The sequence below is a fragment of the Drosophila sechellia genome, chromosome X, assembly GCF_004382195.2.
Source record: "Drosophila sechellia strain sech25 chromosome X, ASM438219v1, whole genome shotgun sequence".
Classification (NCBI taxonomy): Eukaryota; Metazoa; Arthropoda; class Insecta; order Diptera; family Drosophilidae; genus Drosophila; species Drosophila sechellia.
The window spans coordinates 3223460-3279647 of NC_045954.1; the positions used below are offsets into that span (position 1 = coordinate 3223460).

Genomic DNA, 56188 nt, shown 5'->3' on the forward strand with positions numbered 1-56188 from the left:
GACAAAATTTAAAAAAAAAAAAAAGATCGCGTCACGTCGAGTGGAAAAGGTTGCTGGGGATTTATGGCTAGTTGAAGTCGGAATGCCCTTGAACGGAGATCTTTTTGTTTTTGGTCTTTGCCTCTGTTGTTTGAAGAGTGTTTTGTGGAAAGGTAAACTGGATGATGTGTGTGTGTGTGTGCATAGATACTTCAGCACAAGCACAACAGATCCAAAGTATCTCAAGTACATCTGGGTTTTCCTGCAAAATCGTAATCCCATCCCATGGTAGGTGGATTATAATTGGGTTCTGGGCTCAACAATAATACACATTTCAATACAGCTTTCGTCCGATATTATGCACTAAATATATACAAATCAAATGAAAACGTTATGTGATCCACACTCAAATAAAATGTATCACCATGCTAATTATTTGCAAGTGAATAAGTCAAGTAGTTGCAACATCTATCATCCCTATCAAAATCGTGTACTCGCGTTCAGGAAGAACCTTTCCAATCGAATTTAATCGAATTCAAAGGTTGATTGGCCAAACAAAGGTGAAGCTTCTTTGTTCTACTTTTCAATGTTGCGTCTTCCACATTTTTATGCGTTCCCCTTTTCTTTCGAGTGTGGTGTTTCACATGGCCAAGTTTCTCCACGCTTAAGAATGGATACTTAAGGAGCCACACGGGAAGAAACAATTGTTAATTTGTCCACTTAATATCGATTCAAGAGTTTTTTCAAATAAATCTTGAATATGGCTGTGCAAATGTAAGATCGAAATATAATTCAATAATAATATTATTTAAATTGAAAAAGAGCAGGCGTAATTTAAGATACAAATCTGCAGAAGTTGCCTTTTTTTTCGTTTTGTGTAAATAAAACTTAAATTTGCATGTGTGCATGTGTGCATGTGTGGTGAGGAGGGGGGAGGGCGCTTTGTGTGTTTTTTTTAGGGGCGAACATTTGTTAGTTTGTTGCGGCAAAAGCTTCCGCATTTGATAAGCGTCGGACGTCGACTGCGCTGCCAGCGATTTCGTTTCGGTATTTTCTGGCCTGGCAACACCTTTGCCGCCCCCTGCCACCCACTTCCCCCCATTCCACCCCACATCCCCCGCCCCCACGACACCCCTTTCAGTTGGCTTTCTATTCGTTCTGCATAATTTGGAAATGTAGTATTTGCTTTTCTAATTTGATTTCGGGGCTGTGCGCATAAAAAATCCAACCACCAGAATTGAAAATGAGAAAAAACTTTTTGGCAAGGTCAGTGATAGCGTTACTTGTGCGGCACAGTAAACACTGCTGAAGAAGAATTAGTTAATGACTAACTAAATAATAGTCAATCTTTCCAACCACTTACCTATATACATTTCATCACATAATCTTAGGTTTTGTTAAATGTTTCATGCTAATGTTACACGTTATTGTAATTTGCGAAATGTATCTTTTAGTTACTCAAGTGCGAAATAGCTCAAATCCAATTTACGTGCAGCAATCATCACGAGACTTTTAACTACTTTGTACCGTGTATGCTTTAGATAAGGTATATACCTTATACGCTGAATCTTCGAATGTGGATTTCTGTGACGCATACCAGAAATAATTTGCATAGCTTTGGCATTATGTAAAATGGAAAATGAGGGAACTTGACTAGACGAGTTTTCACTGTACCTGTCCGTTTGAAATACCCGTTTGCTGCTGTCCTAATAAATTCAATTTAATTGATTTCTTTTTTATGGACTCTTCTCTCTTGCGGCGATTGTTAAACGTGTATATATTTATCTGCATTTAAGCAGATAGTTCTTCGGGATTTGGTTCATAGTTTCTCATCCATTTCTTTGCCTTCTTTTCTATATTTTATAATATACGCACATATGTACATACATATGTAGATTTAATTTCTTTTTCATGGTCGCATGTTGCGCACGCTCCTCGTACCTCAACGCCCACTGATAGCGCATGGCGCCACTGGCGGGGAGGGATGTTTTTTTTTTTTTGGCAAATACTGATAGTGGGGGGGAAAGTTTTAGCGTAGTTTGGCATTGAATCATGGCCCCTGATAACCACACACAGAGAACTCATAGAGCACAGCCATCATCGGATCAATCGGATGTCGGTGGCAGGTAGAGAAGTGCCAGAGGGGAGATGGGTAGAGCTACTTAGAACCCTAAAGATTCTTTACAATTCCCAAGAGAAGATATTCGACAACAATTATGCGGCATGACACGGTCAAAATGTGTCGCATTACAAGGTAAATTGAATACATATAAATGGCTAGCAGGCAATTTAATGGAGCGGTATTGTTAAAGATACATCGGAATACTAGGGGAAGTACCGATGGGGTGTAAGCCATACGCATGTAATGAAGATACAACTTGTATCTGACGAATACTAAAATATGAGAAGATTACTTGTTTAATGATTTATTTAATCATTGATCTGTGTTGAATTTCCTTTAAAAGAACAATTAAATCATTTTGCCCAGTAGATGAGCGCTGACAGACGTGATGAAACAATATACGCAATCTATACATCAAATTCAAATATTTATGTATGTATGTACATTTGTTTGTACATGTGTGTACGCATGGGGGACCCGTGATAAATGGATCGATGTACAGATCGAATTGTGTTTATTTGATGTAGATCATATTAGGCAATTGTTATTACATTTAAATTGAACCTTTCATACACAATCGATTGTTGATCGCATTCATCACAGTTTGGCAAGTCAATCACTGATGATTTAATACTGTGTTTGCTTTGGTTCGCTTTTCAATATCTGAAACCTATTGGTGCACTATTAGCATGTGCACTTTTTTTCTTAGTTAAATAAATAACGATAATTCATTGATATACACTTTAATGATCGTTTGCTGTTGCGGCTGATAAATCAACCTGTTGGCTTCTGGCCAAGAGCAAAGTTTTGGCGGCGGGCAATTAGCCACAGTGGTGTCATGTATGCAGTGGGCCAATCTGGCAATTAGGCGGACATGGACATGTATATGTACAACCACTTCCACCCTGGATCGGAACCGGTGGCAGTTATCAAGCGGAAGTCGTTCTCGTTCAATATGCGTATCCCGTGGGTCTGCGCTGCTGACTTTTAGCCAACGGCGCGTGTCCATTGCGTAGGTATTAACGCATGAAATTGGCCACTACTGAATCACCCACACCGAACAATGGCCACGTGCATTAAAAAGTCTTTAGGATAATTCGAGTGGTCACAGGTGTCGTTGGGTGTTGCTCCTGACCGCACTAATTGATTGAGTCGTAGTGGCAATGTAAAGATAATTGTGGGTCGACAACAGGTAAATTAAATTATGGTTAAGCGACTTGGATTATGGTTACCGTACTGCGATCCTACTTCGAAGTCAATTTGGCACAATTTTGCACAGAAAAATATTTGTTCTAAATGCGTTTGCCAACGTTAGAACGCAAATTGGTTAGTCAACCCTAGGCATATATATAATTTTAAAACTGCGTTGTTCTGTTGCAAATTTTCCACTATGAATACTGTGGTTCCGAGGGATTTCGCATTATTTTCGTGTTCTACCTGTGTGTTGGTAAACAAAATGCGACGCACAATAACAATAATAATGCAAAAAAAAGAAGAAAAAACGCTAAAAACTATAGCCAATAGCCTTGAGTTGGCCGACTATAAGTTGGCGATAAGTCGCAAAGAGCTGATACGCAATCAATGGCGCAGCAGTTCCAGCAGTATTTCAAAGCATTTCACCTTCGACTTTGGACCAGATCGCCGATAGATAGTCGAAACCACTAATTTGCCAAATTTAATTTGGTTCGATGGAAGATCAGGAACTTTAATCGCCCGCAGAAGGTCGATGAAACAACTTTCTCTGAATTGAAAGGAACTGCACAATTAAGAGCCATAATCGATTTGATTCAATAGGGAATCGAATAAAGTAAATGACTTACCGTTGCTTTTAATAGTTTAATTATTGGGAATTGTGTCAACAGCCAATTTAGCTATGATATATTTTTAGACAGTGTGTAATCTATTAACCAGTTAGTTTTTTGCCATGCAATTAAATGAGGCATGGAATCACTGAACTATTTCCTTAGCAAATTGTGTCAAATGCCAGTTTAGCCAATTTTTTTGCTATTACCTGTTTGCAAGGTGAGTCGAGTCGGCGGCCACTTGTTGTTGGCAAAATTCAACCGACAACAACGCCCCTTTCCAGTTTTCCAGTCAGTTGCAGCAATTTACTAGTGTTACTATGCGTTCATTCATAGAAGTTTCGTAGAAGCCCACTTTCAAGAAACATTACACAAGCATTTAACAATATATCGGTAGAAGTAATAGATACCAATATGTTGTTAAATGCGTCGCATTCTGTTAGCGAAGCTAAAATCGTTTTATATTCTATAGTAGCGCTATTCTGTTTAGCGGGCAATTCCGATTTCCGATCCAGCTGGCAGCAGATCAATCTTATGCAATCCATTGGGAATTTCAGGCATTCTAGGCGATTCAAATTGGTTTTCCGCCTACAAAAGTTCCGTTTCTTGGCTGCTGGATTTCTGGCCAGAGAAATTTGCATTTGCCAAACGTGTTAAAAGTATACAAATATTAAAATCAATGGGGGTCGGACGTCGGTTGTCGGTTGTCCGCTGTCGATGGGATTATGTAAATCGCAGCTCAGAATTAGTTAAGGTGGCACAGGTTGCTTGCGGGGAAAACCCTTGGAGCTGGAAGTCCCCCCTCCCCGAAGGGGTTTCTTAAATTTTTGCCTATTAGGGGTCGGTAATATTACGATAACGAATATTTAATAGCATTCATTTATTTATTTCCATAAACCTTTCATTGTGCAGGTGTCTTCGCGTTCTATTCTATTTACAGTATCTAAAGGCTATTATTCACTACACTTCAAATACATTGTAAATATAACTAGATTTTGTTGTGGAAGCTTATCCCATCGAGATGCGATGTCAAACGCAGAGCCAGAAGTTTGGCTTTACAGCCACGCCGCCCACATCCTCTTTTTGGGAAGCGTCTGTGGTGGTGTTGGTGGTGGTGCGATTTGGTGGAGCGGTGGTGCTGCTGTGGGTGCTGTCATCCACATTTTGTGGGGGCAAATAATTTGGCACTAAAACATACAATAATAAAAATCAAACGAAATGAAACGCGCAGCGGAAAGGCCAAAAAGCCGCCGAGTGGTGGCCAAAAGCGGCTCAAGTTGTGGCCATTTCAGGTGGGCACCGCACACTGTTGGGGCCAATGTACGTACAATTTGACCACGCATTTTGATTTTAGCCATGTCTGCGACTACGTCACGTGCGCCGCATTTCAATTTGCGATACACCGCCAACAGCAGAAATACACCCATAAAGTGATTCGAAGAAGGGCTAACGTGCGGTGCAATCTCCCGACTATTGAATACCCGGCAATCCGATATTCGATATTAGATAAAAAACCAAATCAAATTCGTATTATTTAATGAGAATAATATCAAGAAAGAGAGTTTTGGGACAGACAGTCAGAACCTTATAAAGATCATATACCTCTATAATCCCAGATTACAGGGTATGCAACAATTAAACGAAGGAGGAGAAATACACAAATGCTACTGTTACATTGATTTATGAATGAATCAATGAATCGAAGAATAGGAATCGTATTTTATTGTGCAGTCCAAACTCCACGCGTAATAGATAATAGAGAAAGAAATAGAAGCCACAAATTGGTCTGCTAAATAAAGCAGGGATATTGAAATAGAATAGCATTAAATGAAATTAAATTGACAAATTGGCCAAGGCTCGGCCGACTACAGTGGAACCTCTAACTGCCCGACAGCTTTTGCTGTGGTAAACTAAACTATGATCCCTTTTCCCCTTCAACTCAAACCAATTCATTCCCATTTACTAGTTGAGTGCACAGATGGGGTCGCATTTAAGATTAAATCAGAAACATGGTGTACGTATATTTAGATTTAACGATATAAATACTTTCAAATACTCTTTTGAAATTAATAAAGCGCTAAATGCTATTTATTTCTATACACAAGAATATATATTTTCCAACTGCTATCACTTTCGCCCCAGCTGTGTGGGATCGCATAGATCCAAAAGCCAGACAAAACTCGGGAAACCAAGTCACATATAAGGAGCGTCGGCAAACTTAATGATCCGCATAAGTAGAGGTCGAAAAAGAGACACGGGCAGCGTAGGTGTTAAATTTGGCCCTCTTCTTTGGCCAATTTTGTTGGGGCTGTTATAATTAAACGAAAGCACCCACAAAAATTGTCCAAATCAGTCATTTGAAGCAGTGTGCTGAAAGAATTTAAGCAAATTATATAAAAAATTTTTTGAAAATATTTGTATTTGAAATTTGCAAGTGTTTTAAAATGATTTTTTTTTTTTTTTTTTTTTTTTTTTTTTTTATAAACATTGAGAGCTATTGAAATGGTGAGTGAGTGCAAAGGGTTAGGCCAAGAGCGAGTTGGTTAGGGTTGAGTGATCTGCGAGTTGAGGATCGTGTGCATGTGGCACGAAAATTTGGAAACTCGTTGCTCGTGAACACCATGAATGAATGAATGAATGAAAAGCTGAATGAGCGAGTGAGTAAATGAATGAAGCCCACATGCAATCCGATTGGAAGACCGAACAAAAATCCAAGACCAACCACACCAACTCTAAAAGTCGCGGCCCATTCTTCGTTTGCGTAATTATGTACATTTGATTTGATGTTTTCTTCGGTTCTTCTCCGTTTTCACCTTAGTTTTATTGTCCCATTGACCCAACACACACAAGACAAAAGAACGCCGAGAGCAAAATAAAAAGGAAGAAGGCTCCCCAAAACACACGAGTAAATAGGTGTGTACGAATGTACCCACATTGAGCAGGTGTGTACGACGCTTTTGTAAAGTTGGAAACGTAATGAAAATAGAGAAGAAATTGCTCCCGGAATGGAAGCCCAAAACAATAATACGAGAATAGCTGATCTAGACGACACGCATTTGTCTGCGTGCCGAAAAAGAAATCACAACACAAAGCTTCAAAACTAGAAATCAAAATAAGCAGCATACAAGTTAAAAGTAAAGGAAATACTCGAAATACAAATAAAAAACAGGGGGAATTTAAGAAAGACAACCCCCCACCTCCCACAGAGTTTAGTACACCCTTACACTGATCAAAGTCAGTTTGACATTTGTATCGTATTCGAAAAGGCTCTTTTATCCCACAGATTTACTAGCAAAATGGGTAAAAGAAGTACTTTAAAACAAGTACATATTTATTATGTTTTGAGTTTCGCTTTGTCACAATACCCCTCGTATAGGGTATACAGCGAATCAAGTTGCCGCCTTCGTCTTGGGTTGCCAAGAGGCCTCAAAATGGAAATCAAAATAAACGAATCTGTGGGGTGGGCAAAGGGGTTAAGGGGGCTACGAGGGGCTCTGTGGGGCCCACAGCTCCCTCCGCCCCTTCATTTCGCTGCCTCTCGGCCCGAATTGATATGAGGTTCGGATTCGTCGCGATCAATTTACGGAATTCAAAAGCTGCGCTTTGAAAGGGGAGCTTTTGGGGGCTACGTGGTTAGGGGGGGGGGGGTGGCATGTGCGTATGGGCGGTAGTAAACGATGATTATGATTATGATGATGCGATCATGTGGCATCATGCGTGTGTCTACGCATTGTCACAAGTTGATCCCTCACATTTATGAATGAATTGCCCGGGAGCAAGTGAAATGCGAAAACTATTTGAAATTAACAAATGGGCGTGGCATCAAAACTGATACTTGGATTCAGATACATTGCCATACATAGATCAAACGCCTCAGTTATTGTTGGCTGATTATTCCATTTTAATGGAATGCCATCTCGCGAATGCTTCAAAATATACAATCGATTTTAAATTAGTTCGCCCGATCAAAAACTATTTCCAAACACTGCTAATGAAGTGTTGAAAGAAAATGGGAAAATTTGTTATTTTAGGTTGGTTTACTTTTAGTGTTGCGTGGAAATACTGGGAATGTGTTCTGATTCAAATATCGAATGGGCTTGCTTGAGAAAATTTGAGTAATTAAAAGTTTTAATATACTTAACATAATGAATGTACATATATGGTTAGATCAAAAATGCAATTGACTCTACATGTGGATTTTGAGATCTCTTTACTTTGACATTTGCCATTTAATCGCATAATTATTCAATTAACTATGCAATTTATTTATTTTCCATTTCTTATTACGAATTCTGTAACATAACATACGCCGAAAAACAAAATGTAGCTTTCGACTTGACAATATTAATTACTTAGCAAAAGAAATGAGCAATATGAAAGCTGAAAGAACCCAGCCTCTGTATGAGATCACTTCTGATTGATCATCAGCTGCCCGAACAAAGAGATCATATGTGAGTAATATGGATCTGACATATCGAGAGTTACGGAAATATGGGTGGGCTAAACGGCCCCAAACTGGCACACTAATCAACTCCTTTAGTTGGTCTTCGTGAAATAAGAATGGGAATACCGAAAACTAACGATTTCGAAGGCGATGGCGTAATACATGGCTCGACGGCGGTTAACTTTTATCGCGTATTGCGTAAGCGTTTTCTTTCCCGAGTGTGTGTGCTAGTAATAAGAGTAATTTATGTGTACACCCGTGTGCTGTGTGTTGGTATTACCATATAATTAGATACTCGAGAGTTTCTTGACACTGCGTGGAGCGTGTTACCTCGATGGCAACTTTGAATTTCGAGCCTCGAAATTGTATCGAACAGTTTATCAGCTCTATTAACAGATCTCTCAAGTGCTCGAGCTGGTTTTTTTAATTTTTTTTTTTTTTGCCAACAACGCGAGTTCTGAAGAGAACAAAAAAAAAGATACTCGGTTTCTCGGAGCTTTGTTCAAGTGGTTCTTTGCTTGAATGGTTGGAGCCAGAAAAGTAGTTTCCCCCCGAACCTCTAAACCATTCTGCTGCAAATCGGAGCCCGAAACTCTTCATCACCGGAGGGGATGGCTTCTTGGAAACCCCCCACAACAAGAAGATAACATTCTTGTTGTTGGCAAAAAAAAAAAAAAAAAAAAAAAAAAAAAAAATGGTAAACATAAAACTAATTAAAGCCAGGAAGTTAGGCGCAGGATATATAATTGTTTTTATTTTTTTTAAATATTCCTAATATTATTATTCCCTAGTCTTTTATATTTTTTTTTTTGGTTCTACGCCCAGCCTTCGTGATCATTAAAATCCCTTTGACCATAATCTAATAAGCGATTCGAAAAACCAAGCCAAGCTTGAAGTTCAATTGATCGGAAATCTTGGTGGCTTCTCTAATTCCCAGGAAAATAATTTTTTTTGTCAACAAAAAGTGCGTAAATTGCACAGTGGAAGAAAGAGACAACAATATACGAGCGAGAGGGAAGGCCAGTCAAGTATGTGAACTTTTTCTGTTTGGGTTTTCGCTGTTCTTTATTTATTTATTTTTTTTTTTTCGTTAAACATTTTTTTTTTTTGTTTCTGGAGGGCGGCAAATTTTGCCAGAAAGGGAAAACCTGAAATGACTGAAGTAAGAGAAAAATAAAAGAAGCAGCAGCCATAAGCAAAGAAACAAAACAAAAAATGCGAAGCGAACAAAAAATCTCATATTATTTTGGCCTTCAAAAATTTTTGGCGGGCAATGAACCAACAACAACAGAGAGAGCACGCACACAGACAGACGGTCGGAAAGAGAGGGAGACAGTCGGAGGCAGCGGTTTACATACCAATGAAAGAGATAAAAGGGCGCGGGGTGGGTGGGTTTCAATGATATTGGAGGAGGACGGATGGGGCAGGGAGGCACGGCACATTCCCCAGTATGTGAGTGTGTACACAGAACAAAAATACCTACCACTTCACCACGCTTAAGGACATTGTTTTCGATGCGAAATATTCAATAATAGTTATATAACAACATAATATGTAACTTGTTCACAGTGTAGCTGGAACAGCTTGCACCACCACCACGCCCCCTTTTACGCCTCACTCCCATCTTACAGCACATTGCGTGCAGACTTTCAAGTAGACAGCAACGCAACAATATCAGAGAAAGAGAAACCGAGAGAAGGCTCCCCTTCTCGGCCCACAGTCCACGACGACTCCTTCTTGGCCGCACGTTTTTGGCACACTGTGCACGCGAATTCTTTAGGAAGCATTTAGGGAAATTAGGGCAAGGAACCAGAACTAAGTAGTTTTAATTAGCATTGTATTTGGTAAAAATAATAGTTAGCAAGAACTGGATAATCCACTTTACCTTCAAGTTGCACATTTGTGAACCGCATTTTAGGGCGTCCTTGCACCACTGTGCCCGTTGGGTGGGGCAGACAGACACAGACATGGCCAAAAGACTGCCGAGTGGTTCTGGCAGTGGTGCGCCAAGGAACTTATGCGATATCCATAAAAGTACAATGTGTGGTAATGAATTGGGGGGGCAGGCCGGGCGGCCAGGCGGCCAGGATGCTTGGCCAGCAGACAGGGTCGCGAAAAGGGGCGGGTAGGGGGGCTTGGTCGCAAGGCAGACCAAACCAGAGGCAGACGACGGCGGCTTCGTTTCACACGGTCATGCTTTACATGGTAAGTAAATTTTGAATGATGCGCTGGAATGAAAAGGAACTCAATAAGTACACTGGCAAAATATCTCACATCTTAGGCGTTTCTATTTTCTCTCGGTGAAGTTGATTGAGTTTATGAAGCAGCGTTTTATTTAAGTGTGTTAAAAACTGCGCATGTCCAGTGCTGGTTAATACCAATGAAAGCTTTTAATCGAAACATGATTTCGTGTATCAGGCCAACTAGCCTTCAATTTCGTTCAGTGCATTTGGTCTCGAAGACAACAACATTATCATCGTCGTCAACAGGGCAATGTCTACGAGTCCATCGCTCATCGTCGGCTCCACTTCACAAACCGTAAAAATGTTTAACTTGTGTCTAATTTGTGAATACAAAGTGAAGGAACTCTTCCTGCCGTGCATTTAAAAGCACGACGGTTTCTTGAAATCAAGGAGGCAAAGGAGGGCGTGGCAGTTGCAGCAGCAACCTGTTGCCTTCCCTCGGCGACGAACCACACCGAGTTGGACTCTCCACGATGGATTCCAGGCAGAAACCAAAGCCTGGCCTGTTAATGGAGCCATTCAAGATGTGAATTTCTGGCACTTAATTTCGAGTTCAAAAATTGGAACTTTTGCTACAATAGGAACCATTTTTTAGGTGTACTTTCTTGCCTTGCAAACTTAATGTAGACCATTTTCCAAATTGAACTCGAGTGATGAAATAGAGCGGCGACCAACTGCGGAAAAAGAGTTAAGCCCGCATAAAAAAAAAAAAAATAAAGGAATCATCATATAAAAGTCGGGGCACGCTCTGCTGGGCAAAAGAACTTAAAATTCCGCTTACGTTTTGCCTGCTTAATAGGATTCCTTTTATTTCTTTTTTTTTCGGACTTTCTGCGCCTTCCTTTAAAAACCAGCGAACGTTGAGGAGGTGGAGTGATCACTTCCAGCTCAAACTGTGAACCCAACTCAACGATTTTTTTTTTTAAATTCGTTTGGGGCTTACCTAAGAAATTATTTGGAATTTTCTAGCGATAGCTTTGTCCTCCAAGTTGTTTAAAATATTTGAAATTACTTCAGGAACATTTGATTCGGTTCTTGCCGAAATTTTTGTTTGTATACCTCTAAGCGCTGAATATCGCTGAATTAGAAAGCCAATGATAATTTTTCTTCACTAAATGATAAATGTTTTAAAAGTAGGGAAAATTGGTTTGTAAACTGAAATCCTTTCTTTTAATATTGTTAATACTTCATTAAACTTGTAAGATTAACCTATTTGTGCATTCATCGGTTGTTCACTTTATTTCCTAAATTATTAACCGATGTGATCATAGCGTGTGTTTATATAAATGATGTTTTATGAATGAATGAGATGTGTTAAACAATTTAATTACTGATGCTGTTACCTAAGCCTGTTGCCGTGCTGTAATGCAACAAGTGTCAGTTACATAAATTTAAATGAAATAAATAAATTAAAATACATTAAGTTATAGTTATTGAAGTGACAATCATTAGATATCTGGCCAAATATAATTTTCCCATGTGCCAAAATCGAATAAAGTCAAATAATTGCCGATCTTTGTTATGTATACCTCTTACACCGCCCCAATTTTTTTTCTGCATTTTTTATACATACTTTTTTTTTGCCATCTTATGAGTCGCCAAAAGTCTTTATCAGAGAATTCGGCGATTGTCAAAGGGGCAAAAAAAAAAAATAGAGTCAAATCAAATCAAATGGGCAATTAATCAATCAAAAACGAGAAACTACAACTGCGAACTTTGGAACAATTGTCACTTGATTCGGTGGTGCCTGGCCAAAATTTCGAAAAGAGAGATATGGCCAAAAGCAATTCGATGCGGCCCAAACGAACTTAGACCCAACAATTAGTTGGCAATTGTAAGTACCTGCTCACCCCCGAAAAATGTCAGAGAAATACGCATTATTTTCCTGATTGCCAACCGTGTCTAAAGCGATATGCGATTGTTGTTTTAGCCACTTCTTTTTTTTTATAGCGGCCTGCTCTCGATCTGAATCTTGATCTCGAGCCGAATTCAGATCAATTTTCGACCGATTTGATCTGAGCTGTTGCTAGGCCAACTTAACGGGTCGATTATTAGGCAAATTAAGGAATTTCAATGCATGTGCTTAGCATATTCAACGCGACAGGTTCGATATTTTGTTTCTGTTTTTTTTTTTTTTTTGTCGGCACATCTCCATTGAATACGATTTCTAGGGATGATGCCATGTCCAACATTCGATCGGAATCTATATACCACATGCTCGTGACTGTATGAGATACAAATCTAAACGAACCGGTTAGGGGGGGGTTTCTTCAAAAATCAATGTAGATCATCTTTATATAAACATATTTGTATATTCATTATGTTCATATATGTACATACATAATTGAATTTATTAATCATTTGTATATCCAACTACAGTAAACTACAGATCGTGTCACGCTATCACCTCTTATTCGTAGTTCTTTTTCTGCAGCAAAAAAAAATTTAATTCAAGTCGATCGTTCGGATTAGATTGAGATTTCATTAATTAGTCAATGTGTTTGAATGCCTGTCACAGCGATTTCGCCCGGTATGCTCACCTAGTTGTTGTTGCCAAGGGGTCTTTCGATATTCAGTCTTCGATCTTCTGGGGTAGACTCGATCCACCTGAGCCGTCTCGTTTGCCTGTTGTCAAATCAATGCCATTTCAAACATTTCGTATGCAAATGAATCGTTTGAGGCGTCGCATAAATTATAAGCATAAAATGCCAACTAGGAGTCGAGCGGAAAGAGGTTTCAAATATTATTAACTGACCGCATAGCAGCAGCACGTGCGGCTCGAAAACGAGTTATATTTTTTTATTTCAGGGGGATGTCCGGGGAAAATTGGCATTTTGCGTAGGCCAAGAGAAGTAACTGCCAAGATATATGTGCGAAATGTTGCCACAATTCCCATAAAATCCGGCCAACAGAACACACACAAAAAAGCAGCAAGTCGTGATAAGGAAGCAGGAATGAATATGTTAGGCTGCTCGAAACGAGTATTTCAATACTCTTATGCACAATCAAACGATATTCATTGAATGAAGTTTAAAAAGTTGAGCACCTAGAATATGAATTATGTAACAGAACTATATTCCGCAACTAATTAAGTAGAATGGGTTATGGCGGCTTTCAGTTTCATGATTCAACTGCTGCTTAACCCCATTGGCAGAGTATGGACACAGAGTCTGGAGTCTGCGGTCCTCGAAACTTTCGGTCCTTAAAGTCTCCAGCCGCGGCATCGTCGTCTTTAAGTTCAAAAGGAAACGCCAGAAAGATATGCGAGGAGTTTCGCGTTTTGTCTTCGTTTGTCTTCGTTTTTTTTTTTTTTTTTTTTTTTTTTTTTGGGGCTTTGGCTTTTTAGGGCAACAAGATTTCATTCCACTTTAACTGGAATCAAATTACGAAACCGACGACAATCATGAAGACGATGATGAGGGCTAGCAGCGAGTCGCCAAATAAAAAATTGTGAATGGACCGTATCAAAATGGAGATTGTGGGAAAGGAGTAAATGACTTAAAAGCTTTTATTCTTTTATTTTTTGTGCTAGGAGACAAAATTCATCGAATCCCAGAGGTTTTACAGCATTTACTTGTATAAGGTCCTTAAAGATATACATAGATATTCTTAGACTACCATAGATTCGTTTAACATAGAACTCTCAATGCAAAAACTATACGTTTTGCTTCTGTGGTTTGCCTAACCTTTTTTCCACATATTACACAATTTCAAAATCTCGCAACATCTTAAAGCCCAGACCCATTTTTGTGTTAATTTTTCACAAAGTGAAAGTTTCTATTGCTTTGCCAAAAACGAAAAGGCGAAAAAACTTTTTCTCAGCAAGCCCATAATGAGCCCATAATACCTAGCCGCGATATTTTGCCGATCATGAAAGGAAAAAAAAAAGGCTGCGAACATCTTAGTTATTTCTTCTCCTTTTTTGTTTTGTTTTGGGGCAGGAAGCGAACTAAGATCGAGTTTTGGGATCTGGCGACCGTCACACAATTTGGCATTGACAACGGTGGCGTCCCCCCACCTCAACCCGCTTTGAGGCAAAAAAGGGTTAAGAACGATGGGGGCCAGCGGCCAGCAAGGGGTTAAGGGAAGTGGAACACCGCGGGCATAAAGTTCACACTCGTAAGTAAATAAATTTAAATGGCGGCACTTCTGTTAATCTTCTTCTTCAGCTTGTATTTATTTTGAATTTTTGTTTTGTGTCTTGGCTCTTATTTTTTTTTTTTATTTATTTTCTTGTCTCGTGTGCCTTTTTGTGATTTTTTCCTTGTAGATTTCTGTGAGCTTCACGAAATGTTTTTCGTAAGAAATTCAACAGGCAAGCTAAAGATTTCGTTTCTTGAGCGAGTTGGGCATTAAGATTTTTATGGTTATTAATTTGCTAAGTAATACGAAGACGTTAAGGAAAGATCGTTGAGGTTGTGCAAAAAAAAAACCAGGTTGAGACCACAAAGGGTCCCGAAAAGCGAAAAGAAAAAAAAAGGAAAAATTTAACCTGGGAGGGAGTTCTGTGAATGAAGAGCACTTTGCATTGAAAACAAGCATTTTTTCGCTCGAAAATTTCGCGCAGGAATTGTGCCTCATAAATAACAAGGACTTAAAAATGAGGTTAGCCACTCTCAGCTTTAAAGTTGTATTTTATAAAAGCGAATGAACTTTGACTGTTTGATACGTTGAAGTTTGTCAATCACCTAGTTTATCAGTGCCCAGAAGAATTTAAACAATTCTTTGCCTTGCTGTTCCGATTCCGCAAAGAAATCTAGGGTCTATGATGGAACAAGGTGTGTTTATCCTCATGGCCACAAATCAACTTTAAGTGGCTTTCAGCGCGAAGTCTCTCTAATTAAATTCTGAACGCAAATAACTTTCAATTTCCTTCGGGCCACAAAATGTATACAAAAATGTTGGTATGTGCAAACATGAGCAAACATAAAACATCTGACCATATAATTATAAGGGCTCGCTTGTCGCCCATAACAAATACATAAATAATTAAGTGAAAAGAAAACAGAAACATAGCTTGAGGCCCAAAGTCGAGCCCAAAAATCGAGCCCTTCATTGTCAACCCGCTGTCGTTTGATTAGACCTCCTCGTATCTACATACGTACATACATATATAGATACGTATATATGTATCTATATACATTTGTACATAAAAAAACCTGACAAATCAAGTTGGCACATGACGATACGATCCCGAGACCCCCAGCGATTCACCATAAAAGCGATCCAAACGACCAACTATGTATATACCACCCCGGGCACCCAGATACAACACCTCCCCCCGCATTTTGATCTATGTGTGGGTCGAGTATGTAAATGGGTGTTTTAAATATTTATAAAATTTAATTGCGTTTGTTATGCGTATTTGCCGACTGCCGCCGAATGTTGGACTACCTCAAGCACGCACATTTTTTTCATATTCACACTCTGTCACTGGCCACAGGCGACGAAACTGACGAAAGCCAACTCTTATAATATACAGATTTTTTTTCATTTTCAGAAGTTCATTAACAAAAATATTCACCAATAATGGACAACAGTTAATGACTGCTTCTTATTCGAAATGCTACTAAATTGCTGGGCAAACAAAAACTAAAAAAAAAAAGCCAATAACATAAAACTAGCTTTGTTTAGAGACAGATACTTAATTTTATTGTAGTATGTATTTTGACCCATGACAACTTTGTCGCCTCCATCATCGATGCGTTAGACTTCAGATTGTTGGGACGAAGAGCGAAACAGAACTTAGATATTCCCCGCGATTCCCGTTTCGATCCATAGCAACCATTCATGGAGCAAGCCAATCTACTCACCAGAAATTTATGTAACTGCGCAGATAGATTGTATTTCTTTTGCCTTTTTGGTTTCGGTTTTTGATTTTTTTTTTAATGATTTTTTTTTTTTTGGTTCTGAACAGCTGAGCAGCACACGAGTGCTTAGAACCCAGTAACCAGTAAGCATTACGCAGTTCCTATTCCTTTTGTTAATTGTAAGTGGCATTTTTAATAGCGTTTTTTTGTCGTTCAGTTCTTTGAAAGTTTTGTTGACCGTGTCTGTGGGCATTGTAGTTTTGGCCAGATGTCTGAGAGATTTTCGATCAGGTTTGCCCAATGGCTTTGAAATTTAAATTTGTGAAAATCAAACCGAACTTTTTCTTGAGTATTATACGAACGTATTTAGAACGTTGATAGGAATGATATAGAAAAACACTACGTTTAGTTTAAGCGTTTCTTGCTGCTTAAAAATATGTTCATTGCAATTATTATTTGGTTATAAAAATAGCTCACAGATTGTGATTTATGCAACCCGTAGGCCGTTTGCCGCAGTTATCTGAGATTTCTGCAGAAGACCCTGGTAATGAAAAATCGAGTTGTGGCTTTGACAAATCGAACTCTTTAGATGAACGCGTGTCGCGAATAGAGAATGATAAATAGGTGTTGCCGGGCAATTTGAAATTCAAATCATTATTGGCTTTCCCAAAATTTATATAAATAAATATGTATTAAAGGTGATTGTTTCGCCGGTGGCCGCCGGCTGTTTGGACCCGAAGTTGTAATTGGTTGGAGAGATGACGCCACCAGGTCGGTTTTCAGGGGCTGGATGTGGGTCTGGTCTGCATTTTGGGCTAAGACGGCGTCGTTTGGGGGCGTGAAAGACAGACACTAGCTTAACGGCTCGATACTCACACGCCGCTTAATTGACTGCCATAATTGCGGCCCAGAAATCGTTTTTTAAACATTAGTGGTGCGTTTCTAAGACCATTCGGTTAACTCCTCCCGAGGCGGGCCGAGTACACCCAAAGAAATGCAGTGCTAAAGGTTCGGATAGCTCTTCAAATCTCTATTGGTTTACACACGAAAAGAAGTTGGCATTTAAGCCATATTTGCTTTGTATTGTAATTGTAATGGTAATTTCATAGGTTTTCTTCGAGTGCACAAGTGGAGTAAGTGTATCTAGTGGGAAATATCGAGACGATGGCAAAAGTGCCAGGTCGCTAATTGTAGCCGGGGAAATTAGAGCGGTTCGTCTCTAGGATTTGTGTTAATTTCGATCGGATTTTATTTTACCTTACTTTATTGCATGTCCCGAGTGCTACCTGTAGGTTTTGGGCCCGGGTCGGTTTCGGTGCTCTTTGGTCATTAGGCCTAGTTTTCAGATTCGCCGCTGTATCTGCAGCCATAGATATACATGTGTTTGCCCAGAAATGTATCTGTTTCGGCAAAGCTGTTGGCATAGGCAAAGGTATCGGTTCGTTCGCACAATGTTTGCTCAAGCAATTCATTAATCATTGATAATTACATTAAATGTAGGCCTACCTGCGCATGCGTCGCCTAATGAACATCAGCCCGAACTCAAGTTTACGGATAGTTTCTGAACGTTTAGTTTCTAATTTTTTTTTTTTTTTTTTTTTTTTTTTTGAACTTGTTGCCAGGCCAGCGGACCGCACCGGACCGGACCTGACAGAACTTTGTTGTTTTTTTAATTGCCCGTGAATTATAGAAACACGGGACACTCGGTCAGGCCCGGTTTTTCAAAGTTGGAGCGTGTTTTCTGCTACGTGCAGGGGCATTATCAAGTCTGAATCTATTTAAACCCTTTTCTGCGGAAAGCGTTTCGGCCAAAAACTTTGAAACTTAAAAATAACTCGAGAGATTCAGCGAAGGTAGCGCACAGACATTAGCAATTGCATGTAAATCGGTAACACTTTCGAATAATTACTAAACTTACATATATATTGCTTATTAGTAAATTATTGTTGTAATTGATAAGAAATACTTCAAACAATTTAAGGCAATTTTCGCAAAAATTACCTGTTTTAGTGCCGAACGGCGCCATTGCCAATCCCATTTTTAGTCGCAATCCCTGATATTCTGTAGATACATCCACTTGAACTCCGGCCAGACAATAAAGCACTCGAGAAATATACATGAATTTTGGGCCTGGCCCGCGAAATCGGGGCCAAAATGCAATGGCAATGGGAGGGAAAATCCATATGCCGGCGCTCTTCCACTAGCTATTTTCCTAGCATTTGTTTTTCCTCCTTTTTCTGCCACTGCCACGGCATGAATCATACGCTGCGGCTAAAGCATTTTCATGCCAAAAGGAAAAACCTGCGCACCAAATGCGTCGACAGCGATGTCTTTAAGCATTTTTTTTTTTTATGTCTTAAGAGGGGTTTACATAAAACATGGGGGTGGAGGTTTGGGGGCAAGGAAAAATCAGTGGCAGCGTAGTTGCTCACCAGATGTCGTCATCGTTAGCGTCAACGCCACCGGCCGGCCGGCTTAGTCAGACTTTCAACATTGAATCGATATTCGCAGAGGGTATTTTGCCAGAGCTCCGTGGGGCATATTGTTGCTAAGGTGATTTAAGCACATTTTAAAGTGATTTCCAGACATTTGTGTGCTGTTTTGTACACTGCTGCATATATGTATGTAGATCTAAAAAAGTCTTTGGCCAAAAGCGTGATCTGGCTATCAAGCGATCGACCTCTTGTAATACTTGTTCAATGACTCGCCGCGAGTTCAGCAACTATGTGGGCAGCGTGCAGTTCAAACGAATTGCCAAGTCATCGCCGCAGTAAATTCTATATCTATATATACATGTGTATATAGAAATCTGTATCGGCTAATTGGGCGCTTCTAATCAATGCTTACCCGCTCACTAATTCTGTTTTTTAGCCCACTAAAGGCAAAAAAAACAAATAAAAATAAGAGATGTAAGCATGAATCTAGTACATTGCGAATATTATGACACCAATGACCAAAAGCGAAACCATCGGGCGAACGATTGGCGCCGTCGCCACAGCGGTCAGTAACCGAAATTTTGAAATTCAGATATATCCATAGGTGGTGGCACTCGCCGCCATTCGCATTTGGGAAATCATCGCTGCAGCCGCATTATAAATAATGCATCTGTTCATTTGTCTGGAGCTTCTGGCCATGTAAAATTAATGCGTCAAGCGAAGAAGTGTCAAAGTGCTCGCGGAAAATCCGAAAGCCTATACCACTGATTGATTCGTGGAGTTTTCAAGGCAGCGCAGTTTTAATGGAAAACACTTTGGGCATTTGAGTGGCTGAAACAATATAATGGAAACAGATCTTTTGGACTCTTATCACGATTATTAAGCTGTGCTGATTTCTGGTTATAAGAAATGTGTATTGAAACAAGTTTATACAAGACTAGACTGCGGCTTGAGAACGGAGCTCACTGCAGATAAGATCTCCTAGGTATAATTATTAATGTGTGTCCTCGAAAAAATGGGCACAATTTAAACGAATTTAGTTAATGCCCAAATGAATTATTGTCTCAAAGCGACAGGGAAGAAATCCCCCAAAAAATATTAGGCCCATACTGTGCACAGGAAGTGGGGCCTTAAATCAAAGCGCCTAACAATATCTATTTAGGAATCAATTTTGCCAAGTCGTTCTCAACTACAACACCCAAAGATACAAAAATACAAAAATACCTATCTTAGCAGTCCATCTTCGTGTTTGGATCATCTTTGTCATTTTGGGTCACCTAGTGGGCCATGTAGGCCTTTCTGGGAATATCTACTGCTTGTCGCGATCGATATCTCGCTTGTTTGGGGCAGTTGTTGGATGGTTTTGTTCCTCGATGGTCTGACAATTTAATTCCCGATGCCTTCATTCAAGTCCGTACTACAGCTCTCCTCTGTTTTCTGCTTAGTTTCCATTTAATTTAATTTTATTATTTTTTTTTTATTCCCACTTTTTTCGTGTTGTCGAACATTTTCGAGTTTTTCTAAAATTTTTTTGCTGCCGGCAATTAACACAAAAACATTAATTAAGTTACGAACTAATGTCTTTTGGACATCAGTATACCCGGCCCTGACAGACAACCAGACGACATGACTATAAGTCCATAGAAATATTGACAGCAGCGGTCAGGCGGGCAAGAGTTCTTGTACTTCCTACAGGAATTACATGATACACTAGTGTATTATTAATTCCTTAATTATTTAAAAAAAGCAAAAACGAGTGAGATGCGAAAATCTCGGAGGCAAGCCAATCAATACTTCTTTTGACCATACCTATGTTATTGAACACAGCTGTATGCGTTTGGCTGGTGTGAATGAGTGGAGATGAGGCAAGAAACATACGAACGATTTGTTTTAGGCCTGACTGCCGCCAGTTCCTCCTGGCTGCTTAAATAAATTTAAACATTTCAATGGTGAAATACGTTATAAATGAATGGACGTTGTAACGGGCAGACGCCACTGGTCACCGAAGGGGGGACCTCAATGGAGGGGGGGAGCGGCGACACACGCGCAACAATTGTCTCGCAAGAAGGCCAAACGAAAAAAACAAGCATGGCGAACAAGTGTCTGGGATGGGGATGGGGATAGGGATGTGGATGTGGATGTGGAATGGGGATGCTGCCCCCGGCTTCAGCTGTCCATTTGTTAGTTTTCCAGTTTCAGTTTTCTTGCCGGCGCACAGTCAACGTACTCCAAATAGGGGTATACCTAGCAAGCGGCTTAAAAAGTCGAGCAATCATTAATAGACTTTAAAAAATACCATTCTTATTCGTACAAATCTCAATTAATTAAAAAATCGCACATAAACATGTAACAAATTTAAACTACGTAAATCCATCATTTTAGGTGTATACGTCGATGTCAAAGTGATTGCCAAATTATTGAGGATGGAAGGATCTCCAGGCTGACTTCTGGCTCTACAAGGTACTATTGTAGCTCATCATGTTTCTCAGACAGACAATGAACGCGTGCTGCCACAGGGTAAGTGGCACATCCATAATGACGAGCATCCATGTCCATGTCCAGTGGGCTCTACCAACTGCCAAAAGCAGCTCTTAGGCATTTCGCTAATTGAGCCGCGACAAGTCCGCGTAAATAAAAAGTGTACATATTTTTTTGTTTTTTTTTTTTACCCCACGTCCATTTGGCTGTACATCCATTCATCCATCGCTTGTGAAAATTTGTGTTAGCATTTCCGGCCCTAGTTTTAGCTCTGGCCATCTGTAGAATCGGGCAACTTTTACTTTTTGGCTTTGGTTTTGGATTTGCCTTTGCCCTTGCGTTTGGTTGTGCCTTTTCGTTAGTTTTGTTGTTTTAGTTTCTACAATTTAATATCTAAGTCCGTATTTTTAACAAAGCCCTTCATGGCCCTCTGTTGCCAAGCGCGTCGAGTTAGCCACCATTAAAGGGCCGCTTAAAGGCCAGCAAAACGAGAAAAATTAATAGAAAGAGCCTAAGTGAAGGCCGGCCTTAACTGTGCCCCAAACATTTGCGCGTGTGGCCGAAAAAAAAAGAAACTCAGAAACTAAATTTATTACGGAACCGCACAAATGGAGCCAAAACCGAAAAGAAAAAATTAACGAAAAAAAGTTTTTGTTTGTCAAGCAAACACGAAAGGAAGCTCGTTCGAGTGTCAGCGAAGATTCGATACTCTCAATGAATCTGCTACAGTATCGGCATTGATATTGGTGAATTCAATTTGTTAGTATTGACTTTAAATATGAATTTTAATTTTTTCTTTTTTACAAATTAAGGGCGGCAAGATTTCTATATAATTAAAAAAAATAATAATAATAATTAATATTTCTTGAATACCGTGCAGTATATTGTAATCGGTAGAAAATAGACTTAAATTTCCGTACTGCTAAACGATGGGCTTTTTTTTCGATTCCACGGTGCTTTTCCCCCACCCCGCATGATTTCAATCCGGTTGGGTTAATGCCCCGGACCGCCGACACACTCCGTACTCCGGACACCATTCGATTCCCAGTCTGTCACGCTGACCATTCACAAAGATGTCATATCTCGCCCCCTGTCATATCACGTGACACAAATCAAATTCACACCGCAGTCAAAAAAAAAAAAAAGGTTTATATGTACATACATATATATAAACGTCGCCCTGAATTCATTTCAATGGGTTTTCTATCGCTGGGGGAATGGGAGATGGTTCCGGGGATGGCCTATGGCAATTGTGCAAATAGAAACGACAAGTTTGTCGACTTGATTAACGAGATAATGACCAATGAAGTGCCGACTATTGACCAATATACCATGCCACCTTCCCGCTTCCCCAACTATATAGTCAAATATCATCACCGTATTTGAGCAGAGGGTCCAAACCGCTGTCAATCATCTGCCAACCGATAAGCGAGCCTCAAGAAAAAAAAAACAAAAACGGAAAACCCAGCCAAAAATATATATATCAATCCAATAGGTAGGTAGGTTCTACCGAGATTTGAACTCGGATCGCTGGATTCAAAGTCCAGAGTGCTAACCGTTACACCATAGAACCGGATAAATGCGCTGTTGCAAAATTCCAGGCAACCGAAAATCGGCGCATCTGCAAGCGAGGGGGAGAGAGGTGGAGTGCAGCTCAGGCTCTGGTTTTATAAATAGTCCGGTTCGTCTCGCTCACTCCCACTAGGCCTGCGATGGGAGCCAGTACACGGAGCAAAAACGGGCTCTTTAGGTGACAGGGATAATCAGAATAAAGGACTAATCTGTAATATTTCGAATATTTATGAATTATTGTATATAGTATAGTTTGTTACTATACTCTTAATACTGAACTTTTGTTTTTTAAGACTATATGTTCTTAAATCGAAAATTTTATGGATAGATAAAAGAGCATCGAATTAAATAGTAGTTTTAAGTGTAGAAAAAGAGAGCATCTAAAAGAGAGTGAGAGAGCGACTTGCATGCAGGAGCCGAGATATGAAATCCCAGTTGGCGTCGAAGGTCCTTGGTAGGCGAATGTGTGGGTGCCTCTCAATGTCCTTCTGCGTGGTGGTGCAGTTCGTCAGTGGGAAGCGGACTATTTGCATTCCGTCATTATAAATGCTAGATAAGCTGCTTAATTTGATTACGTAATTGCGTCAAATATCATTTAGAGATATACCGTATAATTGGATTAAAAGCAGGCACTTTAAGAATCTGATTTGAAAAATTTTTACCTGAAAATCATTCGACAGAGTATCGAAATTTCGTACGCATTTTGAGCTGATTGTTTATTTGTATTTGTATTGTATATTCCTACGTCAAATATTTATAAACATACTTCGTTCTTCCGCTCTTGAGGTGAAAAGGGTCGCCGATCGAAATATCGAGATAACCCCTATTTGTTGTCATACTTTGGCTGGGGTGAGGATCTGCACAAGCGAAAAGAACAACACTTAGGGAAGGTCCTCGAAAACGGTATATACGCAAGGGGAAAGTTCATACATTGAATACTTATGTATGTATGTTCAAAGTGATAGTAATGCACGTGCTGTGCTCAACAAGCAACATGCGTAATTACCAAAGAGTGGGACCACCTTTTAAGGAAAGCTTCGAGAATTGTTCCAAGAATATGAAAATGTGGTTATACAATAATTTTTTTTCAACAACCATTCCTTTTCCACTGTAATTTCGAGCAGGGATTGCATAACTTGGGGTGGTTCCTGGCACCCTTTCTACAGAAAGGGAGAGAAGCAACAGGCCGCGACATGTCTGCCCCTGACAAGGGTCAATTATGCGCATCAATTAAACTGTATTCAAACTGAAATTAACAATTATGTAGTCTGGCTCCTGCATTTGCGTTGTAACCCAAATAAGAGTAGTAATCAAACGGGGAGGGGCTCAAACTTTTGTTGCCAAAAGGTACAGCCTCTAGAAATCCAGACAATTACAAATACAATTACATTTATGGCGGCGCAAAAGACGCGTTTTTTGTTGTCTACCCATTATCATAGTCGACCCGCCGGGATAATTCAGGGCGTTGAATTATCAAAAGGTTGAGATTCTAGGGCCGCCGCCGATCTCGTCTTTCGAAAAAAAAAAAATAAAAACGAAAAAAAAACAGCATGATTTCTGTTCACGAAACTCAGACACGTAACTGTGAAACATAAAAATTGACAAATCGAAAACGAGTTGTCAGCACGCACCTCAACATATTTACACCTGATCATAGGCCCCCTTTTTCGACTCTTCGACGCTTTATGGGTTTTGCGATCACTTCTTGGGCCCCATGGTCACCCATTGAATTCCTGATTCAGCACGTTCTTTTCCACCCATCTAGAGTCATAAAAATTCTCTTCGATTCTGTGACCCATACTAAAGACGATCATTAGCATTTGGTGTGGGATTGCGTCATGTAATGCAAGGGGGAAACTAAACTACTACAAAGAAATTAACATGCGTGATTGGGAGCAATTCTTGAAGTAAGATACATGTGTCATGATCCTAAACCATTTCGGTTTATGTCGTATTAAGTATAAGCCTATTAATTCTTCGATAAGCTAAGTTCGTATCATAAGAATGCAATGAAAATACCAGGTAAACAGACTTTTTCATAAGGCAGTTGCTATCTACCTCGACTTCATTGAGCGATTCGGACTGTAAATGACAAAATATTTGTATTTCATTTTCGGGGAACTCACTAATAAACGATGTCGACTATTTTAAATTAAATTTCTTATATATATATACATACACATATATATGTTTTATGACCGTTTTCATAAACATTGGGTGCCACCCTCCGAGTTTGTCTGGGTAATATTTACACTTCTCATCGCCCGGGGGCGATAAGTCCTCCATCGCCGGCACCTCGAAATTAAGTGGTCAGTTGAAGCTGGTATGCAACTACAGTGGTAACCCTAACCCAGATGTATTGCAATTTAAATTAATAACTTTAATACAGTTAAGCTATTTAGGTTCAATAGGTTTCCACTTAATAATGCAGGCTAGCTTTAAATCATACTTATCGATCGTCTACTGTGCGGCATGCGTACAAACTACAAGAATCGCGTCTCATTCCCGTTTGGAATCGACACACATCTAATCTCACAATAGATATCATTCCGTATGGGAATAAAAATATATAAATTTCTAGCTAAAGACAAATTAATGTCGCAAATATTTGTCATGTCACTCCGTCATGTGATTTCAATATCATAGCCTTTGGCGGGACTGTACCATTAGAAGGGCTTTCCTTTATTTGGCTTATTGTTATCCAAATTTCGGTTACCTACTCGGAAGCACAAGGACAAGCATCTTCTGTAGTGATGAGAAAAAAGGGGGTTCAACCACCTTTTCGCTTTTTCGATAAATCTGAAGCTTTTTGTTTCCCGGCCATTCATTACGTTTTGATTATTGTTTGCCAACTGAATGAAAGTTTGTCCTTTTGCGGAGCACTTCAACTACTGGGATGTACAGGTATGGAGAATGCCTTTGTCTTGGCTTCTTTGAGGATTTGAGCTTCTTTTGGTCTTTCGGGTTTTGAATTTCAGCCATTTCAGATTTTTTTTTATTGGGATCGCCGAAAAGAGCGGTTCACAGGCTCGTCATAATGACGCATATTATTCTACATCATTCCGCATATTACTCTATGTATATTATACCCGCGACCCACAAAACTGACAACTGAAAATGCTTTTCAAATGTTTTCCCCAACCCATCGCGCGCTTTTCCGCTGTTCACATTCGTTTCTATCTAAGTGCCGGCGTGTAGAAAATGTGTCAGATGCCTTTTGTGTAATGCCTAGCGACAGAAAATGAAGATTCTTCACTTGCCATATATGTATAGTGTCGTCCAGAGCTAAAAGAAAAACAGATCGCGAAAATTCGACGAAAATAGGAGAATCTTAGGAGAATGCTAAATGTATGTTTTGTATATATTTCCAAGACAGAAACTTTACAGAAATGTGATAAATTACAAAGATTTTTGTAAATATTCAGTTCGTTAGCAAAACCAATTCAAATATAAATTAAAAAAATTAGGCATTTTATGGACGATCAAAGTTAGATTTAATCTGCAAATAAGCTAATGGCCATCGAAAAGTTTTTAAATTTTTTTTTTATTTTAAATGCTAATTTAAGCGTTTGAGAGGCTCGTCTGCCAAAAAGAGAAACCTACAACTAATCCCAGAAAACTTAAGCAAAGTCGGTTCGGCATTCTTAATGTGACAATCGGGGCGAGATAACTAATTTAATTAATGCATAACCATAATGATTTTTTTCGTAATTATATACGCACAGCCGATGAATATGCAAGCGCGAAGATGAGACCAAAAAAATATATATACATATATATAAAACAAGATATCTCTATAAAACGATAAAACGCTAAAACTCGTTTGCTAACTGTGGCCAACTAATGACGAACCAAGTTTCAAGTTTAGGCCAACTTGGCAACAGGTGCAGGGCCCATCCCAAAAAACTCCAGCAATCATGACGTCATGGTCATCATAGACATAGGATACACGCAGAGAAAATGTATGGTATTTGCAAATAATATGAAAGTGAAATATTTAATTTTTACTCACCTAAAATGCATTATTACTTTTATTTTTAAACATCATAATGACTTTCTATTTATAAGCTAGTACATTTTACTCTAAAAATAGGATTTCTTTTTAGTAAAATCTATAAAATATTAACATTTTCTGTAAGTTCAAAATTATGCATATTTTATTGTGCGGCCAAATTAAATGGGCATTCAGATATGAATTAAGTTTAATCAATGCAAATGATTTGCACTAATTTAGCAACAAGTTTTCGGTGTCAGTTATCTTAACTTCCTAGTTTGCCCGGCACAGTGTTCCCTCGTTAACAGGTCCCTCATAATAAGCTAGGGAAATGTTTGTTAACTCGAACTCGAAGTGGAGATCGCAATTAACAACTTATTACTGCCGAACTTAACTCGTTTGCTAATTGTAAAGAGCATTTCGGTCTGCGCCTTCATTTCGCAGCTGGAAATCGCCGTTCAAGGACCAAAATGTATCTGCTATCTTGGATCCAAAGATCTCGAGAAAAAGTGATTCATTGGCGCTGTGCTACAAGTTGATTGGAATTTCTTAGAACCATTTCGCGTTGTTTTGTTCTGTTTCGGATCTCTGATTCATCGTTCTCTATGCAGCAAAATATTAGCGTATTGAGCAAATGTAGATATCATTCGGATATTTACAATTCCATAGAAGTATGCCTGATAAGACGGATTAATAGGAAATAGTTTGGATTTAGGCGTTTTAGGCCGAAGTTCAAGTTGTAACGCAGCTCATATGAATGATGAATGAATATGAATGGGTAAATGTATGGTAGTAAATGAATCATGGCCATTATCGAATCTATTTAGCCGGTTGCCGGCCCAGCAGCACATCATCGAATCGGTCAAGTTAGTTGACCCACAATTGGACTCATTCGCTGCATTGCCATTCCATTCACAATTCACAAAACCATCTAAAGTAATAACCCGAAAAGTCGCGTATATACCCACGGTATGGTTGCCCATTCACTTGCAATGGCCAGGTTGTCGGCATCGTGATCGGACAATCAATTTAGCTGCATTCGTCGTAGTTCTGCGAATCGAGTGATTCACTCGGGTGTATATAGTATGTAGTATTATGTGGTTCACATCATTCATACGAATGCAGCTCTAGTTTTTGCTCTCTCCCACGCCATCGTAGTATCTGAATGTGTCTGACTTTGAGTCACTCTCCGGCTGTAACGGGTTTTTTGCACAGCGAGAAAATATTGCTACTTCGCTGTAGCTAAAATTGTAAAACAAACAAAAATCTTCAATTATAAGCATTCGTTATTGGAAAATCCCTACATTATATGGTACACTGTGATTGAAGTTTTCTGACATCCAGATCGCTTTCGCCCAGTGCAGCGGTCAATCATTTCGCAATTATTGATTTTGCCAGTGCAAATAGATTGGCAAGCTGTGATTCCTGAGCCGCGTTTTTGTGTGTGCGCACAATATTTGAACGGACGACGCCTTTTCTTGGTAATTTAAAACATTTTGTGTACACAGTTTGTTAAGATTCGTAAACAAATCACGTCAAACAACAATGCGCAAGCGCAGCTGCGTCGGCACGCAGCTTTTTTGAATTTCGCGCCGTCGTCAAAGCATGCAATACACATGCACACGGATACGGATACAGATACAGATACAGATGCAGATACGGATCGAGTATATATATACTATATGGTACATATCGAGAGATGTCGGTTGCGTTGGCGTCGCCTCGCATTTTGACCGTTTCTTTTTGAACACATTGGCTGGCATTCATTAAAGATATGGCGACAAGGATAGGGGTAATCGGGGCATATTCAATTATTGGTCGTTTGGTGCATAACATACAGTTATAGAGTTACGCGTTATATAATATTCAAGGATTTCAGTTTGCTTCTATTCTACTGCTCATTTCTGAATTGCATCTCTGCTATATACTGCTTACCAAAATAAGTTCAAGAATTATTATTATTATTTTCTTTATATTCGAGGGTATCTTTGGTGCGTTACTGGGCCTTTTCATTCGTGGCCTCTGTGTTCCATTTCGCATTCATTAGCTGTATTCGCACTCTTTCCAATCTCTCTCTCTCCAATGTCCGCATTCATTTTGCATGCATCGTTTTTTATTTTATTTTACTCTGTTATTTTGTTATTTTTGCTCTGCCGATCGGAGACTGCGCCAATGCCGGCCGGCTTTTTTAACCGACTGAGTCACTGCAGGTTTTTGAACTTGCTAAACGCTGCGCAGTCGCATTCAGCGCGCTCTTTGCCTGGCTTCTATGTTTTTGTATTTTCATTGTTTTATTTTGGTCCTTTTCTTTTGCGCTTTCTGTTGTTTTGTGTGTTTTGTGTGATTTTTGCATTTATGTAGAAATTTCTTGATTGTTTCAGCGGTTACAAGTTTCGCAGTACAGTACTCAGTCGATAAAGTGGAAAATAGCTAAATAGTAAGCTCTATCGATTTGTATATTGCATTATTGTAACACTAAACTGTTTTCTATAGTGTGTACAACGTACATATGCACGTATTTCCAGTGAATATTATTTATTACGCATACGCAGTGTGTACGCCCAACCAATTCATTATTATTGGTTATTTGACAGTAGAAGATGAACATCTAGTGTAGTCTTTCAGAATATTTAATATTCGACTATACTGTTTCGTACTTCCTTAAAATATTCGGCGACATTGTCTCTTTAATTTTCGATGCGCTCAGCTTTGATTCAAAAAAAAAAAAAAAACAGAAAATGTATCGCCTTTTAATTGCACAAATGAGTTTGTCTGTTGAATATGGCTCCCTCCGGTTTCCTCGGAATCCCCGCAGCCCGTTGAAATGCAAATGACGACATGATTAGCGCCAAAGGGGGGCAAAACCGATCTCCGTTCTCCGATCGCTCAGAGCCATCATAAAAACCTGGCAACGGGGTCCCGCAACTGGCAATTAATTAAAATGCATAAATTATTATCCATTCGCCGAGTTCGCAGCTCTTTTCCGCTCTTTTTTAATGGCGCCGGTATATTAGCGTTCTGCCCCCGAGATTGACGCCTCCCGGCTCCCAAAAGTAGGCCACATTTATTTGGCCATGTCCTTGAGTCGCTCCCGGAAATATTTCCCACTTCTTAGCAACTGGTTTGGATATGATTTTAAATATTATTTGAGAGGCGGTAGAACAAAACCCAATTACTCATGCATCTTTGTATTTAATTGTATATATTAATAGCATGTCCATCTTAACTCAAGCCTTTTATTCAGTTCCTTTTATTTATTTATTTTTTTTTTGGTTTTGAATGGGGATCAGCTCATTTGGCTCATTTGGGGCTCGCCGCTGACGTTGTAAATTGAAGCTAAAATGTTATCCCCAGCTGGATCTCTCTGGATCTTTGGATGATGGAGGTCGAGTGCTGGCGCTGGAGACAAAAGGGGCAGACAAAAGAGATGGAGACACTTAAGTTTTTTGGTCGTGCTGTGAATGTGACAAAACAATTAATGTTTATTTTTGCATTTTAATTTGCCAACATTAATTGCAAGTTTATTGAGCTGAAAGGCAACGAACCTAACCGCTGGCCTTGGATGCGGATAGGTTATCTTCTGGGAGGTCTAGTGGTCTTCATTTCGCCGAAAGGGTCATGGTCATCAGTAGGACAAACATGGAGTGGGCCAGCAGGGTGAACTCGGCACCTAGTCCCTTCCAGTAGTAGTCGAGGAAAGCGGAAGCGTAGCGAGCTCCAAAAGCGATGGCAGCCATGGCGCCGTACACATTGCTGGACTCGTTGACGCCCAGAAAGAGCAGGGACACAACGTTGCCCACCAGTGTGAGTTCCTTCAGGGTCTCCGTGGAGGTGTCCTCGGTGTCACGCACCTTGGCCAACATATCGTAGAATAATGGCACCACAAAACAGGAGTGGGCCAACGCCAGGCCCGGATTGGTGGACTTCAGATAGAGCTCGATATTGGTCAGGGGCAGCGGCACTATCTCCATGATGCCCGACGTAATCAGTCGCACCCGATTGCACTCGTCATCGTCGTTGCTCGCCGCCCGCACCATCCCCAAAATTCCGTGGACCAGGCTCAAGGCCGCTGTTGCATAGCCATAGGGCGTTTCAATTGGGTGAAGGGTGTACATCGCATAGCCGGAACTGACCACCAACAGGCTGTTAAACAACGCGTCCATGACCAGCATCTCTAGTTTTCAGTTTCAGTGCCTTTAAATCGGATACTCTTCAACTGACCCTTCTGACATAGCTTGTCCCCCCTCTGATTTTCGATTTTCGAGAGCGACGAAACGAACGAAAAATTTTGAGCTAGCCAACTCGCCTTTAGCCCATTTGACAGAAGCGGCAAAGCTAACCTTACAAACTGTCATGTGGGTTTTTGCTAAGAACTTAAGAAACAGCTTGAAATCGCGATATTCTTGACTTCAAAAAGATCTTTTTTGAGTAATAAGCTTTAATGGCCAGATCGCTTAAAATGTCAGGATGGCAAGTACATATATATATATATATATATATATGGTCTAGTCGGAGCTCTTGCTCGTCTTCAATGGGCTCGCTGGGATGCGATGAACCAGACCGGTCAACTTCTCATCTGGCTGAGCACAGAGCAGCGAGCAACTCCTAGCCCAATGTCCCCGTTGATTTATGGCATCAAGGGTGGGCAGCTTAATCCGCTCGTATCCACCTGCGATCCACCTGCCGGCGGCAGATGGCTCAAAGTCTCGTGACTCGGAGCCCAAAGTCCAGAGACTTAAGACCCAAGACGATTGAAGACGGACCGGGAACCACAACCACAAGCTTGCTTTAATTATTAATTTAAATCGCACCGTTTATATGATAAAGACACTGGGACGTGCCGCTGAGCATTAGTGCATGTTGCAAGTGAAGTGGCAAGTGCACCAGCGCGGCCAGGAGCGGATCAGGGGCCAAGTTTCAGGTTCTATAGGAAAATACAGCAATCATTTTGTTAGTTCAATTGCGACTTTTACCTTTACTTGTGGTTTAATTCTATTGCTATTGATTGATCACAATTTTCTTTAATCATAACGCTTGAGAATTAGGTAGATTTGAAGATATCTGATGCCCGATCCTCTGAACCGCTCCTCATTTCAACTACACTGAGTGGCGTGACAAAAGTTGTTGCTCGAGTGCCTCCCCCTTTGCAAAACCCGCCGCTGACCCCGGCTCCGCCCCTTTTTGGGCCCCCACCCCTGCTCGCACAGACAATATATGTACATATGTATATGTGTTCGTATGTATATGACCAGCATGAAGTCTGCAGGCGAGCTCTGCAAGCGTAAAAATATAAAAAGTGCCGCAAGTGCAACAAGTAAAATATGAAAATACGAAACAAAAAAAAGCCAGAAGTGCAAGTGCAGGCAACTCGGCTCAGACACTCAATTCATAATTAATCAGGCTCTTCTTTCCACTTTCTGTGGCGAGCTTAACACTTCCCTTGGCCACACTGAGCGAAAAAGTTCAAGTGTGCAGTGTTGTATAGAGCCTTTTAAAACTGGCATACAACTTAAAGTGCAAAGCTTTCGTTACGAATACTGCGCCATGTTGGGAATGTGTTCCCCCAATTAGAGCCCTGTTTTCTAACAGTGCAGAGACAACCCTCGACCCTCGACGGAGTTTCCTGACTGTGCGCCAAGGTTGAGCGAGCATTCGTGATCCGGATCTGGCGGGGAATAGACCGTACCATAAGCAGGCCAGACCATCGCGAAGACGCTCTCTGCAGACTGCAGCTGGCTTTGAGCCCGACTTTTTGGGATCCGTTCTGGGCCAGTTTACTCTTCACTTGCGGACTTTTTTTGTGGCTCGTGTGGCAGCCAAGGCGCAAAGGCCTATTGATTTATGGCCAACTCGGCGCCCCAGCTAATCAGCGGCATTTGCATGCAGATCGCAAATGAGTTTTTGGCCAAAATGTTTAATGAGGAACGCACCGAAGACAAAAGAAAAAAACCTGCGTGGCCAAATATTTTCCGGCTAACAAAACCAAAACAAATTGAAACGGGCCAAACAAAAACAAAGACAAATGCAAATCAATAGTGACGTCGAGTAGTGAATACTCTTCTATTTGTGCTGAAAATATCATTAATATTGTTTTAATTCGGTGAAAAGTGAGATTTAGGCAATATAATCATTAACATTCACAAAAACTAGTGAAAATTCGTAGGTATTATTTGTAAATTGGTGATTGGCATCGCACAGATACTCCTTATTATTAGAGTATCTGCAAAGGAGACGCCTCGACAAAATTGATCGGGGCAGTCCAAAAAAGTGCGTGAGCGATGCGCAAATATTTGGCCGCAGTTTTGGAAGTGAAATAAATGAAATGAGCTGCGTTTGGGGCTCTCGAGCTGCTTGAAATGCGCACCAGAAACCCTACGCACTTCATAAATTATTTAACAGCTGCCCTGGCCAATTTCTGGGGGGCTTTCGAGGGGCTTCCATGGGGGTTTCGTTGGCGGTTCGAGGTGTTTTCGAGGGGCGGTGGCCAGCGGAAGGGGACCAATTTTAATTGCCGGCTACACGACAATGACAACACACCATCGCACGCACTTTTTGGAGGCCGATCGAGCCAGAAATCAGAAATCAAGCCAAAAAAAAAATAAAATAAAAAAAGAGAAAAAAAAAACGAACCACAGCGACTCAGAAATGTGCGAATTTTTGACAAGTGCAAACCGAAGTCGAGGTATGTACAACATGGCTTTGTACACGATTGTCGCCCCGCGTGATTTACGACAAATGCCCCAGACAAGTTTCCAGATCTAAGCGATCCGTGATTCATATACAACATACAGATTGCCTCATTTGGGTGCTGGGATGGGATAATGGGGTTTGCCAAGAGAAGCACTTACGATAAATACAAAACACTTGCGGTCACCAAAAAAAAAAAACAAAAAAGTATGTCCAAAACCGCTGAAGATCGGCGCTATCAGATATCAATTATTCATTAAATTGTGTTAACAGGCTGGTGTAACAATGTGACAGGAAATGGTTAATTAATACGTACTAAAATCCCTCAATTGCCATTGCCAATTTGAGTTGGTCAATGAGCTTTTGAGGCAATGATATTGGCATTAGTTGAATAATGAAATAGTTGTTCCAAATTGTAGGATGAAACGATTTATTATTGATGTTAGAATGAATACATCCATTCCACCTGTTCACACATGAACACGAATATATTTAAAGACTTACAATTTTGGGCTCCGTTCATATCTTATGTAAATGAATCGAGAGCGATAAATTATATTTAGGATTTTGTTATCTAAGGCGACATGGGTGCATTGCTCAAAAACATGTGCACACCACATGAGTCAGTCACTTGAGATCGTTCCCCGCCTCCTAAAATAGTCCCTTAGTGGGAGACCACAGATAAGGTCCTCGCCGCTCAAGATAGGCAGATGTGCCCGAGCGTGGGACCTCGATAAGGCGGGGACTATTTACTTAGGCCTCTGCGTAGGCCATTTACTTTAAGATGCGATTCTCATGTCACCTATTTAAACCGAAGATATTTCCAAATAAAGGCAGTTTCTTACAAAAACTCAACGAGTAAAGTCTTCTTATTTGGGATTTTACATTTGGTCAATCGAGCCTTTAATCGACTCTGCAGTTTCCCCCTACCAAAGGTAAGGAACTCAGAGAAAGGCCAGCTCCTTTAAGCATCTTACAGCTAAAGGTAGCAAAAATAAGTGACTCTTGTTTCCCCCTACCAAAGGTAAGGAACAGAGTATAAATATAAAAAGCAAAAAGATACAAAAGAATCTTTTATGTTTTAAAACAAGCACCTTATAGTCTATAGCTAAAGGTTGCTTTGTGTACCATTATAAATTGTGGTAAGGCGTGCTTGAGGCCATACATCAGCAATTGTGAAATTAAAAAGTGCATAACAAAAGTGCCTTATAAATGCTCTAATAGCATTAAATCAGCTCATAAATAGAGTGCAGTGTATATGCCATAAGAGCATAAATTAAATAAAAAGTGCCTGAAAACAGTGCCTTATAAATGCTCTAATAGCATTAAATCAGCTCATAAATAGAGTGCAGTGTATATGCCAAAAGAGCATAAATGCCGAAATAAATGGCTAAAAAACAAAAAAACTGACTGGACTACAAAAATAATAAAACGTGCCAAATAAACAAAAAAAATCATCTTTAAACATCAAAGGAGCCTCTACCAGCAGCAGAAGCAGCAACAACAGCAGCAGCAGAAGCAGCAACAGCAGTAGCAACAGCAGCAACAACAGCAGCAACAGCAGCAGCAACAACAACGACATCAGCTAAGTCAAAACAAGAATTTTCTGTTTATCCAAACACACATATATATATAAATACATATAAAATACATATACACGTACTATATATATTAAGAAATTACAAAAAATTTTCAAAATGATGTCAGAAAAGACTATTCAATTCCTTAAGAAGCAGTCCGAAATTATTTTGGAAATTAGAAAGTTGGAAGTAAAACCAACATTAACAGATGTAGAAATTCTAAAATTAAATGAGCTTCAAAAATGTTTCATTGCTAATCATAGCAATTTGTTAAAGATCGGCGTTGTCGATCATGAATATTTTAACGCGAAGCAGTATGATTTAATAATGATGGTGTTAGAAAAAATTAAAAATAAAAATGAAAAAATTAAGGGCGAGTCGGTAGAAAACACTTTCCCTAAATCAAACACTGTCCCTAAATCAAACCCTCCCCCTACATTAAACCTTGAAATGTGTGGTCACCCTGAAAAAGAGGGTATAGCACAAAACAACGCTTTAAAAGTAGAGCAGGCATTTCGAAATAATGTTGGCCAATTTCGAGTATATCTAGAAGATACGTCTAAACTAATAGACAGTAGTCCAGATTTCCTTAAAATAAGGAAAAATAAAATTGAATTTTTATGGCATAAAATAGATAACCTGATTGAACAGGTGAATAGTCATTTTGAGAGCTCGCTATTCGAAGAAGAAATTAGCGAACTTGAATTTGACAAACAAAATATTCTTACAGCCATTAATAGTCGACTCAGTGGCACAATAAATAAAGCTGAAATGTCGACGGTTGTTAAGGCGGAGGAGTTACCAACCCTGCCTAAAATACAGATTCCCACTTTCTTTGGTGATTCCAAAGAATGGGATCTTTTTAATGAACTCTTTACAGAGCTCATACATGTGAGAGAGGATCTCAGTCCTTCTCTCAAATTTAATTATCTAAAGTCAGCATTAAAAGGAGAAGCCAGAAATGTGGTTACTCATTTACTGCTCGGCTCTGGAGAAAATTATGAAGCCACTTGGGAGTTTTTGACCAAGCGATATGAGAATAAAAGAAACATATTCTCAGATCATATGAATAGGCTTATGGATATGCCAAATTTAAATTTAGAATCCAATAAGCAAATAAAGACATTTATTGACACGATTAACGAGTCAATTTATATTATAAAATTAAAGGCACAATTACCAGAAGATGTGGATGCAATTTTCGCTCACATAATTCTTCGGAAATTCAATAAAGAATCACTCAATTTATATGAAAGCCATGTTAAAAAGACAAAAGAAATACAGGCACTTTCTGATGTCATGGACTTTTTAGAGCAAAGGCTCAATTCTATATCATCATTCTCACAGGAAGTAAAACCTGTAAAGAAAATGATTAATAATAACAAGAATAAAAATTATAGTGACAATTGTGCATATTGCAAACTACCAGGGCATTATTTAATTCAATGCCATAAATTTAAAATAATGAATCCAGCAGAACGGTCTGACTGGGTAAGAAAAAATGGGATTTGCCTAAGATGTCTGAGGCATCCGTTTGGTAAAAAATGTATAAGCGAGCAGCTTTGTTCGACTTGTCGTAAACCTCACCACACGTTACTTCACTTTGCAGGTCATAATCCAGAAAAAGTGAATACGTGTAGAACAACAGGTCAAGCCTTGTTGGCCACGGCCTTGATTCAAGTAAAGTCGAGGTATGGAGGCTTTGAACAATTAAGAGCATTGATTGATAGTGGCTCTCAAAGCACAATTATTTCAGAAGAGTCTGCACAGATTCTAAAATTGAAAAAATTTCGGTCTCATACTGAAATAAGTGGAGTATCTTCCACAGGAACGTGCATCTCCAAGCACAAAGCGGTTATTTCGATAAGAAATTCTCCGAAAAATTTAGAAATTGAAGCAATTATTCTCCCAAAACTTATGAAGGCACTTCCAGTCAACACGATTAATGTTGATCAGAAAAAATGGAAGAACTTTAAATTAGCCGACCCCGATTTTAATAAACCGGGTCGCATTGATCTAATCATTGGAGCAGACGTATATACTCACATTCTGCAAAATGGAGTTATAAAAATAGACGGTCTCCTTGGGCAAAAAACTGATTTCGGGTGGATAGTTTCTGGATGTAAAAAATCCAAAGGAAAAGAAACCATTGTAGCCACAACAATAGAAATAAAAGAGTTAGATCGCTACTGGGAAGTGGAAGAAGAAGAAAAAGATGATATCGAGTCTGAAATCTGTGAAAATAAATTTATCAAAACGACAAAAAAAGATTCAGATGGGCGATACATTGTGTCAATTCCATTCAAGGAGGATGTCACCTTAGGAGATTCAAAGAAACAAGCGATAGCTCGTTACATGAATCTGGAGAAAAAACTAAAAAGAAATGAAAAACTTAAGGTTGACTACACTAAATTCATGAATGAATACATGGATTTAGGACACATGATTGAAGTGAGTGATGAAGGCAAATATTTTTTACCGCACCAGGCAGTGATTAGAGATTCAAGCCTTACGACCAAATTGAGAGTAGTTTTTGATGCTTCAGCAAAAACTACGAATAACAAAAGTTTGAACGACATAATGTGGGTTGGGCCACGAGTTCAAAAAGATATTTTTGACATTATTATTAAATGGAGAAAATGGGAATTTGTTGTTTCGGCAGACATTGAAAAGATGTACCGACAAATTAAAATAGATAATGATGATCAAAAATATCAATATATTTTATGGAGAAATTCTCCAAAAGAAAAAATTAAAACATATAAATTAACCACAGTCACTTACGGAACTGCATCTGCACCATATTTGGCTACCAGGGTTCTGGTAGATATTGCAGATAAATGTAAAAACCAAGTTATTAGTGCAATAATTAGGAATGATTTCTATATGGATGACCTAATGACTGGAGCTGATTCGGTAGAAGAAGCTAATAAATTAATAACATTAATTCTCCATGAATTGCAGAAAGTTGGATTCAACTTAAGGAAATGGATTTCCAACAATTCCAAAATATTAACCACTGTGGAGGACACAGGGGACAATAAGGTTCTCAATATTATCGAAAATGAATGTGTTAAAACTTTAGGACTAAAATGGGAACCTCAAAATGATTTATTTAAGTTCAGCGTAAATTGTAATGATGAATCAAAAAATATAAATAAGCGCGTTGTGTTATCAACGCTAGCAAAAATATTTGATCCGTTAGGATGGTTGGCACCAGTCACGGTTTCAGGAAAACTTTTTATTCAAAAACTTTGGATAAATAAAAGTGAATGGGATCAGGAATTATCCATAGAAGATAAAAATTATTGGGAAAAATATAAAGAAAATTTATTATTGTTAGAGAATATTCGAATCCCAAGGTGGATTAATTCAAACAGTTCTTCAGTCATTCAGATTCACGGATTTGCGGACGCCTCCGAAAAAGCATATGCTGCAGTAGTCTATGCTAAAGTAGGACCTCATGTTAATATAATAGCTAGCAAAAGTAGAGTCAACCCTATAAAAAATAGGAAGACAATTCCCAAACTCGAGCTGTGTGCAGCTCACCTGCTTAGTGAATTAATCCAAAGACTAAAAGGATCAATTGACAATATAATGGAGATCTATGCTTGGAGTGATTCCACGATTACCTTAGCATGGATTAACAGTGGTCAAAGTAAGATCAAATTTATAAAAAGAAGAACGGATGACATTCGGAAATTAAAAAATACTGAATGGAATCATGTTAAGTCAGAGGATAATCCAGCAGATTTAGCATCCAGGGGAGTGGATTCTAACCAGTTGATCAACTGTGATTTTTGGTGGAAAGGTCCGAAATGGCTAGCAGACCCAAAAGAACTTTGGCCTCGGCAGCAGTCTGTAGAAGAACCTGTCTTAATAAATACGGTATTAAATGACAAAATAGATGATCCTATTTACGAATTAATAGAAAGGTATTCCAGTATAGAAAAACTTATACGTATAATAGCATACATAAATAGATTCGTGCAGATGAAAACAAGAAATAAAGCCTATTCATCAATTATTTCAGTAAAGGAGATAAGAATAGCGGAAACAGTTGTTATTAAGAAACAACAAGAATACCAGTTTAGGCAAGAGATAAAGTGCCTTAAAATCAAAAAGGAAATCAAGACAAATAATAAAATATTGTCATTGAATCCATTTTTGGACAAGGATGGGGTTCTAAGAGTTGGAGGAAGATTGCAAAATTCCAATGCAGAATTTAATGTTAAACATCCAATCATTTTAGAAAAATGCCACCTAACAAGCTTATTAATAAAAAATGCTCATAAGGAAACATTGCATGGAGGGATAAACCTAATGCGAAACTATATCCAAAGAAAGTATTGGATTTTCGGGTTGAAAAATTCGTTGAAAAAGTATTTAAGAGAATGTGTAACGTGTGCAAGGTATAAACAAAATACAGCTCAGCAAATAATGGGTAACTTGCCAAAATATAGAGTGACGATGACATTCCCGTTTCTTAATACTGGAATAGATTACGCAGGTCCTTATTATGTTAAATGTTCAAAAAATCGTGGCCAAAAAACATTTAAAGGATACGTTGCTGTATTCGTTTGCATGGCCACCAAAGCCATACACTTAGAAATGGTAAGCGATCTAACTTCAGACGCATTTTTAGCAGCACTCAGAAGATTTATTGCTAGACGGGGAAAATGTTCCAATATCTATTCAGACAACGGAACAAATTTTGTAGGAGCTGCAAGAAAATTAGATCAAGAGTTATTTAATGCAATACAAGAAAATATAACGATTGCAGCGCAGCTTGAAAAGGACAGGATTGATTGGCATTTTATTCCCCCGGCAGGACCTCACTTCGGAGGTATTTGGGAAGCTGGAGTTAAGTCAATGAAATACCATTTAAAGCGTATAATCGGCGACACTATTTTGACTTACGAAGAAATGTCAACTCTTTTATGTCAAATAGAAGCATGCTTAAATTCAAGGCCATTATACACTATAGTTAGTGAGAAGGACCAACAAGAAGTTTTAACACCAGGTCATTTTTTAATTGGAAGACCACCTTTAGAAATAGTCGAACCAATGGAAGATGAAAAAATCGGAAATTTGGATAGGTGGAGACTTATCCAAAAAATGAAGAAAGATTTCTGGGTTAAGTGGAAAAGTGAATATTTGCATACGCTCCAGCAAAGGAATAAATGGAAAAAGGAAATTCCTAATATAGAAGAAGGGCAAATAGTTTTATTGAAGGATGAGAATTGTCATCCTGCAAGATGGCCTTTAGGAAAGGTGGAAAAGGTGCATAAGGGGAATGATGATAAGGTCCGAGTGGCTAAAGTAAAGATGCAGGAAGGATATATCACTAGACCCATTACTAAAATTTGTCCCTTGGAAGGAATAAAGTCTGTTGACAAAAATGAGGCTGACCAAGAGCCAAAAAGACGAACTAGAGCGACATCGGGAATGTCCAAGATCGGAATCATTATGGCAATGTTGTTGTTTGTGTTAAGTTGTCAAGTTTCTAGCGCATTACCTAAAGATATAGCACCAAGATATTCTATAGACAAAATAAATAAAACCTCAGCAATATATCTAGACCCGCTAGGAGATGTTGAGATTGTGAGTACTTCTTGGAATTTGGTTATCTATTATAAAATGGATCCATATTTTAAAATGTTAACAAAGGGTAATGCGCTTATACAAAGTATGAGGAAAGTTTGCGAAAGACTTCATAGCTTTGAAGAGCAATGTAGTCTAGTCTTAGATAATATGCAAAGTCAGTTATCGGAACTTGAAGAAAACAATAAATTGTTTATGATGCAGTCTAGATCTAGAAGCAAGCGTGCTCCTTTCGAATTTATGGGTTCCTTGTATCATATTTTATTTGGTATAATGGATGAAGATGATAGAGAGCAATTAGAAGAAAATATGAAGAATTTGTTAGATAACCAGAACAACCTTGATAAACTAATTCAAAAACAAACATCTGTGGTTGATTCAACTTCTAATCTATTAAAGAGAACAACAGAAGATGTTAACTCCAATTTTAGAAGTATGCAAATAAGAATTGAGAACATGACAGAAGTTCTTAAAGAAAATTATTATGTTTATAAGGAATCAATAAAATTCTTTATGATTACGAAACAGCTACACTCATTGATTGAAGAAGGCGAAAAAATTCAAGCAGGCATTATAAGCCTGTTGATTGATATTAATCACGGTAGGCTAAATACAAATATTCTCAGGTAAGGTTCCTGCGAATTCAAAAGTCCGTCTGCAATGTACTGGCTCTCAAATTGAATTGTTTGATTTGCCTCAGCAAGGAGTTTTAAGCATTGCGCCATATTGTACGGCAAGAACCGACGATAAAATTCTAGTTGCCCACCATAACATTCAGTCCGAAAGTGAAGAATTATTATCAACACCTTATATAGGAGAAGTTAGTGAAGTGCCGAAGATTATTTGGGATCCGCTGAAACTATCAATATTAAATCATACTGAGGAATTTGAACGATTGAATAATGAAATTAAATTTATGAAAGAGAACCATCAAAAATTGAAAGATTTACATTTCCATCATATTTCCGGACATGCTGGATTAATTATTGCCTTAATACTAATGATAGTATTAATAATATATTTCATACGGAATGTGCTGTGCAACAAAGAATGCAAGCAATAACCTTTGCAGGTCCGTTGCCAGTACTATAAATATCAATAGTAAATAAACAATAAAATAATATAACAAATAAAAATATACAGTCCACTATATCGTTGTTTAATAGAAAATGTACTTCTACATAGAAAAAGCAAAATGTTTAAAATAAGTTAATTGAGTACAAATTGTTGAATTAAAAATAATATAAACCATAATTGTAATCCAATAAAATTAAAAGCCAGAAAAACTAGGCCCATTGAAATCTTAGTTGCAAAATAAATGAACATATATCAAATAAATACAGTCCACTACTGTTATAAATGCAACTAATGTACATCTCAGCTTTGCTGGCCCTTTGGCAGAATGTTCACACATGAACACGAATATATTTAAAGACTTACAATTTTGGGCTCCGTTCATATCTTATGTAAATGAATCGAGAGCGATAAATTATATTTAGGATTTTGTTATCTAAGGCGACATGGGTGCATTGCTCAAAAACATGTGCACACCACATGAGTCAGTCACTTGAGATCGTTCCCCGCCTCCTAAAATAGTCCCTTAGTGGGAGACCACAGATAAGGTCCTCGCCGCTCAAGATAGGCAGATGTGCCCGAGCGTGGGACCTCGATAAGGCGGGGACTATTTACTTAGGCCTCTGCGTAGGCCATTTACTTTAAGATGCGATTCTCATGTCACCTATTTAAACCGAAGATATTTCCAAATAAAGGCAGTTTCTTACAAAAACTCAACGAGTAAAGTCTTCTTATTTGGGATTTTACACCACCCAATTAATTTAAGTGTTTCGTTCGGATTTCTTTCATGTTTTCAGTGATTAAGAGTGTTTAATCGACGAAGAAACTTTTTCATTTAAATGTCAAGTAGAGCCGGAGTCATCCAATGCAAATAATAGATCTGGTTTAAACACACTTCCAAATATTGGGCTGTTGATCGTTAGTCATGCTACCTACCAAAAATAGTTCTTAATTTTGAACATCGTTCGTTGTCAGATTAATCATTCGACTGCTGGAGGAGCATCTTTAATTCAACCTCTTGATAATGGGCGGTAGTTCCGCATCCCAAATTGGCGGGGGGAATCGACCCGATCTTTCGATAAATAGCGCCAGTTCCGAGATCAAAATAAACCGAACAATAAGATAGGTTTCAATTGTGTGAGCATGCCTTTAGGCTAATTGCACAAAATGCGGATGTGTATTTCACTATAAAAAATCCAGCATTTTTGGGGGCATTCTTTTCGCATTTGATTTGATTTATTTTGCTTTGTCGGCTGCTTAAGGATTTGAGACTTTATTATTCGTATTATTTATGGCACTTTGCTGTGCTCGGGCGGACAAATCCCCATTCAAGTTCCCATGGCTGCCGTCCATAAAACATATAGTTCAAGTGGCCCAAGATCCATTTCCAGGAAGTCTTGCTCAGGCTCTGCATCCAAGCGGAAGTTAGGAGTTGAAAATTCTGCGAACAACAAATTCCGCCCAATCATGAAATTTGAATTTGTTTTTATTCTATAGTACGATCGATAATGATCGGCTTAAGCGAAATATTGGGTTTGCTCAACAAAAAACACAACTACAAAAATCTGACTTGCAAAGTCCGTTAATTTGAATTCATTTGCAGTCGCATAACCCCACTTAAATGGACAGGAGTATCTGTCAAATGTGCAGGGCGCAAAGAACCAACAAGTTCCATCATCGAACTGAGAGATTTGAGTTGGGTATCCAGCCAAAAATAATATTAAAACAAGCAAAAAAAAAAAATACGAAAAATGTTGTTCTTTGACGCTGCATAAAATTAAGGCAGTGAGGGTGGCAAAATGTACACATATTTATATGTATAAGCTTATGATATATATATATATAAATAAGTGTTCTGTCTGCCTGTCAAATGTCAATGATGTGCTCTTAAGCCTTTTATTCGCTATCTGCGATTGTATCCCTCCATTCGGTACAGTATGCCCTCCATTGGGAGCCGCGGCAGTCGGCAGACAGTAAGACAGTCGATTCCTTTATTTCGGGCCAAAAGAAGTCATTAAAAATGCACAGAATGTCAATGCAAAACGCTGATAATACGCAATTATGCATCCGCCAGATAAATAACACGGCCGAAGGAAGCTAATGACAGTTGGCAGGAATATAAAAAATGATGATGATGCCTGAAATGGAGATGTCGGCATGGGAACATATACTTATTTATGTGCTGCGCCAAATAAGCGAGGCAAAACTTTCAACATAATCAAAAAGTCGTTGCAACGGACAAACGGGCAAAAAAAAGGAGTATATTTTCAAGATTTTATCAGTGTATATATGTATATATATTAGTTTGTTAAGCACTCTTGAGTTTTATGGCTGCATGGCATTTGTTTCGAATTGCAAAGAGCAAATCTGAAATTCAATTGATTATGATGCGAAATGATTTCACGCCGCACACTAGTAATAATTTGCTCAAAATGCGCCAAAATATATATGCGCGTTGATGGCGATGTCTGTCACTCCACCCATTTATCTACCACCCACCGCCCAGCAACCAGCACACAACACAACGCACCGCACCACCCATTCACCCAACCAACCACCCACCCACGAATGCCAAACACGAGCCACTGGCATGTGCGATTAAAATTGTTTTACGCAGTTTCCGACCGGCAACATTGTAAGCTAAAGCATTTAAAATAGTTTCGCTGCCTCCACAATCGTGTGCTTGCTTGTGGGTGTGCGATTTTCTTTGAGTGTATGTACGACGCGTACACGTGCGAGACCTTTGCCACATTACAGCAATAAAAAAAAGGGGGAAAAAAAGAAAAAACTAAAGAAAAACTATACCAGCTAAAACAGGCGAGCATCAGCCGGCGTCGCATTTGCCGCGCATTTTGCATTTAAACGGAAAAATAAACATAAACGAGTGAATAGCCAAGTGGGTCGAAGCCCCAGATACTCTGCTAGTACTTCCCGTACTTCTCAATAATCTTTCGTTGTTTTCTCTCTTTTTTTTCTTTTTTAAATACGAAAATAATGAAAATAAATATATTTCCTAGTAGTTATAGCTGTTGCTAATGGTGGGTCCCTGAGGGTTTGGGGTTTGGGGTTCGGGGTTGGGGGTTCGCACTTTTCAGGGTTTCCAGGGGGTCGGTCGGGGCCCCTAACGCGTCATTTGCATAATGCAAATTGAGCTAAGCGTCGCCATTCGGGTAATTCTCGTTAGTGTTTTGCAATCATTCATTCATTCATTCAGCCAGTCATTTCGTCATTCGGTCGCGTTTTGAAACAACGGCACAAATGAGTACCGAGCACCCGCACAAATTGTATTTTTGCCGCCCATTTATAATGGTTTATCTATTAATGGCTATGCAATTCCGATCGGGTGTTTCCCAGCGTTGTAAACATTTTGTGAAAATTGCCACTTTACTCTGCTTAAGTTTAAGTTTTTCGACTACCTTTTATATATTATATTGCCTACTAGAACGTCACTTAATTACCCCAACCTTCGAATAGTTTAGCATAGCAAATTGTGATTTTTCCAGTTCGAGTTCTTACATAACTTAGAGATGCACTTTCTGAAGCCCATTTTCAATTCCAATTCATTTTATATTTTACAGAACTTTGTGTTTGGGAATTTTTGACTTTTATTCGAAAACATATTGAGTGCACAACTATGAATCAAATCAATGGATAGCCGTTCAATTTGTTTCCTTCTTCGAGACTTGCGATACCTTATGTGTGTCTAGGATACAGTACGTACACCTATGAATGTACCAAAGCTATTGGATTTCATAGGCTGACGCTTCTGACGACCGGCGGTAATCAGTAATCTTATTTATGGCCCCCCTGTATATAAGTAGTGTTGTGTATATGCACGGGGGCTATATGCTGAGCGATTATAGAAAATAAACTGGGTCACACGCGTTCTTCGGCTTTCACTTTCCCTTTCCTTTCTAACCGAAAAAGTGGTTCTGCTCGAGGATATAGATATTGATCTCACTCGATAGTGCGTCAGTTCAGCAAGAAACCGATCCCGTTGAAGAGACGGCGGATTTAAACTTATATTTAAACTTATAAACATACACATTTATGTAGGCACATACGTGATGGCTATTCAGAGTGCTGGCAAGTGGGGCGTATGAGCAATTATTATTATGTATACGTATTCCTTTATCGCCAGCAGTAATTTGTTGTTGTAGCCGAGAGCTCGGCATTAGCAACAAATAATGCGTGTAATGCAAATTAGTCGTTGGACTGATAAGAACAGGCGCCGATTGTGAAACGAGGCGGTAAAAATAAACAGATGTTGTGTTTTATGTTTAAAAACGGTGTAGACCAACTAGTACTCTTCCTGTTTTGCACTTATCTCCAAATAAATTATATTTTAAATTAAATCTTGCTCAAATGCTAGTTTTATCAGTATCTAAAAAGGCCTATTTTCTGAAAATGCATACGCAAAGATGCGCTTTGAAACTATTGAGACTGTTTTGAATACATTTATTACAAGCAATAAATTAGAAATAAAATGAACGGCGAATACAAATCAATTTATATTGAATACGCTCCTATTGGATTGTTTGTAAACATTGCTATTTCCATGGGAGCAAAGTAATGAGTTCATTAAGAGCCCATAGAAGAGATTCATTCACACTAATACCCATTCACTGGTTGTGTAAGGAACGAAGGGCAAGACCACATAGCCGATGGGGCAGGGGCCCATTATCACCACCATTATCGCCGCGGAGAGCCAGAGCCTCGGTTCGCTTCGATCCGTTCGACGGTAGATTGCGGCAATTGAATTTCGCCAGCTCGAAAAAGATGATTTCAATTAGGCAGCAATGAGATTTATGCCATGCATTAGAGCAGTGACAGATACGAAGCCACATGCGGTCAGTTTGGGACTTGTGGTGTACTCAGAGGTCACCATCCATTCCATTACCGAATCGAAATCGAAATCGGAATCGGAATCGGACTCGGAATCGGGTTTGCGATCGGGGATTCGAAGAATCCAAAGACCAACTGCCAATGGATTGCCCCATGTTGCAATCGCCAATCGACCAAACCTATCAGCGTTTGCGATTCCACTTAAAATGGTGCCAAATGGCTTATCACTTCTCACTTGGCTCCAGCATTATTCACCGATCGTGGCTGGGAAACTCACTGCCTACCTCAAAGACTCGCAAAGCCATTTTTGGGTTTTTTATTTTATTTAATTTTTTTTTATTTTTAGATTAGGCATGAGACATTTATAAAAGTTACATTTAATTCACCAACCAAATCTTTGGTTTCAAAAAATTAAGATCCCTCATAAGTCAACATTGTATTCTACTTAAAAATATTATACTTAATAAATATAATTGAGGCCCTTTTGATAACTAAATGTGACTGGCAAGTTATTATCGCATACTGATGATTTGCAAATTCTAAAGCTACCATGCAACGCAAAGATACTTTTTGAAATACTTTCGTACGTCAATTGAGCTACCCGAATGGTCCACCCCAGTTATATAAACACTTTGTTTCCAAGGGACAACATCTGCATATTAATTTTAAGATAAATCAAGAGGTCTAGATCTGTTGGATGAATCACGTTGAACCTAGTTGAAAACTGTGCAGGTGAGCGAAGTGGAAGATGCGTGCTGATAAGCGACTGATAACGATGACGTATTTGTCTCGTCTTTTCGACGGTTGCCAAGACTGAAATCATAATTATATTATACTCAGCTGCCTGCGTTATCAGAAATATTTACGCAAGTGCCACACTCTTCCAACACTCTCTACATTTGAGATTAGCTCAACAATTCTATTTGCGAGTACCCGTGCGTAAAGTAATCAGCAAGTCCCTTGAGCGAACAAAATCAGAATATCAGAATAGTTTTTTTTTTGCACAGCAACGGTGCGTATGAGTAACGATAAATTGGGAAATTTCGATTGGAGCTATAGGAGCTCATGTAATTAATGGGAAACAACTGATAATTTGACAGGCGGGCGAGCCACTTGAGGCACGCGATTAACTTGACCAACAATAAATTGCCTTTATGGTTATATTACCCCTTTCTGAGGAGGAATTTCACAATTATTTGTGGATGATAACATTTTGTAGCTTCGGTCGCTTGGAAGTCGCCAGACTTTTTGCGCACAGCGTGTGGCAGTCGATAAGATCAATAACTATAACTAATACTATTCGGCGGGTGCCATTTTAGTGAGAAACCCGCCTGGCAACCGTGAATACACTTCTGCAGATTGTCCGCTTTGACCGCCGGATATGAATCGATATGGGTTACTATGTGCCCCTGAATCTGAATTTTAATCGTATAATGTATGTATATAACAAGCGCACTGCTGACGTAAACTGGAGTACATAGATGCAAATTCAAACCAGCACTTCATCATAAGTTGCGTATGCAATTAGAATTAGAACTTTAATTAAATTGCACGAGGAAATCAAGAAACTGGAGCAGGGCAACCTCTTCAAATCGAAACAAAAATCCCCACTTCGACACGAGATTTATAAGCCGGAAAATGATCACCAATCAAAATTCATTATTTAGTGCAAGTGACTGTCGTCTGTGTGTGTGAGCCTATAAATAATACTATAGCTTTACCGTTATCTCGAAAAGCGGGCGCATTGCAAAAATATTTTATCTGCACATCAAATCAATGTTAAGGAGCCAGTAGTCTCTATTTTGCAAACACCAACTTTTTTGCACACTGTAACTGATTTAGGCATTATAATTTATAATTATTTGTTATATTATTTTTAGTGTAATAGAAGATTAATGAAACGAAATCCAAGTTACGCAAACAGTTGACAAATTAGGATTTTTAGACGATTTTTGAACTTCAAAAATGGGTTAATGGGTCTTTTAAACAGAACAGATCATTCGAACATATCCGCTAAAAAGATTGCAAACTAGTTCGGAACTGACCAACACTGGGTTTGTGTACAGGTGATTGCCGCGCACACGGCAACCACTCGACGCCGCCCAAGTAGAACTGATTTGTTTCGTTTTTGTATTTTGATAAGAACGCGCGCTCTTATCAATCATATGAAGCCATGGATGGCATGCTGGCATGGCGAATGGTAACAAAGTTGACCATAAATTGCTGGCGCTTTTTTTTTCTAATCAACGAAAAGTGCCTACCTACATCAAGTTTGACCTAATTTTGATAAGCGAAGACTTTGCGAAAAAATAAAAGAAACTAGAAGCAAGTAAAAGCATGAGGAAAGGAGCGACGGCAAGTGACTAACGCGAATAAAATAATTGCCGCGGCGTGTGCAAGGTTGAACCATGGATTCGTGAACCGGCGGGGAAGCGGTGTGGTGCGGATGGCCATCCTCATCTGGCGATAGCCAAACAGCCAAATGTGGAACATATTCGTGTGTAGTGAGATAATGTAGTATATAGTGCGAGTATAACAGCATCTTGTTGCCATTTGGGTTTTTTTCATATGCCATTGGGCTGGGCTCTTATCAGTTGCCCTAGAAGCGCATCGGATCGGGAATATACATATGTACATATGTATATTGCTAATTATATATAGAAATGTAAAAAAAAACGGAAGCAAAGATAGCGGCAGAGCATCTGTTGTGTAAAACAAAGTTTTCAGAGGTGAGAGTTCTCATTGAAATGAACCCATTTCAGAGATTACAGCCAACACAACCTTGCTGATTACAATTAGTACTCATCAAACATTTTTATTCGCCGTAAATTAAATAGGAATCAAGTTGTCCACAGGATTATGCAATTATGGAGCCCCTATATTGGTTACTTTGTGACTTAGAACTAGAACCCAGTTATTGAGTCAGAATTGTATCATAACAGTAGCAATCGCTGTTATGAAAAGGGCGCCATGTGAATGTAAATATTTAACCATAATTCATTCAGTTCAGTACATTTCATTCATTTATTAGACAAATGCAATGGCAGTGACTTGGCAGCTTTGTGGGGGGAATCTTGATTCGTGTCGATTTACAGCTAAATTGTCTCTCCCCCTACGAATTTATAGATAAACCTATCTCTGTAGCGATCAAATACAACTTATGCATATCAAATCGCCGGGACGCAGTGAGTAAACGGGCATACCCTTCCGCCTCGGCCCGAATTCCTAGATACACCACTCACATGCTCGTATTCACACCTCTCAACTTGTGGGGGAATTATCGCAAAATGCCGGCAAGACAGGCGCCAGTTTTCATTATCTAAGAAAGTAGTTTCCACGAAACCCTTTCGCGGGGAAATTACCCCAAGCACAACTGCCGAAACGATCGCTCACGGAGATATGGGTTAAGTAATAATTCTGTTTCACTGGGAATTCGGATATACATATTTACATATGTAATACCACTTGTGTTTATTGTTTGAGTTCAATCAGATCAGGCGGTTATAGTATTTTAATCGTCGATATCGAGGACCAACTGTGGCAGTGCAATTATTGACCCGCCATAAAATACTCGTAAACAAAAGACCAAAGCAAAACAAATGAGTGGAGAATGGGAGCCGGCAAAAAAAAAAAATAAAAACAAATTCAGAAAAAAAAAAAAAAAAAAACAAGTCAAATAAAATACAAACACACAAACACAAGCCCGAATTTCCCCAACCATTTACGATCCCATATTACTCTTTCTTTTTTGCACATTTTTTTCTTTTTGCCATCTTTTCGCGCTATTTCGGCATGTTTACTTTGTTTTTCTGGTGTTCCGCTTTGTTTTGCCCCTGTTGTTGCAAAATGTTTACCGAACACCTTGAAAATTGAAATTATAAACTTGACTTTGGTTGTATTTGTACTGTAGCTGGCCCAGAGATAAAGGAGTTACAGCAAACAGCAGCGAAAGCATCAGCAGCAAGTAGTCAAATGCTGTTTGCCAAATTGTTTTTTTTTTTTTTTTTTTTTTTTTCCAAACGGAAAAAGTCAAAAAGTAAGAAAGAAAAAATAGGCAACTTTAAGGGTACAGAGACGAACACCAGTGGGTTTTCAAAATGTTCTTGAAACACATTTAATAGGACACATTAAAGAGATGGGTATTATAAGGTACACAACATAAAGGTTTTAAAGAACTTGCAAAATGCACAAGTTAAGTTTATACCAAAATTATGGGTACCTATCAATAAAGTGAAATATTTGCATGGAAGTAACTAAGAATATAAAATATAAATATAATATAAACCTTAGTGGTGCGAAAGTTTATGAATTTCGATGATTTTCTCCCGGTGTAAAACTAATATTGTAGTTTGCTTAAGCGGCGGTTTGGCGGGCATATTATGCACATACTTATTCATTCGCATTTGCATTTGCATATAAGCAAAGGGCCAAAGTTGCTCGTGCAAATGCAATGGAAAATGCGATTATTGAGCGGCACTACTTGCCAGGCGGCACCTTGCCGCTTATCGGCGTAACTGTAAACTGTATTAGCGGTGGGCGGCGTGCGGGGCGTGGCCAAGGTGCCGTGCTCCCCAAATGAGAGAAAATGGCGCCTAGCCAAAGCTCCGTAAAAATGAAAGCCACGTGCATGGCTAATTAACAGATGTCCTCTCTCACTGCAGCCTTATCAGCTGCACTGCAAGAGAAAAACCGGACTAGTGATTCAATTAAAATAAATTTCAGGATCTACGTTCGTTTGTCTAGTTTTCTTTTCCGAGTAACTGAGAAGAAATGTTCGAGTTTTATCACTTGATTCACATTTGAGCACATGTTTTGCCTTTGGCGCCCCTCCATCGCCACGCCCACTGAGCAGCAGCGGTGGGCGGCGCTCGCTGGCGTTTCCCACATTTGAAATGCTGATGAAGCGTCTAAAACAAAGGGAAAAGTGCAAGTAATGAGCGGCCAGTAAGGAGATACCCCAACGTTGTTTTGTTTATGTGTATGTATCATATATACATATATATATATACATATATATATATACATATATATATACTTATGTACATACAAGTATCCCGTTTAAAAGGGGCAATTGCGACGGGAAAAATGTCTGGAAACCGATTAGGAAAATCGTTTTATTACATCTAATTGTTAAGAATTTACAACAAATTTAGAAACTATTATCGATATCAAAAATAATTGCTCTAAAACTGAGCGAGTTTTTCACCCCAGTCCAAAATGCCCATTGTGAAAATGAAAATCAATGGGTGGCGAGAAAAACAAACAGAAATTTACGATAACTGCACCTCTTGTGTTGACATTTTACACTGAAGGAAAAGGGGGGGAGCAGCGTAGCTAATTTGCCAAATGCACAAGGAAAACAACAAATAGGAACCAGGAAAAAACAAACAAAACAAAAAACGACTGATAGAAGGTGACAAAGTGCAGGGCAAAGTAGAAGGCGAAATAAAATTACGTAAAAATGCTAAAAAAAAAAAAAACACTGCAATGGAAAATAGCCGCGCGATTGGGCAAAAACAACAACAAAATATAAACAAAGACGCAGCCGAGACATAATAATAATAATAATAATAGTACACACGGCGCCTGGACCAAGTCAATCAAAATAATGTCTAATCATTTATCGGGCCTTCGATCGGCGAATACGAAAATAATAACAATTAACAATCGGGACAACTTGAGTGTAAATTCCACGAACTATTGCATTATTGATAACACATACATATGTGCATATGTATAGTTTTTGGGCACGAGTTATGGGAAATTGGTAATTGCACATATGAAAATAATTTATTTTTGGACACACTGCTTCCGAGCGTGAGATCACGAACTTGTTATCAGGTTTCAGTTTCAGTATACTGCCTTTGGAATGTATCAAATGTGTGTGTGTGTGTGTACTCAAGATAATGCCAGGACTCAATCGAGCTACCAAAAATAGACTCTTATATTGGCAGTATAGCCATTGTATAATTCTATTATGACTCCACTAGATACCATCCTGGTTATGCAACTACCACTCATCTCTAATAGTTCTCTCTCTCTCGCTGAAAACTCTATCTCGCTAGATTTGTAATCTTATCTGCGAACTATCGCACCCCAGTGCCACTGTCATTCAAATCGCAGTTGAGCTGATATTATTCCTGAACTCAATGCTCGGTTGCAGCAAAGCTATCGTCGTATCCCGAAACTGAACCCTAGACATAATCCCATTAACCATTAACCATAGCATCATAATCTTTGGCTCGACTGGTGGAGGGCCAAGGGCACGATTGTCGAGTGTGCAAATGATGTACGTATGTGTACATACATATGTACATGCGTCACTCGCTGTTTCGAACGAACGACGACTAAAAAGCGTGCACACATTTGCTAATATTGGCACTTTTATTTAAAAATGACTTTACGACTTATTTTCGCATGTTGCATAGCATGTAAAAAGACGCGCCAGGCATTTAATTTTTTAGAGAGCTTTTTACATACATATGTACATACATATGTATGTACAATTTATTTAAATGGAGCCTTCGTGCGCCGCGAAATATGAAATGAAATAAATTTTAACTGCAGTTGACAAAGTTCGGGGACGGATGTTGGACCGGCAATAAAGCAAGCAAAAATAAAAAACAACACAAAAAATAAACCAAAAGCGGTGTATGCGAAATTTGAAATTAAAATAATTAAATCAGCGAAAAGCATGGGGAGAAATCTCAAATTCGAATGCACGATAATAGACTTCTATATAGTATGAGTAGCTATAGTAGATGGCTGAAGTATATGTATGTACATACGTATGTCTGGTGTGCATTTGTCTGTATAATTTATGTATGGTGCTGATTATGACCGCCCCTCCCGACTAAATTTGCACTTGATGCCACTGGCCTGTCTCTAAGTCCAATGCGAATGCGAATTCACATTAATCGCCCTCGGAAATACAAAGTAAGAATAATTGTTCGCTTTTCATACGGTTGGTGGCACGTGTGGCTAGAAGAATTTCATAGCCTTGCGAGTGCTACCCTAATACGGAGCAATAAAACTTAGTCCGATCTTAGTACTGCCAGCGCCATTCCAGCTACAGAATGTACATATGTATGTACATATGTATGTACATATGTATGTACATATGTATGGATTTACATACGTGGAAGACCCCCTTCAATCAATTTCAAGATCACGAACTTCATCCTTCCATGCCCACCGAGTTCATCTAATTGAGTCAGAATGCGGAGCCATAAATGTCGCAAATGAATCAAGAGGACGGGGAAATGGGGAGGCGATTTGGGCGTCAGACGAGCTAGGGGTTGTTGTCGACGCCAGTTTTAATCAAAAATTAACGTAATAAATAATCATAAAGAATGCATAAATGTCAAATTATAAATTTGGACCAGTTTTACGACGTCGCACCGATCCGTATCTGTATCTGTATGTGTATCTTTAGCCGGCTGTAACATAAATATTCGCACAACCAAATGGGCGTGGCAATCGCGGAAAAAATCAATGGATCTCCATCTTCGCCCTCCCCCTTCCGAATTTTAGGACGTCGCCGCAATTAAATTTGTCTGGGACTCTCGTCTTCTCTACCCCAACTTTTATTTGTTTCGTTTTTTTCTGTTTTTCTTTTTTTACTTTTTTTTTTTTTGAGTATTTTCATGGGCCCAGTTTGTTAGTAACGCCAGTTTTCCTTTCACTCACGTTCACGACCGGGCCGACAGAAACAGAAAAGCGGGCGGAAAAGAGGGAAATTCGCAGACATTTCGGACGACGCCCACGCCGAGGGCCAACTAAATACCTAATACCCTATCCATGGAGAACTTTCCCACTTGCTGCTTTAATGGCTTTAATGGCTCAATAGATGCTGGCCATTTTCACAAGTAATACAACTCTCTAATTTCAAAATAACTATATTTTTATTTGCAGGAGCAAGTGGATTGTATGACCATCTCAACTAATGATGTGCGTGATTGGGTAAGTACCGTTTAAAACGTTTAGTTTGTACATGGATATATTGTTGTTAAAAACTGAGAAACATTGAAAGATTCCCTAACAACTGAAACTAACCGAGGAGCTGATAAAGAATGAACAAAATGAATTCTCAATCTGCGAAAGAATTCTACGCGGTCTCGAAATGTGAGTGAACGATATACGTAGAGTGAAAGAAATTTCAATTTCGTTTCTTGGCGTCATTTGGAAATTGGCAATTGTGAAATTGAAAAGCTTCTTTTGCCGGCTGAGCTTTTTTCATTTTAATCCCTCTACTCTTTTGCAATTTTTGCGAAGAGAAGAGAGAGAAAACAAGACTGCTTCGCACTGTGTGCGTTTTCGTTTTTAAAGCATGAGATAATATGAAGTTCTCTCTCATTATTTGCACGCTCTCTTTTGAACTCTTGAGTGTTTCTCTTTGAGTACTTTTGCTTTGTTGTTTGAGTGGGTTGTGTTCTTATGTGTTTAGAAACATTGTTGCTGCAACAATTTCATTTATTTCCACATGTGTAGCAACTAAATGAAATGAAAATGCACAAAATCTTTAAAAAACTAGTAGGTTTTTATGTACGGATGTAAAACAATTTTTTTCGGTTAACCTTGTGTTTCTTCTATCTCTCCTTTATCTCGCTCACAGCATGTTTTGTTCTTAAGACTATACAATTAAGTTTTATTTATACACCCTTTACACCTAGTATTTTATCTTAATACCCAGCATACACTTACTGTTTTATATTTATGCACTGTTTAAACTTAGCATTTTAGCTTTATACACAGCTTACACTTGTAAATCGCATTTACATTTCTTTGTAAGCACATTTTAATAGATATATGTATGTAATACTACTGACTGACCAATTCACTTGAATCGCAATCCCAAAGTTAAAACCCTTTTCTACCCATTTAAACTGATTAGCATATCGGCGGCATTCCAAAATGCAACCAATGAATAATCGCATTTGAACGCGCTCGAAGTGTTATTTATGCGACCGATACGATGTGGTATGCGGCCATGTGTTCGCCAATCCTGATTAAAATATGGGTTAAGCGAATCAAGCGAGGAATTCTTCAAACCAAAGGGACGTAGATGATTTTTCCACAACCGCATGCATTTTTACTATGTGCAGATCTGCATTTCGCCTTGGCATATTGCATACGGATGGTACCTGAAGTTGGCAATTCATTGGCAATGTGTCAAAGCCAAGTGGCAGTTGCAACCCCCTCCCCCTCCACTGCAAAAATCATAGTGCAGTAAGTTTCGTTAGTCGACTTCTGCATACCCTATCACCTCAGCAAAATGTCAGCTTTGTGTGTCATTTCTTCGGAAAGTCCAATTGGAAAAGAATTCTTTGCATTCAAGAAAATTAATTCGTGCTGGAAAGAAATGATTATTATTATACAAATATATGTGGGCATGATTTCTGCGAGGGTATGAGAGTACGAGACTGAAAACGTAAAAAACTGAAGCCGGCTTGCATGGCCTGTTTTCTGTCTCTGTCGGCGGCAGTTGTGTTCTCTTTCGCTCTCTCTGTAGCTCTATCT

General features: G+C 39.0%; 2 protein-coding genes, 1 long non-coding RNA gene and 1 other non-coding gene across 4 annotated transcripts; 2 read left to right on the forward strand and 2 right to left on the reverse strand.

The window, feature by feature from the left end:
• Positions 1 to 21221: 21221 nt before the first annotated feature.
• On the forward strand, positions 21222 to 54851 carry LOC116801978. The gene is made up of 3 exons (XR_004362359.1): positions 21222 to 21352; positions 54584 to 54631; positions 54702 to 54851. It is a non-coding gene; the product is annotated as an uncharacterized LOC116801978 (long non-coding RNA).
• On the reverse strand, positions 22815 to 22886 carry Trnaq-uug. The gene has a single exon. It is a non-coding gene; the product is annotated as a tRNA-Gln (tRNA).
• Positions 30099 to 31205, reverse strand: LOC6616234. The gene is made up of 2 exons (XM_002040562.2): positions 30425 to 31205; positions 30099 to 30278 (listed from the first exon to the last, which is right to left on the reverse strand). Exon 1 carries the CDS (start codon positions 31049 to 31051, stop codon positions 30479 to 30481), a length of 573 nt encoding a protein of 190 aa, XP_002040598.1. The 5' UTR covers positions 31052 to 31205; the 3' UTR covers positions 30099 to 30278; positions 30425 to 30478.
• LOC116801977 lies at positions 35192 to 41914 on the forward strand. The gene is made up of 2 exons (XM_032724517.1): positions 35192 to 40133; positions 41572 to 41914. The coding sequence occupies exons 1-2, from the start codon at positions 35264 to 35266 to the stop codon at positions 41811 to 41813; spliced, it is 5112 nt and encodes a 1703-aa protein (XP_032580408.1). The 5' UTR covers positions 35192 to 35263; the 3' UTR covers positions 41814 to 41914.
• Positions 54852 to 56188: the final 1337 nt, after the last annotated feature.

What these genes read in the sequence shown, in the direction of transcription:
- LOC6616234 (XM_002040562.2), bottom strand. Translation starts at nt 31,051, where the DNA reads ATGCTGGTCATGGACGCGTTGTTTAACAGCCTGTTGGTGGTCAGTTCC.
- LOC116801977 (XM_032724517.1), top strand. Translation starts at nt 35,264, where the DNA reads ATGATGTCAGAAAAGACTATTCAATTCCTTAAGAAGCAGTCCGAAATT. An exon ending in AAGGCCATTATACACTATAG is followed by an intron (nt 40,134 to 41,571) that starts TTAGTGAGAAGG and finishes ATATAGGAGAAG; the next exon opens with TTAGTGAAGTGCCGAAGATT.